Below are 72089 nucleotides of genomic sequence, written 5' to 3'. Positions count from 1 at the left end.
GGTACATAGCAGTAACTGACCTATCCAAGGGGATTTAGAAACTTGGCTGTGGTGGTGATTTTGAATAGAATGACCCCCAGGGAAAATTAGCAGACCTGATCTATTTATTCCAGGCAATCATTCATGACCTAGTTAAATTAAGGAATATTGAAACTTGGTTGCTTAATGGATGATCCATTGATCTTTCAGTCCTTATGAATCCTTTTCAGTATTCACATTTATAGTTCAGGCAGCATGTCACACATTAGGAAAAATTTGTATTCCAGATGTGGTTTAGTAAAAGAGAACATCAGGGTATGACAGCTATTTTCCCCTCAAATTGGTATTTACGCACTCCCCCCAATTCCCTGGGAAAACTGAGAAGAAAGCAGAAGGGAATACTTGACTGCATATCTCCCGAAAAATTACCTCTCTTTTTGCTAGTTCTTATATTAAAGCAAGGATTGGATAGCTTTGCTAAGTCCCAGTGTGTAGCCCATTAGGTGTCTGAGTCATGTGGGAATGCCTCAATTTGCAAGACTAGATGATTCCAAAAATTCAGTCTGCATTAGGAACTGAATTTAGGTAGCCAGCATAATTCTACTCCTCATATGGAGAAGTAAAGCTGAGTATTATTATCGAAAACATCACTCTGTAGGCCAATTGTCATAAAAATCGAAGAATTGTTTCTCTGGATTTCTTGTAACAAGAAGCAGGGGAGAGAAGGAATTAATGTCTCAAGCTGTGACATGATAAAATATGCCTTAAGATAAAGAAAATCTGAACTGTAGTATAACAAAAGCACCTTGAGTGTCAAGGGGCTGATTCTGAATATTTGTTTTCTTGTCCAAAATATTATTTTCTGCAGGAATGCAGCATAATTGCCAATATGGCTTCATGACTCAGTCTTATGGTAAAGAACATAATCAAGTCAATCAATCAACCAATCAATCAATCAATTCAGGAGGATTAGCAATCTCACCCAGTAGGTTCCCACAATAGGGGAAGTAACACACAATTGTTTATACTCTTCTGAACACTATCCATATCAGTAATTCAATCTACTGCTTCCTTATGCTATGAGTGTGGGTAGGTAAAATGATAATTGCACTATATAGTCAACCATTTCAACTATCATTCAGTGGCATTCAGGCCCACCATATGCACCATGCTCCATATGTGCAGTTGCACCCAGTCAGAAATCCAAGATGGGGAAAATAGATTCAGCAAATCTAGAGATTGGTAGAGATCAAGCAATATTGATAACAAAGTAACTAGCATGTATTCTGCAATTAACCCAGCCACAGAAATTAGGATTTCAAAAGGAGAAAAAAATAAAAATACATACATACATACATGTATATGAACATGTGAGTATGCATGTGTGTGTGTGTGTGTGTTTATTAAAGGACTGACAAAGATAACTCAGTAGTTTAGCACTTGCTGCTCAAGCTGATGACCTCTGTTTGCTTCCACAGGGTAAACAGACTCTCTGAACTCTCTAAAGTTGTCTTCCAACTTCCACAAGTTCACTAAACACACATAGACACACATCATAAACAATCAAACATACACATATGCACACATACAAACAAATGATAAATAACAATTTAAATCAAAACAAAAGAGAAAGAAACATGTTGTTCCCTTGTACACAACAGACAAGTGTCTTTATGACATGGAACTGACAGCTTTCTGGCGGTATATGTTGATTCACATGAAACAGAACGTGAGAATATACCTTTAGATCACCCTGAAAATTTAATACAGTTTCATCCCGCAGATCATAAAATTTTAGATCACAGAAAGCCTTTTTAAGTAATAGAACAAAATGTGGGAAGGTACTTACAGTTTTACAATAGATTACATATTATATACTATATTATAAGTTCTTTAGTTCAAATTAGTCTTCATTATACCAAAAATTGAAGACAATTGAGTTGTTAGCGTCTTAAGATGTTTCCTTAAAATTCTGATAGAGATCTCACAGTATGAGACAGAGATGGGGCATCAGTGTTAAAGAATACTCATTGAATATCACATATCCAAGTATTTGTAAGCATTATGTGGTGGAGGACCTGCTATTATGTTGACATGATGACAGATAAAACAGTATCATATACTGTTTCACTCTATTCTAATCCAGGTCAAACAACCAGCAAACAGAGAAATTCTGAGTACAGTGTATTATAGTATATGATCTAATAAATACAGTAGGTACCTAAGTCGAAAATCGAATAGGGATGGTTAAACAACATATTACAAAGTTAAGGCAATGCTTAGAAAAAATTGACAACTGAAGTGCCACCAGCTTTACACCCAATCACATCCACTGTAGAGTGGAGGCACACACAGCAAGGTTAATTCAGGAGAGTTTAGTATAAGAATTACTTCTATGGGTGTAGCAATATGGGAGCTGCAAAGTTGTGGTTCAAAATCTAGACTCGTGGCAAAGGGATACTAGATCACTTTTCCAGTCCTGAAGGGGCTTACAGAAGATAAGGAGCTATGATTCTTAGTTTGGGTGACAGCTGGCTCAGATTTGCCCCTCCTTTTTCTGTTAGTCTTTTATTTGGTGGTAAGACAACAACCTGGGAAAACCACAGGAACACAGGTGAACTTGTAATTGGACAATGTATTTGGAACATAGGCTGAAGAGCTTGAGTCCCTGTTCTAAAACTGTTTCTAAACATATATTTCTGATGCTGCATCTATGACAGGCTGATATATTTATTCTTGTCATTTACCTTCACATCATCTCCACTTTCACTATTTACAGGAAACTACTCATCTCCTTTCCAAAGTTAGGCAGACATACCCATCTCACAAGAAGTGTGAAAAATATGAGCCACTTTCCTTCCCTTCTAAAGCTAGATTAATTAGTTCATGGTTCATTTGTGTGGCTAAATATTTTCATTATTTAGAAAAAAAATGGGAAAGACATATGGAGTTGTAATATATAATCAGAAAACATAACTTCTATATTAGTTTGTGAAGAATGAATTAATCAGTGCCTCAAAATAAACTACTGGACACAGACTTCAGCACATGATGATGGAATGTGACAGCTGAATTTCCATGGTAGCTGTGTCCTAGATGTACAGAATACTGATATCCTAAACACTAAACTGGAGCATAAATAAGCTCTTGAGGAAGCAACAAACTTCCAAACAATGTTAAGGGAAATTATTTATATTGGAAATTATTTATAGAAGTCTTGGTTATTTGTAAGAGAAAAGGACATTGGGATATGAAGAATCCACAAGGGAGCTAAGAACTTGGCTGTCTATATTCTATTGCCCACTCTTCTCATTTTATATACTGGTCAACTAATGATGAAACTAGGCCTGGCATGTGACATTACAAAATTTTAAATTTGGTATTATCTAGTAAATGAGGACAATAAGAAGAGACTATCCTTGTATATTTTTATATTTTTGGCTAAGATTTTATCCTTTGTTTTTCATCTTACAGTCATTAATGTCATTTAATCTGATAAAATATGTAACAACAAAGACCAAGGATATTTGTATGTTTTATAGGAGACAGGAGCACAGAAAATATTCTTTGACTCAAAATAAATTTAAAAAGAAACTTATAAAAAGGAAGTCATTTCTCTCTGACCAAGGAAAATGGGTTTTTTAATAGTAAACAGCAACACTGAAGTGCATGTACCTTTCCTTGAAATCTTAGTGTCCTGATTCAAATTGCAACTTCTTCGGCTCACACAACTGTGTTTAACTAGGGATAGATATATGAAAAATACCATTTTTCTGCTTTTGTGGGAGTTATGAATAAAGTAATGTATCTCCAGAATTAAAACAAATTTATAGAAAAGAACTTATAGAAAGAAGAGATCTTTCCCAAGAAGTATTCACAGGAGCACTTCTGAGTCCTCTTAATATCATCATAGTACACAAAGCTTAATATTCATCATTAAAAGCTGATTGGGGGCAATAAAAGTTTTATGAAAGAAATATTCAAGAATGATATTTTCATTTCCTAAACTCATAATTCTAAGTGGATTTCTGGTCAGAAATTCATTTTTTCACTCCTACATGAAGGGCATTTCCAAACATTTCTTCTCATACTTTTATATATTATATTACTTTTCTCTGTAAATAGACACCTACATGTATTGCTTAGTTTTGGTTGGTCCCTGAGTACATGAAGATGTTGGTTCACTATTCTTGCCATCACATTGTTCTTACAGAGTTTACATTTCCTATAGATTTGGGAAATGTGTATATATCTTCATTAATTTATTCTTGTCTCCATGAACCTTTTAACAACAAAAAAAACTTTTTATAAACTTCGCTTTAAGGCAGTTGGATTGATTTTGTGGTTTCTATCCTATATATACAAGACTTGACCATTTGGGACAAAGGCAGGGAAAAGCCCTGCTTATCTGTGAATACTCAGACAAATGCATCACATTTGAAGACAAATCATTCTTTATATCATGCCATTTGGGGCATAACCATGTGTGATTTGTGAGTCCTAGCCTTTTTTGATATTAGCAGAACATTCTCAGATATCCAGTTAAACAATCTGGGTTTTAGCCTAGTTTCTAAACCTTATTGTATATTCCTGTGTCCCTTATTGATCCATTACTAAACTTCACTATGCTCCTAGTTAAACAATGTAATTTTGGGGTGGGAGCAGTGCAATAAAGAAGAAAAATGTAATTTTGTCTTATAAAATTATATTCCAGCAGCTCACATTTACCTTTTCCTATCTCCTAAATATTAATATTTATTTTTAATGTAGTGAATTCTATGTACAGGGAAAAGAATGGACTTTGGTATTTAATACCTTGAGGTACAAATATCAGGTTTTTAATCTCATACTTATGTAACTTTGGGCAACCTTTTCAATCCCACTGGAGCATAGTTTTATCATTTCTTAAGTGAGAGAGTTGAGACATTTCATAGCAACAAGTGCCTTTCATGTAATCATCACTGATCTACATTCAGTACATCCTTTCCATTTTCTTCAATTGTATGTGATACAAAGTTGCCTCAGCTCTTTCTAGAGCCTACAGATCAGAAAGTAAAGAGGACACACAAAAATTCACAAAAAGAGATATAAGGAGAGTTAATAGCTTTGAACATCAGATGTGTGAAGGAAGCTTAGAGGAACTTTATCGTTTGTAATGAGCATAAATTTAAAGGAGGAATTGAAGGTGTAATATATGCCTGATACATATTGTTACATAAATGCAAGATATATGCATCATATATTGTAAATATAATGCACACATACATTGTATATGTGTGTGAACAATAAGAAAGAAAAGGAGGCTATACATGTCAGAGTGAGGGTAGCATGGAAGGATGTGGAGGGAGGACACTTTAGTGGAGATGAAGGGAGGAAAAGGAAAGAAAGGAAGTGATATAATTATATTTTACTTAGCATATACAAAAATTAAAAAGTGAAGATAGGAGATGGAATGGTGATCACCAAATTCCATTCATGAGGATGAGAGATGAGTAGTAAGAGATGTCAATTATGTGATGTCCACTGAATAATGCATAAGTAAATATACAAAATAACTTCATATTTCCTATAAAATTCACTGCTAACACTGTGATAACAGAAAAAAAGACCAAATGAATAAGAAAGCAAAAACCATAAAGTCTCTATATATTCTTTTATTTACAAAAGAAATCACATAGAAAGAAAAATGGCAGGGATGGCTCAGTAGTTAAGAGTACATTACATATTTCTGTGCAGCAGATGCAAGTTTGATTCCCAGCACCAACACCATGCAGCTCACAATTGCCTGTAATTCTATCTTGTTCCAGAGGAGCCAGTGCCTTCTTCTGGCCTCTGTTTGTAGAAAGAATAAATAAATATGGGGCCTCTATCCTTGTAGACAACAGATGCAGATGTATTTTAAGGCAGAACATCAAAATTCTGTCCTAAAGTGAGTAGACACAACATATTGAGTGTGAAAATCTGTCAACAGTTTTCTCCTATTGACTCCCAGAAGGAATGAGCACAGATTTTACCACTTGGTAATATTTGAGAATGAAGTGATGTACTATTGCTGATACATAGGTATTTATGAATTGGATGGGAAATATGGTAAGTATGCATTTCAACAACAAAACTAGAGTTTATGGTGTTATTGCCTATTCCTATAATTCTAATATCCAGGTATATACTTTCCAAAGAAAAGATGAGAAGAGCCATCTTTTAAAAGTTCTGGTGTGCTTAAACAGAAATATCAACACAGGCTAACATCCTTAATTCTTCCAAACAACATCATAGCTACCTATCTCAGTGTCAAAGTCCTTATTCTGGATGTTTCACCTATGTAGTATCTAAAAATCAAAATAAGGTAAAGTCCAATGATGATGTTGTTGTCAAAATTAAAATACAATCTAATGGGTTAGATGGAAATGTTCATGGCAATAATGTAATGAGAAAAGGTATAAAAGTAGAATAAACTCCTATCCTTTAAGAAAAAATTCATAAATAGAAATTTTATTTTAAAGATGCAAATCTCAAAATGTAAATGCTTTTGAAATGTGAAAATATATTTTTAAAAATCTAAAATAAAGGCGAAATGGGCTACAATGGCTTTGTAATGATAGTAGTGAATGTATCTAATTTCTGATAACTGATTTGATACTGTCTTTGAGCTGTCAACCAAAGCACAGTATGGCCAATAAGACAAATCTATCGGCTGGACAGCCATCATTTAAAAATAACGTTTACATTGACAGAACCGTGAATATTAATTTAAATATTTCTGTAGTTACATGTTACAACTGAAAACTGAATAGTTGGAGCAGAATTTAAATAATCTACAGTCTATAATATTTTATCTACTATTAAACTAAGGAAAATTTGCTGTCATCTAGATTATGAACATGTCAACAATACAAACATTTAGAGGTGGTTTTATAAAAATAGAATGGTAGTGATGCTAAATTCATTCTAAACATATGCTTCCAAGTGATAAACAGAAGGACTGAAGAATATTGGGTTTTTTTAGTTTTAAAGCCCTAATATTTCACATGCCCCCATCTAATTCATTGCAGGCTATTCTCTTTAAAACTGGAAAGTTGAGCTTGTTAGTGATTCAGGTTAATAAAGGAAGTTCTTACAAAAATAATACTATTTTGTAGTGTAGATACCAAATGTTTGCTCAGTTTTCTATGAGGCTTCAAATACACATACCAGTTTTCTTTGATTATTTGTTAAGTAGTCGTCTGCACACCCACTCATAAGATCAATTAGTGGAAATGAGAAAGGAAAGAGATACAGTCATTCTGGAAATGTGGCTTTCTCTCAAAGGAGCTTCCTGACATACCAACACTTCCTTCCAAGCCTGGGAATTTAAGTGCAGTCCTTGGAGGAAAATATTGCATGGCATTTTATTAGCATGTTTCTTGTTCAATTGCTTTCACATCACATTATCTTAACATATTGCACTGTCTCTTAGTGTCATGTTTCTTAATTGATTCCTAATAAACTGCTTGGTAAAAACAGCAACAACAACAGAAAATATCCCTTAAAAAATTTCAAGTATTTCAGACATTCAAGAGTTCACATATGGAAAAATCATGGATTTTCTTTCCTCACCTCCAGTGATGATGTAAAATTTAGTTGCAAAAGAAATGATATAACAAATTCTTTCAAAGTAAAACCATCTTCTTGGGAGTACACAACCAAACTTATATCAGTTTATTATTGTTGATTTTAATAAATAACTTCAAAATGAATTAATAGCTGCACCTTCATCATCGTAAATCACATTCAGTTGTTTAACAACTGATGAGTAACTTTCATATAAGCCTTCTCAAGCCCTTCCTTGGAGAAATAGATGTGCAACACTCACATCAGTGGAATGAATATTTTTGAACACACTGCATTGGTTGAGCTCTATCAGTTTTGTCTACATGTATAAAATCTTATATATAAATCTGAACAAAGCAAAAAGAGACAAGTGAGTGGAAGTATACAAATACAAAAATTTAGAGTCCAATGATCCTTTTCCTGGGGTCATGATTTATACTAATTCCATAGATTGTGTAAATATCCTTGATAGATGTAGGATAAAGGATCATGTTATGTGTTTTCTAGAGAAAAAAATGTACTCTAGATTTCAGTCCTGTAATTACCTAACTTGGTATAATTAGTCTCTACTAGTTCCTGGAAAGTAATAATGGCAAAAATGTAAGAGCAAAAGACTAGTAAGGGGAATTTAATCTAAGACTGGCACTCAGATAATAGTCAACTCTTGCCAGGGCACATAAAAGTACTTCCTAATTTTGGTCAAGCATATTAGCCAGCATATAGGAGGTATGTATTCTACTTTAATTTTCTATTGCCACGATTAAAAAATAAAGCAACATAGAGAAGGAAAGGGTTTATTTGACTTGCAATTCAGATTATGTTCTATCTTTGTGGGGATACGAAGGCAGAAACTCAAATAGCTGGTCATATTTCATCTGCAGGCAAGAGCCAATAGAAACTAATGGCCTGGGCTTCTCACTAGCTTACTACTCAGTTAGTCTTGTTCATTCTAACACAGTGTTGGACCCAGCCTAGGGAATGGTGTTGCCTATAGTGTGCAAGGTCAATTAACAATTGAGAATCCTGCAGACATGCCCATAGGCCTAACTGATATAAATAATTCATTTGAGATTCTCTTCACAGGTGATTCTAGACCAAGGAAATTTTACATTTATACTTAACCATCCCAGTCGGAAATAAAAAGATATGTAAATGTTCTGAGAAGGCCTGTGATGTCTATGAAACAATAGCCAAATTTGACAGATTACATTGTTTCGAGTAAACAAAGTAAAGAATTAGCAAAGTGATGAATTAGCAAATGGTTGCAAGTCTTTGCCAGCTATAATTCAGACAGGTGAATATCTAGAATCTGTAAAGAGCTCAAAAGTATTAAATACCAGGAAAACAAAACATCTTGTCAAAAAATGGACAAATGAAATCACACAGTTCTCAAAGAAGTAAATATAACTGACTAAAAATATATATTAAAAAATGTTCAACATCCCTAGCCCTCAGGAAAATTTAAGTAATAACTAAGAGAGATTTCATTTCAATACAGTCAGAGTGACTATCACTGAGACAATAAATGAAAGTGGATTCTCGCTTGAAATAGAGCAAGGCTAGATTCTTTCTCCTCTTCTTTCTCTACTTGAAAATCCCACCTATTCCTCCTGCCTAGCTATTGGCAGTTCACCATTTTATTAAACCAATCACAGCACTATATCATCACAGGGTGTATAAATGTCCTACAGCATTACCGCCTTTTGTCTAAATAAAAAAGAAAGGCTTTAACTCTAACATAGTAAAACTATATACAATAAGAACAGGTAAGGATTACATTCACAATATCCAGTACATTTGTATTTGGTATATTTGGAGAAAATACTCTATTATGTATTTTACCTTGATAAATTTAAAATTTTATATCAAAACAATTTTTTATCATAACTTGTATTACCATTCTAAACCTATCTTTTTAGACTTAAAAACATTTTTGTAGATAAACAATTTGAGTTTTTATGTCTCTCAACCTTATATACTTTATACCTCTTTTGTGAGTTTATTTACTGAATGTGGTAACAAGGGAAGTTGTGACTATAACTATCTTATCTTCAACTCCATCAGAGACCCAAGAAGGATATAATATTACCTGAGTAAAACAGAAACTCAGAGTAAGCAATTTCCAAAACTATAGAAATGACAAAAACATTTGGCTGCCTTTACAGTCACCCAAAGTTCCTCTGTAATGTTGGAACATCCATCTTTGGCCTATTGACCTAGAATATCTGACAGTCTTTTCTGTTTAGTAGGAATTTTGAAGGACTGTCATACCTTGCCTTGGCAAAGTTCAGCAGTCACTTCCTTTTGTGTACTGCTTGTCTAATTTGGACAATGTAATGTCAGAAGTTGGGGCAATGGCAGTTTCTTTCCCAGTGACTAACTTTGCCACGATAAAAGAAAATTCATATGGAGGTTCTTTGATGCCCATTATCCTTTTTCTAAGTAGATTTGTGCTGCCAGGAACACATGCATCTCACTGTCATGAAAAGCTTTATGTTACTAAAACATCTCAAATGCCATATTCTATAGGTTTCTGAAGTATTTGAAGATCATGTATCTAAAATATATTTCTATATAACCTTGAAAACATACCTAACATGACTACAAATTTGTTCTTAATCGATAACTTACTACTAACCTCTGTTTTTAATTATCTTAAATGGTTTATAATAATAGCTTTCAAGGACCAGATCCTTACATTACGCTTTCAAATGAGCGGCATAAGTACAGTACCTTAAACAGGAGTAGAAATACATATACAGTATATATGTTATAACAAAAATAACCTTAATTTTGTTTTTTGTTTTTTTCATTTTTTTGTTTGTTTGTTTTGTTTTTTTTTTGAGACAGGGTTTCTCTGTGTAGCTTTGGAGCCTGTCCTGGAACTCGCTTTGTAGACCGTGCTAGCCTCAAACTCACAGAGGTCCACCTACCTCTGCCTCCCAAGTGCTGGGATTAAAGGTGTGTGCCACTGCTGCCCAGCAATAACCTTAATTTTGTATCAATATATAAAAATACCTTTAAAAAGAGGAGAAAGAAATATAGAGAGTATGTTATAGCTAAAATACCCTTAAATTTGTATCAATATAGAAAAATCCATACCAGTGTAAAGTATTTGAGATTAATAGTTGCTTTTTAGTTCTAAAGTAGATTTAATAATCTACCCTTTTATCATATCACTCTTATATCCTCCTCTTTTCTTTTCAGAAAGAGAGCCTTGAATCTAACCTCCCTTTCTTATTTTCCTCCCTTACCTTGACCAGTAACAATTTGCAACCAACCCCTGTAGATGATAACAAATATCCATAACCTACTATACAACCAAAAACTATCCACCCCACCTCTTAGGAATGTGGGTTTGTATTCTCTAAATTACTTCCTGTTGTCTGGTGGTGATGGCATGCATCTTCAGGAGAACCCTGAGAAAATTGGGATAATAGTCAGTTCTTGGGAGAGGTAGCTGTATTATTTTTTGTTTAGTCTCTCTGTGATGGGAAAGTGAAGAAGTCTTGGCTGGATAGTCTGTGAGACTGGACCACCTCAGCTAGCAGCTTTGAAGTTGTTCTGGATGTGGAATTTTGAGGAAACTGCAACAGAGGCATTTTAAGAGGCTGGATCACCTGGACTACTTGTCTTTATTGGTGTCTGGTCTGTTTTTTTCTTAGCAGTTTCCATAATTCAAAGTCTCCCAGCAGCTACTGTTTTTTGGACATTAGCATTTATAAAAATTCACTGTCAACAAAGCACCATACAGGAAAAGACTCCCTGTATATTTCCCATCTTTATGTGGTTTCCTTTGTTTGTGGCTTGCTATACTCTCTCTTTAAAAACATTTTTAAACTACTTATTTTTTATGATTGTCTATACCAATTTTTTAAACTGTATCTTTTTAAAGGTTTTCTATGTCTGGACTGCTTTACTGCACACCTGCAGCATTCTCTGAGCATGACTCAAACCTTAAACAGCCATGCCAGCCATTTTATTCAGACACACACACACACACACACAAAATGAAGTTTTGACATTTGTATGAAAATGAATGGAATCAGTGATTATAATATTAAGTAAAATGAGCCAGATTCAGAAGGACAAGTTTTCTTCATACTCAGCACTTAGATTTAAGTATATACACAATGGAATTTTATGAACATATTATGGCATGAAAACAGTGGGAGCATTTGAGGAGTGCATTAGGGCTAATAGGAGTGAGGGAATGGGTAGTGTAAATATAAATATGATATGATATACATTCATAAAATATAATAGTAAAACTATTTTATATACTAACTAAAATCTTCATACAATGTACATAAAATTAAATATATGAAAAAAACAATATGTCTGTGCATGGATGATGAGAAAGGATAAATCCAACTATTTACACAGTTTATATTCAAGGTCTTTGTGAAGATAGTATCAGGGTGATGATATTAGGTGCAAGAAATCTAAAAAAATCACAGAGTGCATTTTGTGTTAGTGTGTCTGTCTATCACTCAAACCCCACTTAGTACCTTTGTTCTACAAAGAAGTATAGAGTAAAGGTAGCAAATGTTTATGCTTTACATATCAGAGATTTGTTTATATTTCCTTTAAAAAAACATATTTCATACCTAAGAGCCTAATGTGGTGTCACATAGCTCAAATTGTTGATACATGTAAGGAATACATATGACCAGGAATAATGCTCTCAGACAGAATGCAAGTTACATATATACTGCCTCACATTTCCAATCTTAAAATTTTAAATTAAATTCAGTTCTTTCATACAGGTGTCCAATAAACTTAGATCACATCATTTCTTATAACTGCAAGTGAATGAAAACCTTGAGAAAATATAAGCTATCAAGTAAGACGTATTGGCTCTTAAATATTGAGTACAGTTCGGGGTCAGTCTGAAGGTTATGTGTTACACTTAGGCTTCATGTCTGCCCTTAAGGAGCTTATAAGAAAGTAGAAAGAGGAGACAGATGAATTTTGACTACTAGTGATGAATTCACTTGATGGTATACTTCATGGTACCATGTACTAGGCATAAAACTGTAAATGCCAGTTATAAAAACAATAGAGTGATGATAAGTCTTTTGTTTTCTTAGGCGTGGAATGTTTAAGGTCACAGAGTTGTATGTGATAAGGCACCAGCATCCAGGCCTCCTGCATCCCTTCCTGGTCTGCATACATCATCAAGCGAAACAGGAGGTAGACTTTGGGAAGCTAAAGGCTCTACTTTACATTTATAATTTTCCTGCATTTTATACACTGACTGGCATTGCAGAAACTTAAGAAAAGAATAGACAGTATGATTCAAGCTATGACCAATCACTTTAAAAATAACAGAAATTAATACAGCATTATTTAATGAGCGTTGTTTAATAATTTGAACTGTTATCCATTATATAGTCACTGCAATAACACTCTGAATTGAAGAATATTATTATCCTATTTTGCAGACAAGAAACCAAAGTTCAAAAGTGTATCCATGACAGTAAACCACATATACAATATTAAATCCCTATATACCTCAGAACACTGCACAGAGTAAGATGGAGGCCTCTTGGTGGATGAAGAAACAAGTTTAGGGGAGAAGATCAATAACAGGAACTCTAGAACAAGTCAAGGATTTTTCATTTAAAACAGAAGCAAACACATTCCTTGTGGAAATTCACAGACTGGAACATAAAGCCAGAAATAAGAGGAGATATGGAAAGAGAAAAAGGGGGGAAACTCAAACTGCCAGGAGTAGCAGCTTCATGTTTCTCTTATCAGCATAATGAAATCATCCATGGCATTTTACTTTTAAATAAACACTCAATTCTGGACCAAGACTTTCCTGGCTTGCAAAAAAGAGTTCACCTTTTTCTTCAAAGGTCTCCAAAGGTGCTAGTGTCAATTGAGTTCCTGAAAATAAAGTCCCGTATTGTTTTTGAAAGCAGCAAGGTAGCAAGTTCAGGCTTATTCTTAGCTATTTTTAAATTAATTATGTTCCTCAACAGTCATTTGTTTTTCAACATAATTCCTGTGGTGTGGTATATAAGATGCAAGGCCTGTGAAAACACCTAGCAGAATTTTTTTGTCTCTCACATAATGACTGGGGGAAGAGCTAAAGAAAAGGATGATAAATCTTCATCTTCTTGTGCTATCACATGAATAAATAGTACCACAATGCTGAGATGAAAGGCTTTCTGTTTCTCTTTAATCTTCTCCATATTATCATGAATTTACCAACATCAGCAGTGCTGACAAATGAAGTTATCTAGATGAAATATGTAGATATCCTGATATTTATCAAGTGTGTTTAATTAACCAAAAACAGATAGTCTATGGTATAACTTTCAGATGTCTCACAGATTACATTTTTTTAAAGATAAGTATTTTTTGAGATACATAAACAAATTTCATCATTGTCTGCATTTCCTGAATTAAGAATTGGTTTTATCTGACTCCCTTTCAGTTTGATAGCTTTATGACTATAGGTCAACCTAAACCCAGCAAAATTTACAGTTGTGATTCTTCCCTGTGTTTTATTCTCTTAGAGGGAAATGGAATTTATTCAACAAATATGAAGCGCATACTTTTGAACTGCTATTTATTGTATGTATTCAGAAGAATAAACACCAGAGAGCAGTTGAAATGAGAGGAAAACAGACAAAATTAAAATAGCAACGAAATATGATTGGGTGATTTTTTTAAAAATAGTCTTCTGGTTTTCCAGTAATTTATTTCTAAAGGCAGAGATGGATAAGGAAACGGTTTATCCTCATTTTTAAACCATCTTAATGTAATCTGAAGCTCTTAATGTAAGCCCCACACAGCAAAATGCAGATAACTGGCTTCTTCTGGCGCCAGAATCAGGGTTTCCATCAGTGGTTTAAAGGAACAAGGCTCCCTTCTCCTGTTTCTCTGGGCTTAATAATGAATCAATTTAGGCAAGTGCACTACCAAATGAAAAAGGATTGATAGAAAATATGCACATGTTCTTGTGTTGGTTGAAGGGAATTTTACCTCTTGGGAAAGAAAGTGGTTTACCCTCTCTGCTCAGCAGTGTAAATGCTGCACAAAGCAGTATATGAAACAGTCAAGTAAACAATTCATGAAGGCTAATCCACTCAGTACATGCTGGGCTGCATGTAAAGTTCCATTTGCTCTTGGCTTTCAGTCTGCATTGCCTTCAGCACTTAAAATGGTAGCTTTCACTGTTTGCAGACAATACTCTTACACTGAGAAACATGACAAAAACATCCTTGCCCTAAAATGGCCAAATTAATTGGAAGATATCTATATCTTCTTTTGAAAATGATTCATTTATTTTTATTTTCTGTGTGGTTTACCTACACCTATGTGCAATGCCTATGAGAACTCAGAAGCAAGTTAACCACTGAATCATCCCTGCAGACCCTCCATAAGCTTTTTAAATGACCTGTCTGAAATGCATGTGATTCCAGACATGGATTTGCTATGAAAAGTTGCTGTAAGCACACATGTGTAGAGTTTTTTATTTATTCTTCCCTGCCTTGCTACTCATAGGAAGAGCTAGTATTTAAAAGGGTTCACTGGCATAGTGGAAATTATGTAGATTACTTTCAAGTAAGGTAAGCATGACTTATCGATAGAGGACATATACCCTCATAACCCTCATACTGAGCAAATAAAGAGGAATGACATTGATGATGGCATTTGGGGACTGTTGCAAAAGGAATTAGCATACATAAAATGCCTAGCATATTGCCTGCTGATCAACAAATGATTACAACTCTGAATGTTTTTTACAGATAGTAGCTGATGTGGCTATAACACAAAATTCACCCAAAATCTCCCAAAAAGTCTTCCAGATTTTTAAAAATAGTGTCAATTTCTGCCTTTTCTGGAGGAGCTGCATGACATAACTGAAGACATATTTTAAAGAGTTTAGAGTCTTGATGTCCCCTTTCTTATTGTTTGACTTTGGGTATGTTAGCTAACCAGCTAGATATCATTTTCTTTAAAAAGAAAAACAGTACTAATGACTTCTCCATCACTGGGTCTACTAGAAGTTATGAAATAATTAAATGGCTGCAAATAAGATAACTATTCAGAGTTTAAATTACTAGCATTAGTAAGAGAAGTCGTAGTAAAATAAATCATAGATATTGCTTGCCAAAATTTGTGATTTTGTTTGTATGTTTTTGTTCTGTTTTTTGTGTTTGTTTGTTTGTTTGTTTTTAGAGACAGGGTTTCTCTGTGTAGTTGTGGTGCCTATCCTGGATCTCACTCTGTAGACCAGGCTGGCCTCGAACTCACAGAGATCTGCCTGGCTCTACCTTTCGAGTAGAGTGCTGGAATTAAAGGCATGCACCACCACCCCCCAGCCCTGTTCTGGTTTTGTTATTGTTGGTTGTGGCTGTTTGCTTATAGTACTCCAGACAAATCCTAGGTTCCCATATGTGCTAGATGAGTTTCTATCATTGAATAACAGCCATAGTCTTTTTGTTACAATTGTGAGACATGTTCTCAATAAATTAGCCAAACTCATCTTGAACTTGCTTTTTAATTCAGGATAATCTTGTACTTGAGCTCCGCCTGCCTCAGCCTCCAAAACAGCTGCAATTTCAAGCATGTGCGACCACATGTCGGGCAATCTGTGTTCATAGGACACTCCCAGTGCTGCTTGTAGCTGGTACTTCTTGTAAAGAGCTTCAGAGCTTGCACTTTCCATGGGACCGTGCAGATGTGCTTATCTCCATACTCAGCACCATTCCATCAGTCTATGCTTTGTTAAACTGCACTAAATCAAATGCCTTTGGTTTGGGTTTTGATCCCATTCAAAGCAAACTTGAAAGCAAAATATCTTAAAGATCCCCACACTTGCTGGGACCCATTATGCTCTGAAGTCTCACCCTCAATCTTCTTCACAATGTGCCTTTATTTTCTTACTACCCAGAAGTAGCTCATACCCCAGTTAGACCTTAGGTGAGACCCCAGTCCTGAGGGCTTGATTGTGACATTGTGAGAGGCCATGAGTAAGGATTCAGCTCTACCAAGCCTGGATTACTGACCCAAACAAATTGTAAGATCGGGTTCTAAGCCCCTGAACCTGTCATCTGTCTGTCTGTCTATCATCTACCATCTGTCTAGCTATCAATCATTATCAATCATATATATATTAATCATCTATCATCTATTTTTTCTTAAAATATTTCAGATTTGTTGTTTTTTCAATGATGTGTTTTCTATGTTTAATCAAAATATAATTACAAATATTTCCCACTTCCCTTTCCTCCTTTCAACCCTTCTCATATATATACTCTTCCTCCAACATCTTCCATCACCTCTCAAATCCATGGCCCCCTTTTTGGGTCATTATTGTTACATATATGCATAAATTTATAAATACAACCTCCTCAGCCCATCTACTGTTGCTTGTGTGTCAATGATTACTGTTAGGTGGCTCAAAATAGGGAAGACAAATTTCTGCTCTCTGAGATGTCGTCTGTTGCCTATAGTTCTTTTCCTAGGAGTGGGGGCCCATGACATTTCTGCTTGTGTATTAGCATAACTATTGATGTTGTCATTGTTCTGGTATATATAGGCAACCATATTGTTGTGGTATTATGAATATAGCTTCCCTGTTATATCTATCTACTTTAAAATTTTTCACATTACTTTATATAATATTCACTAAATATCAGTACATTCAAAAACTTGGTCTTTGTCTCACATTATATGTTTCCCCTCCTTGTCATTAGCAATAAATAATTTTGGTTTACAAATATTACATCCAATATATGCCAATACACATATCTTACTAATCATACTTAATCCGTAATATGGGTTATGATCAATGAATCATATACAAATGGGTCCTAGAAAGCTCAAATCATTCAGTAACTTGTATCAATAAGAATAACATTCATCTATATTTTATCAAAATAATGTCATGCTATTTTAATGCTTGTCTTGATGTAATTACAGGTATTTATGAAAATCATAGAATAAAGAAGGGAAAATACTCATAGCAGTGGAAGTATACTTAGAGTTTTACATGGCAATTCTTTCTCTTCTCTCTATTTAGTGTGACCTGAATAAAGTTAATCATGGTCAATGTGTAAATCATAAATTTACTTCCTTTTAATCCTAATGAAACATCTTTGGAAGTTAGATTAGTAAGGCAGGCTTCTATGGTAGGGCAACTCATAGAATTCGGACTCTGAGATACCTTGGAGGAAGAAGATTTACCCCTAAGAATTGAATACACTCATTACACAAGGTTCTTTGCCTGTTTCTACCAATTATCTCATCTTTCTTAAAAATAGCCCAGACACACCCATTCTGTGAATTCAAGTCCTGGACACAAGAAGGAGGAGGGGAACGGCAGTGTCTGGGAGTTCAGGAGAAATACACTGAGAGAGAAGGAAGGGTTTATTAAAAGTCGAGGATAGCAAAGTAGCAATCTAATCAGTATTTAATGACTTTGCTCAGGTTTGAATGTCAGCTCTAGACAGCCCAGGAGAAGGCAGTGAGGCTTGAAAGGAGAGAACTGAAAGAAAGAAGATGACATACTCAATTATCAAGTCCTGTCTCTCTTAGGCCCATGCAAGGCGCTCTATGTGAGTGCTAATTCTCCTGAGAAAAAAACAATCGAGAAGGAAGGAAAGCAGTGCTGTTTTCCCCACCACTGTGCCGTCCTGTTGCATGACATTACTGACCTAAGTACTTAGAGGCTGTTGTATCTCTCCAGCATCAGTCTCTGAGACTAGGTATTGGCTTTACAATCCAAACATAAAACATAAGCCCTGTGCCCATCCAAAAGTCTGTGGGCAAATCATTTTGGTAGTTGTGATAACTCCAAGGCAGAAGGAAGGTTTGGTTCAGGCAGAAGTAACTGGATGACTGAAGACGTAAACCTATATTTATATAATATTAAACATTTGGTGAGTGATTGACTGGATCTCTCTGAATCTCCACAGTGTCTTCTTTAAAACAGATTTATTAATATCTATCCTCCAAGAACTGCAAGAATTAAAAGTGAGAGATACAGAGAAGGATCACGTAGGAAGCCATTTACATTAGAAACTCAATACATGTGGGTGTTCTGTCACCACTTGGCAAACGACAAAGGAAAGCAATTGTCCCATCCAAAAACTTCCTTCTTTCCCAATAAGCACAGAACATCACTCTCCACATATTGCATTGTTAATTATTTCTTGTCCGAGGCAATTTTGCAGGTAATAAAAATAATTTGTTATATTAAAGAAGGTGCCCTACTTTAGGATTTTCATAACCATTCCTGCTGGTAATATTATAACGTAAGCAATTATAAGGCAGGATGAGAAATAAATTGATCACAAAAGTGAGAAATATGGCCTTGGTGTATAACCCTTGTTAATGGAGCATAGAGGTAATCATGGGACCACTGAAGGAAGCATTGGTTCTTAGGGCCTGTGCCTCAAGGGTTTTTCCCACCACATAAGACATTTTCAGTTAAACTATGAGAAATCAAAATTCTTGCCAAATAAAAGTGCCTTTCCAGTGTGGCTTAAAGGCAGCCCCGACTTCTGTGCTTCACCCACATCTTCATAGCTGTCAGAGATGCGTTCAGCCTTTCCTTTTAGCATGTTAGTTTCTTGGGACTTCCTATGACAACATTTAAGTAGTTCCAAAATGCCACATCTATATCCTCTCATCACTCTTGGGGTCACAAATATGTCACATCTATATCCTCTCATCATTCTTGGGGTCACAAATATAATGCATTTTCAGGATGTCTCCTTCTGAAGACATGTCTGTGTTCCTCTCTATTAGATTTTGTTTATTTCTAGCAGTTTGGGGTGCCCTTTATTTACAGAATCACCCTCATGACCTCTCTCTGCTCTCTTCTTCTCCTTTCTTTGATTTCTTAGATTTGAGGCCCATCTCAAGACAAGAATGATCTTATTCTGAGATCTCTAAATGAATTCCATGTAAAATATCACATTTCTAAATAATATCATATTCATATATACCCAGAATTAAAATTCAGTCTTCTGAATTCTGGTCCTTCTACATGAATTTTCCTAATTCTACACCTAAACTATTAAGTTAAAGTCACACACAAACACACACACACACACACACACACACACACACACACACACACACACAGAGAGAGAGAGAGAGAGAGAGAGAGAGAGAGAGAGAGAGAGAGAGAGAGAGAGAGAGAGAAAGAGACTGTACTTCATATCACCCTCCTGTTCAAACCACACAAAGAGCTTTCCATTACAGACCATACCAAGCAGAGTTATCTCTATCATAGCTCCAAATCCACACACTCAGTCATCATTTCCCACCCCAACTTCTCTGATCACAATCTTTCCCTCTTCCTGCTTTCTGTTCCACAAAGAGCAAACAGTGAGAGTCCTTTCACTTCTCCAACTACCATCTTCCAAAACTCCCCACAGCTATTTCTTGATTTCATGGACTGGCTCTAACACTTACACCTTTAGTTCAAATGTCCTATACACTATGAAGCTGTCCTTGGTCATACTTCTTAGACTGGTGTCCTCTCCTCAAAATTATTCAGTCTAGATCTGTGCTATATCCATTAAGAGTGTATCATCATCTAAACTTACCTCATTTAACACTTATTTAGAACTTAAGTGCTGTAGAAGCAGGGATTGGGTTCTTTACCATCATTTCTCCTCTACAACACTGTGAATCCTTGATAAAATTTCAATTTGCTAAGTGAAAGAAAAATATCACCTACCATATAGCAGAAAACAGAGAGAAAGACTAATGATAAATGTTAAACTTCCACAGCATGTCCGTTATGCATTGTAACATTTAATGTGTGCTCTAAACCTGATGGACTCTATCTTTTATCTTGTATCTGATACAGACAGTTCAAATGATGTTCTTAGAGTCATACAAAGAGAAATGTGGGGCTTTAACTTAGTCTAGATCTACTTGACTCCAGGGAACAAGTTATTTAACAGAGGAAAAATATAAAGGAAAAAAATGTTAGTGGGCAACATCAAAACTAGCATAGGAAGCCAGCTGGGGATTAAAACTCTCTCTCTCTTTATAAATCCTCTGCGGTGTTTCCAAAAGAAAATTGGTTCTCTTTGCTCCTGTGGTAATTCTGTGAGTTCCTATGGATTTGAGATGGGAAAATACAAGGATACAGAAAGATTCAACCAGTATTTCAACAAGCTAGCTCAAAATAACTAGGGTGGGTGTTCACTTTTCACATGGGTAAATTTAATTAGCATTGTGGGTGGCTAAGAAGTGATGTAGACCTCCTCTGGCTGCTGTGCAAAATCATCCTGGGCTACGTTTAGCATTTTTCTGAGCAAGATTCTGATCTCCTTGAAACTTGCAGTGAAATTTTCAGGTACCTCAAACACAAAAATTTTGAACAAACACAGTGAAGAATAATACATTTGTGAGAAATGGAATGAGGCATTTCATTCGCTGTGTAACCTGTAGTTTGAAAGCTATCATCTCCTAGATCATCGGATCACGATTCACTTGCAAAGCCTTTGTAAAACCTGCCATCTAATCCCTCTCTGTCTCTCTTTCTCTAACACACACAGAGAGACAGAGACAGAGACAAAGAGAAAGGCAGGAACAGAAGAGTGACAGGGACAGAGACACAGAGACACAGAGACACAGAAAGACATATACACATATTGTAGTATGTATAGGAAGGAGTACGTTCAAAGATTAAGTAATATTCTTTAAAAATTAAATGATTCGTTATTTTAAGAAAAATGGATTACTTTCTGAATTCTGATATTTCAAGCAGAAAAAAAAATATCCTCAATTGACTTTTCTGCCATCCCACCTGATTTTTGTACTGTCATAGCACAATTGATAACTTATGGGCTATGTGTTTCCCAAGTCATCATTAAAAAGCCAGAAGTAGAAGCCAAAGTGTTTAGTTCCCAAGTATATCTTCAGTCCACAACAAAGGAAATTAACAATGTACACCTAGCTGCTTCTCATTAAGAGTATGATACTTGGTTCAGGCACAGGCACACACACACACACACACACACACACACACGTACACATACACATATATACAAACACACATGAATATATTCACATGTATACAACACATACACATTCAAAAAATATTCACAAATAACCTTCTATGATTACCTGCTGGTTGAAGTCATATTTCCATGACCTGAGTATATCACACATTTGTAATTATATAGCCTAATTCTGGAGGGTATTAAAAAAGAAGAAAACATAGCAAATGCTGGCACTGGTGTAGAGAAACTGGAACCCTTCTGTACCAGTGGTGGAAAAGATAAAATGGTGCAGCTGTTGTTAGATAAGTATTTCATATATACAAATATATGTTATATACATATATATATATTCAAACATTAAATACATAAATACCATATGATCTAGAAATATCAATTCTGAGTATATAACCCTCAGATGAAATGCCTGGACTTCTATGCTCACTAAAGCACTACCCATAGTAGTCAAGACATAGCAAAAAATCCATATGTCTGTGGATACATGAATAATAAAAGCAAATGCAGCCGGGCATTGGTGGTGCATGCCTTTAATCCCAGCACTCGGGAGGCAGAGCCAGGCGGATCTCTGTGAGTTCGAGGCCAGCCTAGGCTACTGAGTGAGTTCTAGGAAAAGGCGCAAAGCTACACAGAGAAACCCTGTCTCGAAAAACCAAAAAAAAAAAAAAAAAAAAAAAAAAAAAAAAAAAAAAGCAAATGCATTATTTCCATTAAATGTGGTATTTTCTGTTGTAGAATATTACCTTAACTGTAATGATGTGCAACATTTATTTATGTTGCAGAATATTATTTTAACTATGTAAAGGTGTGTTTCATGCTGCATTTGTTTAATAATGAAAAGATGTATTGCTTTGTCTGCCTAAGGCACCTGATTGATCTAATAAGCTGAAAGGCCAATAGCTAGGCAGGAGAGGGATAGGCAAGGCTGGCAGGCAGAGAGAATATGTAGGAAGAGGAATCTAGGCTTGAGAGAAGAGAAGGAGAGAACAAGAGAGAAAGCAAGGGAGATGTCCCAGGGCCAGTCAGCCAAGCAGCTTCCAGATAGACAGACATGGAGTAAGCAGGGAGGTAGGATACACAGAATGAAAGAAAGGTAAAAAAGCACTGAGGCAAAACATAGATGAAGAAAATCGGGCTAAAATAAGTTATAAGAGCTAGTGGGACAAGCATAAGATGAGGCCGAGCATTCATAACTAATATTAAGTCTGTGTCTTTATTTGGGAGCTGGTGGGTGGCCCAAAAGAAAGTCCGCTATAGTTTTCCAGACTCAAAGAAAAGAAGGACATAAAAATGAGTGACAATACTTATGACTCTGGAAAGAATTGTGCTGATGAAATATACCACTGATGAAGGACCAATAATGCATGGTTCCAGTTATATATATCTTTTGACATGGTGATGTGCTCGACATGCAGGAAAACAGCAAGGAGAGGAGTGAGTGGAGAGAGCAGAGCAGGGAGACTGTAGCAGTAGCCAAGCTTAGAGTATGATCTATATAGGAAGTCTTTATATTCTGAAGCCCAAGGGGAGGTTTTCAATTATGGAGGGTCATGATATAGCTGTTATTTCAAATGCTCATATGAAACTTCTGTGTTTCAAAGAACTAAACAGGATCAAGGGCCACATATAAAGGCAAGCAAGACCATCTCTATGGTCCAGTGATGAAGACCTGTACAATGGGAGCATCATTATGGCAGAGGGGATGGGCAGTCAGATTGGGAAGATTTGATGAAAGACTGGATGCAAAGTATGAGAAAGAAAGATCGTCTAAATTTGTAGTTTCAATGATCGAGCAACAGGAAGTACCAATAACCTAAATGGAGGTATTTTCTACTCTTCAAAAATCAACAAGTAGAAATCTCCAAATTATAGTCTGTGAAAAATTGCTAGCTGTCCAACATCACTGAGCTTTGGCAAACAGGTGGTAAAAGACAGGGACAATTTTAATGCATTGTTTTTACATTAATTACGCTGCTTTCTCAGAAACTTCTTTTATATGACGACCTTATAAATTAAAATGACATTTGACCCTAGAGTTCCACCATTAGAAATTTATCCCAAAGTGAAACATAATGGGTTGTGTAAGGAGCCCAATGATGCTGAGGCCGTACTCTTCGTTCCAGTAAAAGATGGAAATTATACTGTCAGGTCTGTCGTTGCACCTGATAAAATCACTGCTGTAAAATCAGAAGTAATAATATTGCAAGCAATTGCTTCACGAAGATTTTCACCATACAGTGTGACAACAAACCATTATAAAATATTAGCAAAAAACCATGTGCAGCACCATTTTCTCTATAAATACATATATTGTTAGGGAAAAATCTGTATATCTTCACACTAAGTTATTAAAGGTAATTGTCCTTTATTGGGAAGTGACAGAATAAGTTTTATGAAAACTTATGTGTGGAATTACAAGCAAAGGATATTGCAACATAGAATAAAATACTATTTTCAAAGTGAGTAGTTGAAAGAATAGAAAAACATGAATGGTGCAAAGGCAGCCTTGATATCTAAATAGATGAAGAAACACAATAACCTTTGGACAATACAGATAGTGCAGAAATTTAACTCTAACCGAGTTTACAGTGAAGACTAAGACAGACTTTATTAATTACAAAATTCACCATGGTTCCAAAAACAAATTAGCATGATTAGCATGAAGAGTGTGAGTCTTCCCATGCCTACGCCCTTCCACTTATACAGATGGGCAGGAAGGTGACCCAGCACCTCAGGATCTTCAGATATTCCCCAGAGATCTTGCTCTCCTACTAACATCCATTCAGGATTGCCTTCTAAGTGTCAGGCCAAGTGCGTGTAATCGTGTTTCCTCCACAAGCTGCTGGCATGCTTCCTTGTTTCAAATGCATTTTTTATGTCATTCAATTCAAAATCTTTTGCTTTCCTTCATGTCACTTTGAATGTTGCTTAATCTCAAAATGGTTGCTTAATTCCCAAATAAATGATTGATCCATACTTGCTGGCTGTCAGATATCTAAATCTGTAATTGCAGAGTTACATTCATGGATGTTCCTAAAGGCACGCATATCTCCATTAAACAATAGGGTAGGCAGACATAATACTCCTATTCACAAACTATATCCAAATCTAAATACCTACAGCTTGTGAATAAGTATACTAGACGCTGGCAAAAAAAATAAATATTGTACAGATAATATTAAATTAAGAACTTTGAGGGCCAGGAAAATGGCTTAGTTGATGAGTACTGAATGACCAAGCATGAGTGGGAGTTGCATCCCATGTACCCATATGAGGGTACCTACAACTTTAAGCTAGTACTGGCAGAAAAGACAATGAGGTCCAAGGGCTCAAAATTATAGCTAAATTAAAATCCAACTTCAGTTAGAGAGCCTTCCTCAAAAAGAATGTGAGGAAGACACTTGACATCAACTCCTGATCTCCTTACTCATATGCATGTGAACATACATGCATGATACATTTGCACATATAAATGAATGTGTAGACACAATAAATAATAAATATCTTAAGGTGAAAGATTACTTGGATAATACACATCCAATGCAACAAATTGAAGAGGATAGCAAGAAAGAAGGCATAAATATTTCAGTAGCAAGCATCAGAGGGATGTGATGCCACAAGCCATGAAATGCAGACAGGTTTTGGAGCTAGAAAAAGAAAGGGAAATAATTTCCTAGATGCTTCCATGAGGGTCTAATACCAGTGATCTCTACTATCAGTTTGACTTATATACAATGCCAGCTGATCAACAGTATATTAATTTATAACAGACCTAAGGGAAAGGCCAAAAGCTGATTCCTGAACATGATTCAGGGTAAAGTTAAATACCCACAGAGATAAAAACCAATGATAGACAGTTCCAAGAACTGATATACAATGTTTCCTCTACCATCTGCAATTCTGGGAATTGTCATCAGAGAACTAGAAATTTGACTACTAGTGTCTCCTATAGTTGATCTTTTCCAGGTTAATATGAACTTTCAAGTAATTCCCTTAAATGCTTCCTGTGATGTGACAGATCCTGGAGGAGAAAACTCTAGTTTTCTTCAGTTGATGTGGCAAAACACTCTGAGCAAACACAGCTTAGAGGAAGAAAGGGTTTATTCATCTTCTACTTCCAGATCCATCAAGAAGATAATTCAGGACTGGAACTCAAGGCAGAAACATAGACCAAGAACCACAGAGGAATGCTGCTTACAAAATCCCCTCTAGCTGGCTTTCAGGCTCATGATTAGCTGGCTTTCTTTAACTGCCCACGACCACTGGGTTAGGGCAGGGCCATGACCACTGGTACAGGGCAGGGCAATGCCCACAATAGGCTGGACTTTCCTATATTAAATTCCAATGAAGACAATCCCTCACAGACGTGCCCACAGACCAACCTGGTAGACAATTATTCAATTACTCTCTTTTCAGGTGATTATAAGCTAGGTCATGTTGACAATTCATGCTCACTCAGACAAAATATTCATAAAGAAAGATTTCATGCATCTAGGATCTGGTGAGATATACACTTCGTGGTTCTCTCTAGATGCCATGCAAGGCTCCTATGAGACAATAGAAATTATTTTTGGAGTGGAGACTGTTGCTCTTCTACTCAGGCTCTCCACACACAAGCTATGGTGAGTGAAAAATAACAGAGATTCATTGCAACTCTGTTCTTTTCTATTATTACTGCTTATTTGGTTTTGAAATGGAATTTTTCAAAAAGGCAATAGGTACAGGAAATGCAAACAGACACTGAAAATCTGGACAGGTGAGAGAGTAACTGTTGCGCATCTAATACTGTGGTGAACTTGAAGTCCTGGGACATCCAATGGGTAAGCCTAAAGCTAGACACTGGCTGAGCCCACTCTTTTGCATAGTTCCTTTTTCCCTGCTACATTTGCCGACCTCAGTCCCCTTCCCCCAAGACTATGTCCTTAACACATTCCTTGAACCATAATTTTAACGTTAGCTTCTGCTTGCACAGAACTGGACCTGTGTCACTTTCCCTCCAGCCACAGGGCAACTTGGCTCAGTGCATTACTGACCAGATGGCTGTTTGGATAGCAAAACCGGAATAAATATATTTAATTACTAACATAAAATGAGTGCACTGTCCCTGTAGGAACCGAGTTCTTTGATGTGCAAAATATCATTGTCCAAAATAATGTCATTTCCCATCCCTTCTTCCACTCTGACCCAAACAGCCTTGCATTTTTCTAAATTGAACTTGAACACACTGGCCTTACAGAATTAATACATTTGCCCTGAACTTTAGGGTTCAGGCTCATTTCTGTGTTTCTTTCTGTGATAATTTCTGACACATAAGTAGCATAGCACTCATCAAAGCTTTCAGGGACTATTTTACACTGTTTCTATTTCATTTATTACTAAGTAGACAATAAGCTTCAAAAAACCAAGTGGTAACTTAACTCAATGCCTTTTGTAGAGTTCATGTGGAGTATGAACACACTATTTAATTCCTGAATGAATACATGCTAAGTAGAATAATAATTATTGAAGAAATGGAGAGGTTCAAAATTCGCATTATGGAAGTCTAATTGTATATCATATGTGAGGCAAAGCTGTATGATACAGGCAGGTATCAGGTGAGCCCTCAGCCATTAGACTATGAAGGTAACATATTGATAGACCTGGTCAAACAAATAACAATCATGAAGAAAACATAGATTTTTCTACCATTACTGTGCAAAAAATAATGTACTCACCCATGAGTCTAATTTGTGACTCTATGTTTATCTTCGGTGTTTGTATGTCTAAGCAAAACTCCTAAAATAATAATATCTTCTGTGATTTTCTATCACAGATCATGCTAACCTCTTTGTACATTTTGGCTTCACCATTGTGTTTCTGATAAAGGCATTGAAAAACATTTTGGGAATGTTTTTACTTTTACTGTACTATATTATGCAGATTTTAAATTGTTCCACATTTGCCAGATAATCAAAGACTAAGATTAAATTATGCATAGTATTGTCCTCACCATGCCCTTGCAGTACAGGGGTGTCAAGCTATAATATCACAACAATAGATCTTGACACTTGTCTCCTATAAAAATCTATTTTGATCTTGAACATAGGAAAGATGGAAAAGCAGGGATATCTAATGCATAATTGTTAGAAAGCTAACTAAGTGGAGAAAATGCAAACTGAAGACATTAAAAATCAATTTAGAAATAAATAGCATTTTTGTCAGACTTAAGAATTATTCATTAGAGGTCGTAGGTACATCCCTATCACCAAGACAACACAAAAAATGAGACTTGCAGAAAATAATGAACAATTAGCCTAGTAAATTTATTTCTTTCCATTTTATTCCAAAATAAGCTCACTTAAATACATATTTTCTCATACACATTTACATACAGAGAGACATATATGCAGAAAAATATCCATCCTGAGAATAAATCAAGTCACCCCCAGTAGTGCTAAAATCCAAAATGCCATGCTGGAAAGCATTAAGGGATTTACTGAAATGGATGTGGACTGCCTCCTTCTCTGAGTCATCAGGTTTTAAATAGAAATGAGATAGTAAATTTCAGCCCGCATCACACTGTGTGTCTTCTCTGATTCACTACTCTCATTCATCTTACTGCTCTCTAATTTGTAAAGATGCAGGCAACGTATAAATATTCATGGCAGCTCTGGAAATAGACTTCACGGTGCTCAGTCTTCCGTTAGAAATGGGCAGAACGTCAAATAGCGCTGGAGATGAGTTTCAAAACGATACACTTGGCTTGCTACTTAATGAAAAAAAAAAAAAAGAATGGTATGATTATGTCAGGGAACAGTTTTCCAGCAGAATCTGTGAGCAGGTTTCCTGACTCTTTCTTAAGCCAGTGGACCTCAAGTCCTTGCACAGCAGAGTCTGCCCAGAAGACAAACTGTTACCAATGTGCATGTCTAGTGTTTCCGAGTTAATCTACTCTAAATACAACATAGATAATGCTTTTTATAGACCCACATGCTTCAACACTTGATGCCCAGCTGGTTGTACTGTTCAGGGAAGCTACAGGGCCTTCAGGAAGTCAAGACTCTTTGGAGGATGTGGGTCACAGAGATCATTCCTTGAGGCATCACAGTACTACCTAACTTCTTGTTCACTCTCTGCTTCTAAAATGTGGATACAATGTGGACTGCCTGCCTCCTGCTCTAGCCACCGTGACTTTTCTGAGTGCTGCCATGGCTTCTTCAGCTCCACAGATTCTATGCCTCTGGACTGTAAACCAAATAATGCTCTTTCCTTAAGCTGATTCTCCTAGAGTATTTTATCACAGCCAAAGGAAAAGCAACTGAAACTGTGAAGAGCTGTATTCAATTACTGGAAAGTCACATTAAGTCAATCCGATGAACTTTAGGTTGTTGCCGCCATACTCAGAGCTGAACATACAAGGAGAATATTCAATCAATGGAGTTCAAATATTAAAATGGAAATATCCTCAGTATACATTACAAGACAAAGAAGGGATTCATGAGCTAATTTATTCCATCTCACCAAGAAAACTTGGGTGCTGTCTCTTCAGAAGCCTGGTGGGTCTGTAGGTAGAAAGATAGTGGAATTCACAGGAAGATGTACTGGCTTCACAATATGAATGGACCTAAGAGAAGGAAGCATGTTTGGAAAAGTCATGGTCGACAAGGACACAGGACAAGAGTGCAGCCTCTTGGTATTTTTTTTTTTAATTGTGTAAACTCGGTAGTTTACCCACTGGAATGAGATTTTAAATGTGGTTTGAAACATGGAAAATATGTTTTTTTGAGATTCAACTGAAATGAGTTCTCATCTGGAAAACTACAGTTATATAAAGAAAGCAATCCATCCAGTGACTTTAACTCACTAATTTATTGCTGAGAAATCAGAAGCGTTAGGAGAAAAATACCTTCTGTGTTAAAATACTTCTTTAAGTAAGTTTTGATTGAAATTTTCCTGTTTCATTGTTATTGTTTCTGCAGAAGCAGATTTGAAGGGGAAGAACCAGACTCTGCATCAACCCAGTCAGTAATTCCTATTACTTAGCAACCTCAGTGGCGGCAAAGACAATATTTGTTAAGGCATTGTGTATCTTTCAGAGTGCTATTACCTAGTTTGCATGGGTCACTTGGCCTTAACATCTCTTTACAATTAGTAGCTGTATCAAGGAGACTAAGATAAATCATTTAGGGCAAAATGTTGAGCACATATATATTTGGAATTTCAAAAAGAATTGTGCTGCAGATTTCAAACTCTGAACCTCAGACTCCAGAGGAGCCAAACAAGCAAACAGCTTAGCCTACTAGTGTCCAAGTGAGAGACGATCAAGTCTGTCTTCATTTTGCCTAGGTTTCAAGAGACATCCAGGGCTAGAAAGATGATGGCTGAGGTTCAGGCCCTACCACCAACACCAAGTGACTCACAAAAGCCTCTAACTGTAAAGCCAGGGGATCTGGAACTTTCTGGCCTCCTACCTAACACTTTGGCACATACCACTCACATATGTATACATAATTAAAAATAAAAGAATTCTTTAACAACACTAAGACCCAAGGAAGCAAATATCTACTCACAAAACCAGCTTCTTTAATATCTCTACCAGAACTAAAATGAGGAAAACATTTGACACCACCCAAATCTGAAAATATGAAATTAACTGTAATTGTTTCATTCTTCATTGTTTTCATCATTTTTGGACATAAGCAGACAAGGCATTCTGAGGAGACAAGTAGATATTTTAGAAAACTTCGTAAGTAAATTTTTTAAACATTATAAAGCAAAAGAAAAAAACAGACTGGACAAATTTGCTTAGCTCAACCTAAATATGAGCCTCTTATATTTTAAAGGATTTCCATTATTTTGTTTCCCATTATTTCACATATATTAATTTGGCTATATGATCAATAGAAACTGGAAAATATTTGATACATTTTTAATATATAGTTGTTTTCTAGTAAAATTTAAGGATTAGATAGTTATGCATTCCCTCTGGTTAGGTCAAACTTGTGAATATACCAAGAATTATTTTAAATAATAGAAATTCAGTTTACAAAATTCAAATCCTAGCATAATTTATCTTGGTGTACTTGCAGTGGTAATAAGTCACTGGGAAGTTCTCTGGTTTGTGAGTAATTCATTCATGAGTCTAATAATGGGACTCCATAGTTTAGTTCATCCTATTTGAGTCATGATGTCTTTTTCATTTCTAAATAGTTTAGATAGCATTAAAGAATACTGTTTTGCTTGTCTCTGTAGCTTTCCCCATCATGATCTTGATGCCCCTTGCTCATAGAATCCCTCTTCCTTCCCTTCAACTTGACTCCTGGAGCTCAGCCTGGTGCTTTGCTGTGGATCTCTGCATCTGCTTCTATCAGTTACTGGATGAAGGCTCTATGATGACAATTAGGGTATTCACTGATCTCATTACTGGGGAAAGCCAGTTCAGGCACCCTCTCTACTATTGCTAGTAGTCTAAGGTGGAGTAATCCTTGTAGATTCCTGGGAACCTCCTAGCACCAGGTTTCTCCCTACCCTCATGATGTCTCCCTCTATCAAGATATCTCTTTCATTGCTCTCCTACTCTGTTCCCGTTCCAGCTCCACTGTACTGTTCCCTTATGTTCTCATTCCCTACTCCTGACCTCTTATTGCCCCCCCACTCCCAGTTTACTCAGGAGATTTCTTCTATTTCCCCAAGCTAGTGGGAAGTCATGAACTTTAGATCAATAGCTGTGGTGCCTGCATGGGACTAGACTAGGCCCTCTGCATAAGCAAGACAGTTATATACTTTGGTCTGTTTAAGGGCCCTGGTAGTGGGATCAGGCTTTTTGGAGCCCATTACCTGTGTTGGAACACCTTGCACAGATTTGATGCAGGGTGAAGGGGCTTGGACCTGCCTCAACTGAATGTACCAGGGATTGCTGTCTCCCCACGGAAGGCCTTACATTTTCCAAGGAGAGGATGGAGGATGGGTTGAGGGACAAAGGCTGGGGTGGGGAGAGGGAGTAGGGATGAGAGGGGCATCTGTGGTTGGTAAAATGAATAAATAATTTCTTAATAAAGAAAAAAAGAAATTTGCTTTATGTGATATAAGAATAATTTAAAAAGAATACTGTTTTGGGACATATAAAATGCATACTGAATACAAATTTTAATTTCCAGAAATAAAGTTTGATTGAAACATAAATACCCACTCACAGACTTACTTCATTCACATAAAATTAACATTAACCAATGAGCTAATATGAAGAATTGGAATACAGATAATGAAGCCCATAAGAGACACACACCCTCAGATATTTAAAAACAAGTCCTTTATGGAAAATATTTGACGACTTTAGTCTCACATCAAGGGGAGCAAGCACACATTCCAGAAATAGGTGGGTTTTAAGTGGTGTGTCAGCATTCACTGCCATGTAGCGACATGGAAAGTTTTTGTCATCACATTTTAATTTTCTCATTTGTAAAATAAAATTAGATATATCATCCTCCCTTCAGGTTGCTCAACTCTTGTGCCATCATTAATAATGAGCTCAGGACATTACATGGAGTAGAGTAACCACCAAGAAAGTTAGCTGTAATTATTGCAGTTGTACTAACACAAACATTGCTCAAATGTAGGTGAGAACTCTGATAAAATTATATGTATTGGATGATTACAACTGTTAATAATAAAAGCACACATTGAAAGCTGGCAGAAAATTTGCCAAAACATTAACAATGACTGTCTTTAATGAGAAGTATTTTTCTTCTCTGTTTTTTCCCTTGTTTACTGCATATGTACAAATTATCTGTGTAATGGTAAAAAAAAAAACTTCATAAATATTAAAAGAAAGTACTTTATAGATGCTTTATAGGGAATGAAGATATCAAAGCCATGGGCATTCTGGGTTCCAAAGGCTTCCCTCTTGCTGTGCTCAGGACAATATTGTAATAATTATGTATTTCCTACCAAAATGTGTGACTGACACATGTGCTCTTCACTTTTCCTCTATGCTGTTGGTCACAGGGACGTGTGAGAAGACAAGTTCATTAAAGGTCATCTTGTTACACACACTGCTAATTATCACCAACTTTTCTGACAACATACTTCATTAACCACTTCGAAAGATTCGTTCCTCAGCCTCTGCTTTGGGACAGCCTCTGCTGTCTTCTTCAGCCCTTTACACACACAGCAACATTTTCTGAATTAAGACTTTACTCATCATTACAATCATTGACTCAACAAAACAGGGAACTTTCAATTCAGTCCTTGATGTGCACCTACATTCCCTAGGAAAGGAATTTGAAGATGTGTAAGTTGAAAATCAGTTCTTAATCATAATTTTTTACAAACCTCAATGTCTTCAGCATTATTTTTTAATAGGAGCTCACACATTACATCCTGTATATTCTAATTTACTTGAAAATAGCACAGAAAGGTGAAGTGATCAATAGTTGGACAAGCAAAATCTGTTACAGTGAGTCCGAAAGCAGGTTATTTGGATTCTGACCACTCCAATAAAACATGAGGCTTCATATATTTGGTAAAGGGATATTCTTTAACACAAATGACAGATTGTCCTAATAAAGCTTACACTGAATAAATGCAAGGGAAATCTAGGAAAATAATGAGATTGTTTAGTGAAATATAAGTATCCAATCTAATGCTTAGCAGGTAGGCCCAATGCAACGGTCCTGTAACTTATTTTTTATCCTATCCTATCATCCCATATCTATTCATTTTCTTAGTGATTACATATGTTTGCCTTTATACATGAATCAGAATTGAATGAAGATGTGAATTTATAGCCTCTAGGGAGGATACCACTAGGGGCTTATTTCTAAATGTCTGTCGTTGAGGAAGATACTAGGTAACAACCAGAGCAGAAGTATGAAGACTCCATCTCACGTCACTATAACAGTGCAGTGAGGACGATAATTAAGAGATTCCTATTTGGAACACACTTCTGGTGACATCAAGAATGGTGTACTCCAGATCCACAGAATGACATGTTCTGGTTTAAGAAGCCAGAGAGGTGTGTTTACTATACAAAAAAGTGATTTTTATCTAGCAAACCTAGATGATGGAGTGTTACACAGATTTTTATACAATGTTTGCCCAATGTTGCTGGAACTTTCTTGTGCCTATTTATAAGTTGTTACAACAAAATGAATCAGCCATGCAAAGATCCTCTGTTGCATTGTAATTTCATGGTCAACCTCATTTTAAGAGCAAAAGGTACAACCCCAAGACCAAAGGAATTGTCCAAATGTGACTACAGGCATACATTGCTTCTCTTACCTGATTTTTTCTCTTCTTAAAATGAGTTTCCTATTTTTAAAATAATTATGTTCTTAATAAAGAATGATCAACTGCCCATTTTGTAGTGGAGTGTAACCACCATTTTGTTCTTGTTTTGTGTTGCTTTTGATTTGAGACACCAGGGAGCCCAGGATGGCCTCAAGCTTATTATACAGCGAAGAATAACTTTGAACTTCTGGTCCACTTCCCTCTATTTCTCAAATACTGAAACTTGAGAGCTTCATCTCCATCCCCAGCCCAATCATAACTGGTAAAAAACTCAAAATGTTGCATTTTTATACTTAAAGATATGTGAGAACTATAAAATGACCTCATGCCAAAACACTCACAGAATATCTGCAAGAACCAGACAGGAGGCTTCCACAGCATCACTGGGTGATATTCTGTATCTTCCAGTGTGAGCCCAAAGAAAGTTCATATAATTAAAGATATCCAAAATTATCATTTGAAGTTCAAGTGACTGTCATCTCAGCAATCTTGGGTTAATTTCCTTCTGCTTTGTTAATTTTCATTTACTCTTCTCTCATTGGCTATTAGGAAGCAGATAACTATTCAAAATAAGGAGGGAAATGGGCTGAGAGACCTATGATAATGCATGTTATAGATTTAGGAACTGGTCCAGACTGAGAACACTGAAAAATGAGAAATAAATACATTGGCTGCTGACCCTATGTCATCTCTAGAAGTGAACAAGAAATGAGCACCAGGATAAATGAAGGCTTGGCAGTGAATTTCTCAACTACAGAGACAATTACCAGAAGAGCCTAGGGCTATCTTTAATTGATATTGTGAGGAATTTTCTTTGGTTCCATAAACAAGAGCAACAAAGAAATAAGAATTAAACTCGTATCAGAGAATAAATCCTTCTAAGAACTGTTATTAATACATGAATCATCAGCTTTGGTAAGAAGAGTAGAAAAGCCTATGGATCTCATCATGTAAGTTGATCATTGTCTTCTCATCATGTAGAGAGAACAGGGAGGAAAATCACACTGTCGTTCAGTGTGTTATGTTGTATTTTCTAGAAAGGATATAATCCTTAAGTCCAACCAGAACCCAGAACAGGAGAAAAGCATGAGTGTAAAAGCAGCAGTCTGCAACATAGGGGCTATAAAAATAGTCAGATGTCTCCTGGGAGTTTTCTTTTCACAACCCAATGTCATCTAGCTTCATGAATATCTAATTAGAATTTCAGATTTCAACAAATATCTGGAAATTCTTTTCCACAAGAAGTACCGATAATAGATAAAATATGCAATATGGTGCCAGGAATCAACCTCAGCAGTTTCGGGGGTCTGAAGGACGGGATACTTGGAAGTCATAGTAAGATCTCAGAGAGAGTGCTCATGCAAGCTGACGGGTCACTTCGGGCTTCTGCAGTTGCTAAGTAGCTTTTGCTACAGCTTCTGCTTTTGCCTTGGTAACCTCAGTCTTATTTTATTTTCATGAGCAAGAGGAAACAGAAAGAAAAGGGGGGAGTCACCTAATACAGAGTGTTCTCATGATTCCAAAGGTTTTTCTTAGAAAATCACCATTATATTCTTCATCATCTTTGATTAAACACAAAAACTATCCCAGGCTTAACACCAAAGCAAAAAATAATCTATTTTTATTATTAATGATTATACAATCTTCTGAGCACTTGACCCAGAGGCTAGCAACATGCAATTTCACAGAAAAGGTAAAAATGAAATCAGTGGTTAATGTACCAGACAGTCATTTCCTTCTCACACAGCCTGCTCTGACCTCAAGACCCCTGCAGCTGCCTAAGTTCCTCCTGAGCCCTCTGCAAACACCAAGACCCCCATGACTGTGGACCACAATGACCTCAGACAAGAAATCTGCCCCTGTAAGTCAGCAGCTTTTGTCCTTCTTATCCCAACAATTCCAAGGAAGACCTGATCCAATTTTCACAGCTTTCATGAAAGGAAGCTCACCTTTCCTGGCAGCTCTTTTCAGTCTAGGAACCCAATAAATCTTACAGCAATCCCTCCAACCATTGCCACATTGTCTCCACACTCCTTCAGGAGGAATCAAAATATCTGGATTAAAGTTGTTATCTCCCTTTCTTGGTGGAGGCCACTATTTTCTTCCTATTCTAGGTTCTCACACTTCCTCTTTGTCATCCCATCTATATGTTACACCATCCACGGTCTTCAGCCAATACTCCTTAGGGTCTCAAGTTTTACACAATGCCCTTGTATCCTCAGAAACTGAATTATTCATCATGGCCAATTTGAGTCCAGTGTGCTGATACACATCATACCATGTGCCATAGTTTTCCACACATTCGGTACAGTTTATCCAAGCCTAAAAAGCTTCTCCAAGCTGCAGGTTCTTTCCCATGACCTGCATAACTGCCTTAACCCCAGCCTGTGTGATCATCTCTGTATAATTTCCCATGAAATTTGCTTCACTCCTTTCCTGTATCACAGAAATTACCATTGATCTAGGAACACGGAACATGAAGATCAGATAGAAGAAAAAGACTAGCATTACAAGAAATAATTGTATGGAGGAGAACATGACATGTGCATGCCGTGAAGCATGACCTCGGGACACATAGGCATTTCCACCATGGCCCTCTAGAGGCGTGCTAAGCAGAAGATCCAGAGTGGAATACATGGAGGGTTGATGGTCCAGAATCTCGGGTCCCCTCATCTCCAATCTTTGCTGGCAGCATGTCAGCCATCTTCCAGCAATATGGATTTTTGGATCTGCTATAACAAAGCTATTTTGAGTATTTCATCAGGTTCCGTGAGGATGAGTTTAAAAAATGTGCCAGTATATATTCTTCCACCATACAGACTAATTCATAGTAGTGTAGACATAGTGTACGCACTTCCCAAACACGCTCTATAAATTGGTTCAGAAAGAATTTCGTAACTAGACAAGGGGACAATAGAGCATAGTCCAGAAACTTCAAAGAAAAGTGAGGAAATTCTTCTTCTAAATGATAAAATGATGGGGAGGGCTCTGCTAAGGAAGGTGTTTGTGACACAATCATGAGGACTAGAGATGCATTCCTAGATCCCACACAAAAAGATTGTGTGCTGTGCCATGCTCATGTGACCCCAGTGCTATGAAGGAAGAGGTGAGTGAATCCTTAGGGCAAGACAGATTACTGGGTGAGCTACAGACCACTGAGACATACTGTCTCTAAAGACAAGGTTGACATCACTTGAGGAAACACATCCAAGGTGGACACCACACACACTTGCACGAATATGCACACCCACGTGCACACAGACATGCACCCACATAAACAACAAGGCATTGTAGGATTAAATTAAATTTAAAAAGATGAAAAAAATTGACAATGAAATATGAGCTTCATAGCTCTTAGTAATTATGTAATCCGTTATTAAATGGGAGGGGCATGTACATGGAAGTCAGAGGACAGCTTTGCAGAGTTGGTTCTGATCTACATTTATTTCTTTTTTTGTGGTCTGTGGATTGAATTCACATTTCCTGGTTTACACAGCTGGCACCTTCACTTACTGAACCATCTGACTGCCCTGAAATTTTACTATTAGTATAACAAATAGGAAATTATGTAGTAAAAAATTGTGGCCACAATTTCATTTTGTATTGTCAGGATGAAATATTAAGAAGTTTGAAAAGATGCAGAGGGATATAAAATAGATTAAGAAATATTCAGAAATACATCAGTAAATAGATTAAATACAAAAATTGTTTTCTACTAATATATTAACCATGGATATATAAAATGTTCACCTGTTCCTACTGTAGAACACTAAAGATCATTGCACTTATTTTTTACATGTAGACAATCTCATGAATGTCCCAACCACACTGATATTTCAAGGGGGAGATCTTTAAAACATTTGAAACATTTTCCGTAAACTCTAACACCAGAAATTTGGTGGAGTCGGATTATCTGTAGTGGTCTGCACCAAGGGACAAATGAGACATGTAAGAAATGTCTACCTTCATTCTGCCCAATTATTTTTAGACTCTGAACAAATCTACTTTACTGTAGATATGCCTATCCTTCAGTGTTCCTACTCCTAGTTTACAGATGGCTTATCATGTACAAAGTCCCACACATAACACATTTAAAGGAAGAATCTTTGACCTATGACTTAATGCTTGGAGATTCTAGACTTAAATGAACTCAGTATTCATATCCAGGCAGAATTTAGGCCATGTTTATTCAGTAATAAATTATCCTGTGATTTTAAATAACAAGCAATGTAGACATTTCTAGAAAACTAGTATTTTAATGCTTTAAAACAGCAAAGACACTAAATTTTCACACCAACCACCTTTTATAGAATTAGAAATAAATTTCAAATAAATATATTTTTTTCAAGGCAGGTCCATGTGTAAGAGAAAAGAAAGCATAGGAGAAGTTTGAGAATGGAATTTAAACTCTAGCATTTTCTAGTATTCAAGATATGTATGAGAGTCAAGAGATTTTATTCAAAACCTAAAAAAAGGAAATGAAATATGAAATATGACTGACTTCAGAGACTGGAATTGGAAAGATATATATTTTTGTGAAGCACAAGGATAATAAATCAAACTGTAACTTAGCAATCACACACAGGGACATATGACCTCAGATGTCTATTTCATGCCACTTGCTGGTTTCCCTCTTGTGTTATAGCAAACCTCCATATGTTTCTGTCTTTTGGGAGTTATATGACGTCTGTACATTACAAGAGACATCTAAAATACCACATCTATCATTCTCACATTCTCACTAGGAGGCAAGTTTTAGTAGTTTATTGTTGTTTGTTTTGTTTTATTTGTTTTTGAAGTGTTAGACATCCAACTCAGTTTGGATGCTAATCTGATGCTCTGTCAATTAAATGTACTATCAGAGTAACATTTTGTGTTGAGTGGCTAATGATAACAAGAAAGGGAATGATAAGCTGGCAAGATGGACAAAAGAATTTAAGGTCAAGAATCACAGCCTGAGTTCAATCCCTGGAATGCACATGAGGAAAGGAGAGAACTGGGTCCTACATGGTGTCCTCTGACCTCTACATGGGCACTATAGCACCTTCATACTCTCCCCATATACACACACATGTATACAGACAAAACATAGCTGTTTGGCCTAAAATCCTTGTTGCTGCTCCTGAGGAAAGAGGAATTTTTCTGCTTTCTTGCAAACAGGTTGACCACATAGCTTGGTGGGAGAGAAATCACTGTCTGATTTACAATGACTAATGGGCTTGGAGGACAAACTGTGTGTTGAGTCAAAGTGGAAGGTCAGACATAATCATGCCCCACTGGGCCTTCTTTCTCCTTGGCACCAAAACATATTTAAAATGTGAAGGCTGCTTCTGTGATCAGATCCAAGAGTCAATGAGTATAGTGCAGAGCAGAGCTACAGGCAGCCCATGACAACAGCAGCATAAACACAAGCAGAAAATTTTGTGTTTCAAGAGCTTGAGATTTGTAGATTGTTCCTAAATGATACGTCGGTCTATCTTGAGGTTACATAAACTAATAACAAAAGAAGATGCAAGAAAGGCACAATAATCCTATCCTATACACCTTAATTAAATGCATGTTATAGCAGATTACATGCTTATATGAAACAGAGCAAGAGGTTTTCACAAATAAGTTAATTAAAATGATGACAGTGGATCATTTGTAACCATATAACTTAAAGATAGTATAGGGACAAGTGGCTATCCATGGTTAACAACTCAACTGTAGTTTCAGGTTTCAACAAAGTTAAAAAGCCACCTCTTCATAAACAGGCATTTTTCTTTGTGAAATATTTACTAGTAGATTCATTGTAAAACATTCTTATGAGTAAAATTTAGTCATATGCTTACAAATTTCATGTTTTAAATCAGCAAGCACACAGAGTTTTCAGAGAACATTATAATCAGTAAACTAAGAATGAAACTTTATGTGTAATCATTATTGAAATGAGAAAAGCAACATAAATATTCAACAACAGAAGATGTGAGAAATAAACTCTGGCATATATTTAAAACAAGTAGACAACATATACAAAGTCATAAAGAAATATTTAACCATTGAGAAATTTTAAATATATTTCAAAGAAAAATAATATATAACAAGATTTAATTATTATCCAAATATACACATAATTAAAAGTACAGCCAATTAATAGTATTCTTTGCCTTACAGAAACTTCTCAGTTTCATGAGGTTTCATTTATTAAGTGTTGATCTTTTTGTCTGCACTATTAGTGTCCAAATCAGGAAGTTGTCTCTGTGCCAGTGCATTTAAGGCTATGCACAACGAAGTATTACTCAGATTTTAAAAACAATAACATCATGAAATCTGAAGGCAAATGAATGAAACTAGAAAAAAAAAATCTCATTCTGAGTGAGAGAATACAGATGCAGAAAGACGAACATGGTTTGTCCTCACTCATAGGTTAGCTTTAAAATAAAAGATAACTATGCTGTAATCCACAGACCCTGGGAGACTAGGTAACAAGGAGGATACAAGGGGGACAACCACAACCTCCCTAGGAAGGGAAACAGAAGATATTTTGTGAGTGAGCTTTAAGAGGGTGGAGATGGGAACATGAGAGAAGGAGAATACTGAGACTACTGGAAAGGGGGGGGGGCATATGTGGGATCAGGTAAAAACCTTAAACAAGGTAATCTTCTAGGAATCTATGAGGATGATCCAGCTAAGACTCCTAGCAATAATGGATACATAGCCTGAAGTGGCCATCTCCTGTGACCAGGCAAGACTTCAAGTGGAGGGAGTGAAACACCAACTCAGCCTCATGACCTTCGCCCTACACTCTGTCGTCCATTTGGGATGTGCTTGGGTGGGTGTTTAGCCCAATTGTCATCAGAGAGGCTTCATCCAACAACTGATAGAATCAAATGTGCACCTACAGCCAAACATTAGGCTGAGTTCAGGGAATCATGCAGAAAAGGCTGAGAAAGGATTGTAAGAGCCAGAGGGGTCAAGGACAGCACACGAAAATCCCAGAGACTCAACTAATGTGGGCTCATAGGGGCTCACACAGACTGAACCTACAACCAGGGAGTTTGCATGGATCTGATCTAGGCCTTCTACATACATGTTAAAGTTGTGTAGTTTGGTCCTCTTGTAAGACTCCTAACAGTGGGGGGAGGAGCTGTCTCTGACCCTTTGACTAGTTTTTGGGACCCCACTCCCTCATACTGGGTCACCTTGTCCAGCGTTAATACACAGGGAGGTGCTCAGTCTTACTGCGATTTGATATGCCATGTTTTATTGATATCCATGGGAGAATTGCCCTTTTCTGACCAGAAACAGAGGAGTAGATAGGGGAGTGGGAATATAGGGGGGAGGGATGGGGGAGGGATAGGGAGGAGAGGAAGGAGGGGAAACTGATGTGAGGATGTAAAATAAATAAATGAACAAACAAAAAATATAGACCCCCTAAAGAAAATATGAAAAAAAAATATTACAACCACAGCATATGTTTCTATTATTCTCATCTATATTTTGTTTGTTTCATAATTTTGTTTTGTGTTTGTGGGGCTGGAGATCAAACACGTGGCCTTGGACACAGTAGGCAAGTACTCTAACACTTCTGTTTATAGCAGCAATTTAAATTGCTGTAAGTTTGTTATTTTAGTAGAAAAAATAATCTTCCATGGTATGTTACTAAATGAAAATCATGTTAGTGGTATACTATGACTCTTATAAAATTATTTAGATGAAGTTTTAGAAAGAAGAAAACAGGAAAGTTAGTGTTAACTTTTAGAATTCTGATAGGGCAAAGTGAGGAGAGACTTACACATTTAGCCATCTCAAACTTAAAATCAAGGATGTTTTACAGTGAGCATTAATTAATTTTCATCTTTTAAACTTCACTGGTACTATTTTAAATAGAAATCATGAATATATGCAAAGATGTACAGATTTATAAATGCTCTTTTTAGCCTCATGAAAGAAACAATGGATGTTAGTGTCCTCACTGTTGTTTCCTGATGCCTTCAACAAACAGAAAGGAAACACAATTACTCCAGTATTAGAAATTGTCAAAGCTGATTTAAAGTTGAAAATCCAGGCCATGCAATATAAACAGAATAGTGTTTCTGTTTCTTATAAACAGAATAGTTTCTTATCTCCAGAAATGTACTCAACTATAAACCCATTTATTTCTAAAAAGAGAATGCACCACCCACACCAATATTTATCAGGGTTTTCCCAGCATATAAGCTCCAAAGAGAAAGAAAAAAAGGAAGAAAAAAAAGAAAATCACTTTAAGAAATAGACCAGGGACTCTATTTCAAGGAACCAGGTAACAAAATGTGAGAATGTGAGAGCAAAGGCCTTCACACACAGAATAACTTAAGAATTGGGTTTCTGGCTTGCTCACTCTGGTGTGGTTTGGGATGAGACAGTTTTGACACCCACTTCACCATCCTCTCTCCAGTTACATACATCTCTTTACAAAATAAACTTACCTTAGAAAAGCAAAGGTTGTTTGGGAATATAAGTGAATGTAAAGAAAAATATTAACCCTAAAACTGTAACTCTATATTAGACTGTAACACATTTTCTTTGAAAGAAGGTACATTGTACATAAATTATCAGGGGATAAAATGACTGTATCACATGACACTTTTTCTTATGGCTAGAGTGTGTGCAAAGCTGTACTTTTCAATCAGATTTACATTCCAATAAAACTGTTCTTGGAATGCAGCAGGATCCATGGCTATTTATGATTCTGTAAGTTTTGTAATGTATCCCAATAAAATGATTATGACAAGAAAATGGGATTAACAAGGATAAGGGTAATTGAATCATAACCCACAGTCCATGAAGTTAAAAATGTGATTAATTATAAATGTAGCGAGGACTTAAAGAAATATATTTCTTAGAAATTCCAAGCAAGCTAAGACCTGAGTGTAAAAAAATTTCATGTATAAAACTGAATTTTCTCCATAATATTGGTGATTATAAAAACAAACACATTAAATATTACACTTAATTGCTGATGATGCACACATGGCTGTAAGCATGAGTCATAAGTGTTTAGTTGTAAGCTGCTTGTAATATGTCCCTCTCTCACTCATCACAAAAACTACATAAAAGGCAAGAAATGTTTTTGCCTTCTTTTATTTTATCTTTTTTTGTCCTATTTGTCTGTCTTCTCTTGGGAGGCCTGCTCTTTTCTAAAGAGGAAACAGAGGGGGAGTGTGTCTTGTGGAGAGGGCAGGAGCTCTGGGGAGTGGAGAGGGAAACTGTGGTCAGGATATATTGTATGAGATAAGAAATTATTTTTATACAGGTATGGTACAGCTACATAAAATAATGAAAAATTTAGCCAAATATTTGAATATTGAATTTTATATATTTTAAATATTTTGTATAGTTTGTTACTATTAGAAATATAGTTTTAATCAATGACAGTGAAGAACGTATAGTTAACCCCAGCACTTTAGTGCCTAAGACAATTTACCAACCAACCCAATGGATTAATGTCAGAAGAAAAGCAACCTACAAATGTTTCTCTTTATTAAGTGATGTAGAATACCTACTCAAGTGAGTGAAAATAAGGGACTTAACTGAAATTATAGCTGAGTTAGTTGGGGGGAGTTTCACTTTGTGCATTTTGTGCAATTTTTAATGTCTACCTTTGTAATGTTTCTACTATCAAAAGAATAGACAGAAAGGAATTTGCAGAGCAGTTTTCCAGTTTATCTTTCCAGGGCAACAAACAATAACACAAATACTGATGGAGCCTGAGAGTGCATCCTTCTCTCTGGGGTACCCTTCACCATGACTGGTCTGTGTTTTCTGTACAGTGATGTGCTACCTAGAGTGCATCATATCACATCCTGTTTTACCATTTCCAAACTGCCCTTTTCTTACACCTACTTACATAATGTTTTACCTATTTTCTCTACTAAAGTCAAATGATTCTGGCAGAAAGAGATTATGATTGACTGGGTTGAGTCATTTCACTTAGACATCGCTTGACAGTTCTGAGTGGTATTTCTCTAAGCTCTGCTAAAAGGAGCTGCAAGAGAGGTGACATCTGTTCCAAAGTACGTGATCTAGGGATAGTTATATCTCAAAATACTTTATCTGAGATTTTGCTAGGTGTTTCCCAAAGAAAAATAAACTATTAATTCAGAAATCCCAAGTGACTAAGGGATTCTGGAATAATGTGTTTTAGAACTTGGTATGGGTGACAGTTGTGTAGCTTGGTCTATTTGTGGCCCTGAGCAGTGGGACCAAGATCTGTCCCTGGCACATGAGCTAGCTTTTTGGAATGTATTCCCTATGATAGGATGACTTGCTCAGCCTTGATGTGGGGGATGAGCAGAGCTTGGTCCTGCCTCAAGTTGACATGCCATGCTTTGTTGTATCCCATGGGATGCCTTAACATTTATGGGGAGTGGATGGGGGCTGTAGAAAGGAGATGGGGGTAGGAAAAAGGAGGAGAGAAGGGAGGAGACTTTGGTTGGTATGTAAAATAAGTTTTAAAAAGTTATTTTAAAAAAAAGAAAAAAAAACTTGGATGGAAACCAAGCCAAGAGAGCTTGAAAATGAATAGCTGAACTAAGTTACATATATTTTATAGGGGTAATAGGAATTGAAATCTGATTCCATGTGACTACCTGGCATCCAGCAACCTGAGATAAAGTTGGATTTCTTCCTGGTTTCATATCAGTCCTGGGAATTGTTCTGTGATCTAACTTGTCATACACACATGTGTTAATTTTTGTGCCAAATTATACTATTTATTTGTCTATTTATTTATTCATTTTTTGAGATTTTCCAAAGAAAAGTAGGATCAAAACAAAAGGAGCTTTTCCTTGGGGGAACTCAGCCAAAGAAAATAAGAAAATAAAACTCTTAAAATTTTCTTCATTGTTCTTATTTCTTAAAGTCTTCCTCAAATTGTGTACACATTCTAAATATAAAATCCCACATCCAAAAAAATTTACTTAGTATATTAAGACAGCAAGTCTGTGTAGATTTATTTTCCTGCTTGTCATTTTAGTGAAATAGATAAAAGATATATGTGTTCACTGGGTCAATGACCTTTTAATAAAGTTGCACATCCTCAAGAGAAGGGGCGAGGATGGCCAACCTTTCCCTTTACTCCATCTTAGAGGAAGCATTTCCAGTTTCCCTTGGTGATCATGATATGACATCTCAGTTTTTCATAAACAGATTTTACGGTATTGAGGGACTTTTTCCTATTGCTAAAAATCTTAAAGTTTTCTTTTTTTCTTTCTTTTTTCAGATAGTCAGTCCAAAATACATATACATATGAATTACATTAAGTGGACTCAGCCAACTGTGTGTGTGTGTGTGTGTGTGTGTGTGTGTGTGTGTGTGTGTGTGTGTGTAAAACAGTAACTATAGAAGTCAATAATTTGAGAGACTGTGAGGATGTGGTAGGAAATGGTAGAGAGAGAACAGTGGAACGATGTAAATAGAGTACTCATCAAGATAGGGTAGTGTCTTTATATATTGCTTTTCCCACATCAGCTGAAAGGACTGTTGACTCTTTCTTTCTTTCTTTCTTTCTTTCTTTCTTTCTTTCTTTCTTTCTTTCTTTCTTTCTTTCTTTCTCTCTTTCTTTCTCTCTCTCTCTCTCTCTCTCTCTCTCTCTTTCTTTCTCTCTTTTTTTAATGTTCTATATCACATTCATTGGCTCATGGAAAACTGAATTCAGCATTTAGGGAGATATCCCACTTTGTCAGAATAAATATTCCTTTTGATGTATGGTTGAAATCAGTTTGGTTACATTTTATTTATGATTTTTCTGTCAATACCCATCACATATTCAGTTTTCATTTCCTTTGATGTCTTTTTTCTGGCTTAGCTACCAAGGTGATGCTGTCTTCACAAAATGTTTTGGATCTATTCCTTCTAACTCTGTTTTCTGGAAGACATTAGGAGTATTGGTGTTTTCCAGGCATGAAAAAAAAATATTAAGTAGGAATGATCGGGGGACTGGATCTAAAGGCCCGAGATCAGGTGTACTGACTGGTCTACTTGTAGTAGTCCGCGTGAGTGAGCTAGCCCATGCAGTGCTGTAGAGCTCATAGGGTAGTGAGGATGAGGGAAAGCTATCATCCAATCCACAACCAGGGCTGTGAGCTGGCCCACCCCAACATTCACCGAATCTATGAACTATTGGAGCATGTGAAGGGGATGAACATACAGATTGAAACAGCAGGATCTCTATGACACAGGACAACAGATATCCAAATGAGTCCTGTTGAGAGCCCGTTATCAGTGGTGTAGCCAAAACCAGAGGCCTCAAGCCCAACCAGTGACTCATGGCAATGAACACTTACAAATAAAGATGTATGGACTAATGGGTGCACTGTGTGTCTCAACAGGCCACAATAAAGCTTCTATGATAAGATTCCTCCTTTTCATTGTTTGTTTGTTTTTGTTTCTTTTTTTGTTTGTTTGATTTTTGGGTTTTCTTTTAAATTTGGTTTTGTTTAGAAAGGGAGGTTGCAAGGGCAGAGGGCAGATATGAGAGGACAGGGAGATAATTGGGATCACAATGCATCATGTAAAACTCACAAACAATCAATAAAAGTAAAATAAAAAACTATTTAAAAATGGAATGATTAGAACAAAGAAGACTCAGATTGTTATTGAATAGAATCACTATAGAATAAGAGATGAAATAAGAACAAAAAATTTTGATAAAATGTCCTTACTCTTGTTGAAATATTTGTATAGTAATATATTAACTAAATATATTGTGAAAGGTAAAGTTACAACTCAAGAGAAGATGGAAAATATTCTCTTTGTCTATAGTATATATTTCTTGATAGTAATTTTGAAGCCATCAATGCAATGAAATTTACAAGTGAATCAATTAAAGGCCAATTAGAAGTAGAAGTTTTTAAAATACGGTGGTTGGTATGCAGATTGTTAAGTATATTTATTGTGAGATATTCTGAGATTCAAAGATATATGGCAAATTAATAGAATCTCAAGGATTACATAACTTGCTTATCATTATGTTTTTATTGGAATGTATTCAGTTTACCAAAATGAATGTTTTCATTATGACATTTTTAAAAATACCTTTTTCATTGAAATAAAACTATGTAAATTTACCCTTCTTTTCCTCTTCTAGCCCCTCCTAGCTACCTTCATTAAACCTAGCCCACTGCTCCTACCTCAATTCGTGATTATCATTTACTTTACTCATACTCTTGACCCCATATTCTCTCTTGTTATCTTTACACCCTCTCAACTAAACTAACCCAAATTTTTCCAAAGAGAGCTCACTTCCTACTTTCTTTGGGTATATATTTCTAAAATTACACACACACACACACACACACACACACACACACACACACACACATCCAAAAGAGGAAAGAAAATATGTGATTTTGCCATTTTTCATTTCTGGTTTAACATGATGCTCTCAAGTTCCATCTATTTTCTCTGAAATGACATTTCATGATTTTTAACATGTGGATAAATTGCACTATGTATTTAAGTCACCTTTTCTTTATCCATTTATTTGTTGATTGGTATGTAGGATTCTCTCATGCAATGCCAATTGTAAAATGTGCAAGAGTAAACATGGATCTGCAAGTATCTCTGTGAAATGCTAACAGTCTCCTTCATTTCTGTGGCTCTGAATAGAATAATTGTGTCACGAAATAGTATAGTTTTCAGTTTTTGAGGAAGCTCCATGTAGATCACCATAGTAGTTGAACCAATTTACATTCCCAACAACAACGTGTGAGGGTATGTTTTTTGTTGTTGTTGTTGTTGTTTGTTTGTTGTTTTGCGCCTTTCCTTGAACTCACTCTGTAGCCCAGGCTGGCCTCGAACTCACAGAGATCCATCTTGTTCTGCCTCCCAAGTGCTGCAATTAAAGGTGTGTGTCACCACCCCCTGGTGGGGGTATGTTTCTTCCTTTGGAATCTTAATCAGTATTTGCTATTTGCTTTCTTGATGAGTTATTTTTGTTTTATGTTTTAATTATTTAGGTCTGGAATAAACCAGAACAACTGTTCTTTGAGAAACACATGCCTCTGCTTAAGTTGCAAATGCATAAAGCTGCAACTAATAGAAATTGTCCAGCAGGACTATGTTCATTTTGTTCTATGGGACAGGTCTGACAATAGGGGTATCTCAGCACAAGGTTCAGTATTGTTGTCAGGGTCATGGGGACCTTCTGCTCTTCTGCCTAGTCATTTTACTCTGTACTATTATCTTTATCCTCCTCATTGCCTCCAATTTTGAATGGCATGGTACTAGAGCTTCACCCACCTCCTAATTCCAAGTAAGGAAGAAGTGAAGAGCAGAAGAGCGTGTCTCCACACAGGGCTTTTGTTACTATTCCAGTGCTCGTGCTCTCAAAAGATTTGTTTAGTTATCACAATGATCAGAAACGTATCACATTACCATGGTAGACAGTTGCAACTGGGAATACCTTTACGAAAAGAGAAAAAAAACTGTGACTAACTAAAATTGTTATAATGATAAGAAATGAACAGGAATGGATATTACACAGCAATATCAATGTTGACCACATTGCAAACAAATTCAAATATTTCTTTTCCCTGTTTGAATATACAACCTGAATAATAAGACTCAGATTAAGCAGAATAACACCAATAGTCTCTTTTTCACATGAGTTATCATTCTTATTCTCTCAGAACCTCTATACAGTAGTTAAATTAGTTAATGACAGCACTAGAATTAAGTAGGGGTATAAAAGATAGCAAACATCTTATAGTGTCAATGAAGTTCTGAATTCTGTTTTATCAACTTTAGTTACATTTTGTGTAATTTTGTCTAAACTTTGTTCATGAACTTTGCAACAATAACTCTTGAAAGACCATTGATTATTCTTAATTTCTTCAACTCTTTAATTGCCTCCAATGTCAGGGCCTCTTAAAGGTTTTCTATGATGTTGTATGTCTAGTTATCACTGTGTGTCTTTCAGTAAAAAGACACACACATAGTAAACACCTCCTTTGACTGTTTACTATGTATGTGTACATGCATACATACGACATATACACAAAAAATATAATACAGAAACACAAAATCTGCATATACTTTTATATAAATATATGTAAAAATGGAATCATCAAGATAAGGAGGGAGAACATTTTGAAAAACACAAAAAAATTTAGCCTGTTGAGACCTTAATATAAAAACATTGAAAAGATTGCACAGACTAAATAAAAATTAAAAAAATGAAATTTTCAAATCATAAATACTACATTTTCCAAATAAATTAATGCTATTTGTAAAGGGATTCACATTTCCCAGAAAGAATGAATTCCTATTTTTTGTTCATAAGGGACAACAAGAAATTGTTCGTGTGGACATGGTAACTGTTTACGTTAGACTACCATCTACAGATGAAATGATCAAGTTGTCTAGGCTCAAGAAAAACAGTCTAATGATGGTTAAATATAGCAAGCACATTCTGGTTCAGTGGGTAAAAACAGTGCATGGACTGGACTTCTCTGGAAATGGAATGTTTTGCAAGGACACAATGAGCAGGATAAGGTCATTGAAATAGTCTGATTCAAAAGGTGGCTCAAAGAAATGTTGATGAAATAATGGGACCCTGAGAAAAACTGGTTGGCCTGGGTAAAAGAAACGACAGTGGGAGTAGTAACATGATGAATTTGAATTCACCGTTAGAACTTGAACAGTCATTAGCAAAACCATTTTCTAACACTGCCATTTTAATTGTATAATTGCAGGTTAGCATTTGCGAGGTACTATTTTTGCTGGAGTAACTAATCAGAAACATGCAACATGAAACTTAATGATTCAACTTGCCCAAGGTATAACACTGGAATCTTCCCTAAAACACTGACTCATTTTATTTAATGCTCATATTCATTTTTACTTTCTTTTATGGGATAGTGTTGATTTCTCTCAATATCTGCTTGGAAAATTGGAACCCATTTTTTTTTCTCTATAAAACTTAGGTCCCTCTTACAGGGTAATATCAAAACCTTTCTTTTAGTTCTAAGATGTCTCTGGTCACTGGTTACTGGTCATGAAAATCTCCTGCTTAATACATTCAAATGTAATCAGGTTTTAGTGAACTTCTTTTGGGTTCATCCGATTTCAATTCTCTTCCTTTCTTAGTCCAAATTTTTCAGTGGCAGGTGGAGAAGAGAGTTCCTCATCCTTCTTGATCTTTCTAATCCTTTCCCCAAACCACCTTCCTCCCAAAAAGCACCACTAGTGACTGTAAGCTTCTAGAACCTCTTAAAAGCCATTAACCCACAGGCTACCTGTCATTCTGTATCTTAGAAATGTTTGTCAATTTATGGCAACCTACCAATGGATTTTTCCTTTTTAACATTCATATAAATGATACAACATGTACATATCCAGCATAATTTAATTTCTGAATCAGAAATTAATTAGAGGAGAAAGATATTTTGTGTTTTTTATGGATCAACATAGAAGATCTAAAAAGTAAATGTAAACAATTTTAGTTAAAAATCTTGTTTGGATATTCAAAGAAAACCAGATCACACTAGAAAATTTTTTTCAATGACCTCTTTTTTACTGGGGCCATTGGTTTTAATGGGGGAACTAAACATCCTGAAAACATGTTGTTACTTCTGGATTCCACCCATGCTTCTGCTCCACATTGAAATGGGTGCATGCCATCTCCTTGCTGGCTGGTTATATGTTTCTCAAACCTATTAACCTTTAATTATCCATTATATAAACTAATGTAACAAGTATAAAAGCAAAACAAAAAATTCCCATTTTTATGAAAACTAAGTAAAATGCTTTAAGTCTTGATATCAGTGAGTCATTAAATCTTTTGTTGTCAATTTGATGTGAGTTGGAAACCTTTTAAAAAAAGCATAGAGAAAAATCATGGAGGGTGGGAAGCAAATGACTTGTGCACTTCAATTGCTTTGCAAGTCTCTGTAAAACAAAAATTCTACCTGAAAAGAGAATTCATTATTTTGAAACAATGCTTTGTGCAATAATCTGGCTGGGAATAACTATGTGTCCTAACAGAATTCTGAGACAGAACACAGCCTGTCACTTTTGAAAGATAAAGTAGGGTTGTTTCTTTACCATGTGGGGCTATTTTCTTATAATTCTGTTACACTAGTTTTGTGGCTCAGTAGACCAAAAACTACACTAAAGCTTACCAAGTTCGAGTTCCTAATGTAGAAACGAATTCTTTTGGGTAGCTCATTGTCCCCTGAAATAAATGTGCTGGTAGTTTTTAAACTTAGAGGAAATTTGCAAGACAAGAACAATAAACAATGCTCAACCAGTCAACCAAGACATTTTTGATATCTTGACAGTGTGCTTACTTTAATTTTTTTTATTCATATTATTCACCTTTATACAGTTTTCACATGATTGTTTCATTATTAGCATTTTTAAATGTGTGTGTGTGTGTGTGTGTGTGTGTGTGTTTGTGTATGTAAGTGTGTACCTGTGAATGTGAGTGTGTGAATGTGAGGCATTAAAAGGACAGAGATAGTGGTATGTCTTCCTCTTATCCCTCTGCCCTGTTATTGTGAGACAGGGTTTCTCCCTATACCAGAAGCAGATCATTTCAGATTGATTGGCTGGACAGAGAGTTATCCAGACCTTCTTGTGTCAGCTCCCCTCGAATGATAGGTTTACAGAAAGACAGAGTCAGACTTGGCATTTTTATATGGGCACTGGTTACTAAAATCCCTCTCCTAATCCTTGTATAGGAAGTGCTCTTACCCTCTGAGCCATCTCTCTAGCCTGACATTTGGTTTTGTTTAACTATCTGTGACTAGATTAGGACATACTGGATTGTTACTGTAACAGCATAGAAAAAGTTAGCCTTGATCACATACTGTAATACAAAATACAGATCACAACTATGTTTAGAAAAACACAGTCAAATTCAAACATAACTGAAGTAAGCAGTATCAGTTGTGAAGGTTTAATTCAGAGTGTGGAAAGTAGGTAAAATGCCTGACTTCTCAAATTTAAATATTGAAATAAACACACACACACTGTATATATATATATATATATATATATATATTCCCAATATTGACACCTAATAGTGACAATCCAGTTTCCCAGCACCATTTTGTACAGTCTATGTTTTTGACATCTTTCTCAAATACTAGATGACTGTAATCAGATATGCTCATTCATTCTTATACTTAGATTTGTTGTTTTCATGATTTCCCACATATCTTGCATATTCTCTTTCTGTTTCTTTCTTTCTTTTTACAGGTTTATGTTCTTTGGTTGTTTTTGCCTAGTTCTTTATTTTTGAGTCCTGAAACTTTATCTATGGCATGAGTAATTCTACTTCTGATACTTTCTCTAGAGTTTACTAGTTGTATTAGTGGCTTTTCAATTCCATCTTCATTCAAGTTTGAGTTATCTTCAGTGTTTTTGTTTATTTGAATTTGCTTTTCAAATCTTGGTTTGTCTTTGTCATTCCCACCTTATGTTTGAATTTTCTGGAGTATCACTCAGGTATTTCTTCTCTTTGTGTTCATTGAGCTGTTTCTTTGTGTCTTCTTTAGACTCCTTGAATTCTTAGACCAAGTTTATGCTTGGTTTTGTTTGTTTGTTTTTTTTGTTGTTGTTTTTTTGTATCCTATTTGTGTTCAGAGGTTCATTTAGGTAATTCTATTGGTGAACCTTTCTATAGTACTTGAGGATTTTGTGGTGATGAAATACTGCCTTGATCTTTCATATTGTATTTTTGCAGTGAGATTTGTGTCTGTGGACTTCTACTTTCTGTTCTGTGTCTGATATGGATACAGCAGACAGGGATAGAGGACAGCATGTTCAGGCCAGATTGGACCTGAATATTGGATATGACTTAGATAGAAGATAGTCAGGTGAACTCATGGGGCCAGGCTGGTGGCATGAATGTGCATCCTGATCCAAGCTTGTACTACGTGGATATATCTGGGTTTTGAAGGGTATATGGAGGAGAAAATCAGGCAGACTCACCTAGCTAGGCCTGGCAAAATATGTGGATAGTCTGGCTGAGCAGAGTCAATGGATATGGTAAGAGAGGGGCCTACAGGTTGTGGGTAGGCAGCAGGGTCCTGGATGGAGCCTGGATGTTGTGTGTGGACAGCACAAACAAGGGCTGCTACACTAGGTCAGGCACTGGATGTGGGGCCTTGGCCAGAACTCAGGACTTGGGGGCATGCGGAAGGGAGGCTCAGAAAGGCTCACTTTGCTAAACCCTTGCAGAATATATAATAATATATTTTATAATATATGATATAAAATAATATTTTATTTTAATTTAAAATAGAAGCACACAATAAATTATAATAGAAATGACTGTTGCCTGAAACAAGAAAATATGTAAGAAGAAAAGTAAGATGGAACACAAACACATGGAAATTATTAATATATCCTGAAGAATAAATGCATCCCTCAGCAATGAGAGTGATGATGTCACCAGTCACAACAAGAGGACACTGAGACTGACAGGAAGATCTTGGAGCAGCACAGCATGGATATTGTTTAATAAGACCATGCCTTCTCAGTGAGGACATGCTTCCCTGATGTTCTAATTCGTATTTCATAAAAGGAACGATTACACAGATCAATATTTGGATCAATTGACAAACCCTGCATTATAATTTGATTAACATGAAATGGGACAAATTTATGCAATCTTCTGGTAAATTGCCAACTACAAGAAATAGTTGAAAACAACGGAAGTATCCATTTGGTTTTCAGATCAAACAACCTACTAGGTTTTGAAAATTAAACTTATTTTCATATTATCCTTAAAATTTTGCTCCATTATTTAATTCTGATTTCTAAACCCAAGTGTCTAGGTTTTTTATCCATTATTCTCATTCTGTATTTGGAACCTAAGTTTTCAACTCATGATGTCCACTACATGTCCCTTTGGTTGGTCCAATCTGGACATTCCTGGTTGCTCCAAATCCTCATTCACCTCCCTAGACAATGCTTAAAACCAACTTTCTTACATCTTTGCTTAAAGAACTTGCTTCTTAATATTATTACCAAGGTCACACAAAGGCATAATAGTGCCCTGGGCAAAGTCAAACAAAAGGAACAGTCATCTTGTTAGGTATGAAAATTCTGGTATTAATGTGGAGTTTCTAAAATGTTGCATTAAACTAGTACTTATCTTAAGGCCTAAAATTATTTGGCACTTCTTTAAATTTTGTGCCTCGGGCAAGAAATTCACATGATTTTCCCTCAAAGCTATTTTATTAGGATGGAAATACTTGATTCCATAGATAAAAGTAAATTTTCTTTTATCTAGATTTTCAGAGTCCTTTGTTATTTTGCCTTTAATGAACGGGAACATTTCTACTTTTTCTATAGTTATTGCTAGTTTCAAGGAAGGAGAAAGCTGATATAATGTTGTCTCATTGTATTATGTAGCACTGTCTAAAGCAGATGTATTATTAGAAGCAAGCAGGATGCAGTAGTATAGGAAACTTTACCAAGTTTCAATCTGTTTTCTACTTACTTCTCTTAGGAAAATTCTTGTGTGAGGACTTGCTCTAAATAACTATTATGAGAGTTAAACTGTGAGTTAAAACATTCAAGGAGCATCACTGCATGGTGTTCAAGGAAACACTGACAGGGTATACACTACATAGTATATGAAAATCTGACTGGAGAGAATTCATAAATAAGTTGGTCAGACAAAGCCTATGAACTTGAAATTTAACAATTAACCTTAATTAAAATGATAGGAAGGGATATTTCTTGTTTGAAGGTACTCCCACTCTCAGGGGTTCTTTTTCACTTTCCTTGTTAAATCTAGAGTACCCCTACTTTAAAAGGGGGATAGTGGGGTAAGATGGTGCTACAAGCAAAAATGTTTGCCTTCTGAACTTAGTGATCTGAGAGTTCAATGCCTGGCATCCACAGGAAAGCAGAAGGAGAGCACAAGCTGTACAACATTGTCCTCTGATAGTAGTCATATGTGCACCGTGGGACACCCCCCAACACACACAAATAATAAATTATAAAACAAAAAAATGTTGCAAGATAATAGTGTATACAACGCAAGAGAATTTCAGGAGTTAAAGGTGTCTACTGGGAAATCCTGTAACCCTGGGTAGGTAGACAGATCTTTAGGAAGGGAGGAAGTTTTTCTTGTTGTTGTTGTTGAAGGAGACTCAGCAACGTGAAGATCAGGAGAGAAAGTGTTTCAAAGAGAAATACAGTGGTGTGTTACACAGTCTGGTAAATGGAAAAATGTTTTATAACTAAATATTTCTCCTATTTTTTTTTTGCTATAACTTGTTGTTTAATAACCATGGCACGTCAGAGGCTTTATAGAAATGCTGTCTTTTTTTGTTCCATGGTGGAAGAAGTCAAACCCAAGGACCCTCCCCCTGCCTACCATCTATACTGAATGGAGCAAGTCATTAAAGATAAATTTGAATGGAGGAGCTTTTCATGGGGTTCTCTGTCAAGGCTTCTAAATAGACAGCCAGTGAATGGCCCCTTACTTACAAACACAGCCTTGTTGCATGTGGGCTGAGCAAACAGTCACCATTGTGGGGGCAGGTGGAAGAGAAATATGAATGGACAGTGCAGTTCGCTGCTGGGGAGAATCTCATTACGAACTGACTTTGTGCGGGGCTTCAGTGTCTGGGAGAGAGGCCACACTTGCACAAATCCTGATCTTTTCCCATGTGCATCTTAAACAGTAACAACAACAGCAGACATGATCTGAAATCCTTCTGGGTAAAAATGTCTAATTTTCTTCTACTCCAGGCATTTAAAAATTGTACTTTAGGACCTCAGCTAACATAACATTCTCAAAGGGATCAGAAACTGAAATTGAAGTACACAAGAAGGTTTTCTAATGAGGAGTAAGTTAGAGAAGATTTAAGTAACTTCCAGGAGTCTCAGGGATACTGGTGACAAACATCCCTGTGTCTCCACTGACTTCATGCTGACTGAAGTTTCTCTAAGAATGTGTGACCCTTAGGACCTACAGGTGAGTGACAGGAATGTTCAGCATTCAATCTTATTAGATATGCAAATATGCAATAACCTAGTAGATATGTAAGTATGCATTGACCTGGAATAAATAGTACTGCTGTTACAGGCTCAAGAACAAGACAGAAAGTTGTGCTCAGACTGCTTTTCTACCTACAGCATCTTGCAGACTTACAGCACATGTTTTTTCAAAATGTCACAATTTGCTTTTGAGTACCCAAACTCTGAGGGAGTGCGTATTTTTTGTCTATGGAGAAAATTACATACATTCACAAGGCTTATGGATACCTGCTGATATTTTTTTTTTTTTGTTTTGATATCTGTCTGGTGTTTTTGCAACACTATGAGAATTGACAGGAAAAAAAATGAGGTAATAGTCAAATAGTTCATGTGTATTTACTCTTAAGTTGCACAGAGTCAATAGCATATTACATCTTTGTGAGGCCAAAGTTCCAGGCTCAGCTTATGCTGACGTGTATGTTGTAAGAGTACCCATCAGAAGCCAGTTCACATGCAATATGAAAACATGTCTCAAAGGAAGAGGAAGCATACATAACCAGCTTAGGCCAAGACTAAAATCACTGGTGTCCAAACAAGATACATTCTGAACTTTCTCGGGTGTATTTTATAGACCAGCCACAGAAGACATTCTAGAAAGCAAAGAGAAAAATCTAGCGGAATTTTATAGGTGGGTTCTGGGGACTCAAGTAGAATAGAATTTGCCTGGGTACAGGTAACAGCAAGTCCTGGTAGATATGGTGACCTCACAAAAGTGGATGTGGCCCAAGTGCAGTACAAGACTAAGATAGCCTACCACGACAGTAACACCAGTGTGTGCATCCTGGTGAACTGTAAGAGGGATTGTTGCCAATTGCAGAGCAGCACCCATTCACCACAGGAAGTTTCAGGACCACCCAAAAAGGCTGGAAAGAGAGATGAACAGATGCTATGTGTCTCTAGTCCTTTTCCTTGATAAGCATGCGGGTGGCAGTCCCTGGATACTTCAAGAAAGACATAGGTTGGTCTTTGGAGGATGAGAATCAGAGAAACAGGGGTTACACATAGAATATTTCCATTTTACATCTGTCAACCGTGAGATTAATTAAGACTCATGTGCACATTGCACTCTCTCTCCCACACTGCTACTGTCAAATTTGAATTGAAGTGTGATACAAGATGACAGGGTTTCTGTGGCAACTTCATGGAATATACAGAAATTATAAATAAAGACCGGTTAACTCCTTATTAGAATTTTTTACATGATTTCTTGCTCATTTCAAAGTCACAATTCTACTCTGAGCTCCCTTGCACTTGTCCCATGAGTGCATCTTAGGAAAATATGACCTGGCAAACTCTGCTGTGATTTGTTTTTGACCATTGCTTCATATCTTATTGCAACCTTGGTTTCTCCTTCTCTGTTCAACCATGCTTGGATATATTGATTTCCTACCTATCCTTAAGACATACTGTTTATTACCTCATTTGCTTTTCCAGGTTTTACAACTGGGGAGACTGTAGGATTTCAGGTGACCACAGTCTTAATCTGAGATGCTAGTATTGGTAAGGCATCAGAGTTAAGTCAAAGTCATAAATGAATGTCTTAGTTGGAGTTCTGTTGCTGTGAAGAGACATCATAACCACAACAACTTTTATAAAGGAAAACATTTAATTAGGGCTGGCTTACAGTTCAGAGGTTATGTCCATTATCATCATGACTGGAAGCATGGCTGCATGCAGGCAGACATGATACTGCAGAGGTAGCTCAGAGTTCTACATCTGGATCTGCAGGACTCACTTGTCAGAACTGAGTTTCTGAGACCTCAAAGCCCATCCCCTAGTGGTACACCTTCTCCAGCAAAGCCACACCTACTCCAACAAGGCCGCACTTTCCAATAGTGCCACTCCCTATGGGCCTACAGAGGCCATTTTTACTCTAACCCCTTTCAGCTTTGTTGGCTACAATACACTTCTTCCTCTTGGGATGTTTCCACTCCCAGCTTTCAGCAGGCATCCCATGTATCAGGCATCCCATGGATCTGGCATCTTCAAAATTATGGAGTCTCTAAGGCAAACCAAGCATTAAAAATTCACACAAAATCCTCTCTAGGCCTCCATGCAGGGATACTCCTGACACTTATCTGATCTTAACAGATTTCCTTATTTGTGGAGTCAGATTCCATAACCTCTTTCTCTGTCCTTGACTCTAAATCTAGAACTATGTGGTGTAGCTTGAGTTTTCCTGCCTGGCCCACAGTCAGGGCAAATCTCTCTCACCCACCAGTCCCACAGCTGCTCAGACCTGACCAAGTAAACACAGAGACTTATATTGCTTACAAACTGTATGGCCATGGCAGGCTTCTTGCTAACTGTTCTTACAGTTTAAATTAATCCATTTCTATAAATCTATACCTTGCCACGTGGCTCATGGCTTAATGGCATCTTCACAGGCTGTTTGTCATCATGGCGGCTGGCAGTGTCTCTCTGACTCAGCCTTCCACTTCCCAGCTTTATTCTCCTCCTTGTCCCGCCTATACTTCCTGCCTAGCCAATGGCCAATCAGTGTTTTATTTATTGACAAATCAGCAACACACTTGACATACAGACCATCCCACAGCAATGTGGCTTAAGCTGATAAATTTTGCTGCTTGCTAGGGTGGAACATGGACCACTCTTTCAATTTCATCTTTACCAGCTTTCTGTTTTAACTGGTTTCTTTCACTGCAGAAGCTGGCTGTACTGAAACTCAATCTGTAGACCAGGCTGGGCTCCGACTCTGGAGTACTGGGATTAAAGACATACACCTCCACGCCTGGCCCCAACCTTTTCTTTATTTCCTTTTCACAAGTTGGAAGCTTAGCTGGATGGGATCTTGCCCTGTGATCACCACTCACTTTATTCCATTTAATATCAGGCTTTTATTGAGTCTGTTTATCTCCTTGAACACAGGATTTAGCTGTTTTCCAATCCCTGGTGCCCTCTTACTCCTCAAATTGTACATTTTTTTTTTTATTTTTACCTTCCCAGTTTGCTCCTTTTCATTATAGATCTGCATAAGAGTGAATACTAATAACCACACAACCAAGTCAATATTGGGCTGTTTTAATATTTCCTGTGTTAACTAATTCATCCAAAACTCTTCAATTTAGCCTCAGGCAGATTTTTTAACATGAGCACAAAGTAGCCACATTCTCCACCAAAATATCACAAAAATAGTATCTAGCCCACATACTGAAACTCTTCTCCTCTAAAACCTCTTGAGCTAGGCCCCCACAGTTCAAATCACTCTCAGCACTACTGTCATCTATGTTTCTACTAGGATGACCCTTTAAGTCACAATTTAAGTGTTCAACTGTTTTTCGAATCCAAGTCCACATTCCTGCAAACAAAAGCATGGTCAAGGCTATCATATCAATACCCCAGTTACTGGTACCACCTTCTATCTTAGGGTTCTATTGCTATGAAGAGACACCATGGCCACAGCAAATTTTAAAAGGAAAACATTGAATTGGGGCTAGCTTACTGTTCTGAGGTTTTGTCCATTATAGTCATGATGGGAAGCATGGACACATGCACGCCGATATGATACTGGAGACACAATTCTGTATCTGTATCTGCAGGCAGCAGGAAGTGACTGTGACATGCTTTCCAGGCTTGAGCCTTGAGACCTCAAAGCCCACCCCTCGTGACATACCATCTCTTACTAAGCCACACCTACTCTAACAAGGTCAGACCTTCTAATAGTGCCACACTCTATATGCCTATAGGGACCATTTTTTATTCAAATAATCATAATGTATAAGAAAAAAGATGGTATGACTTTCCTGGACACTGGCCAGGCTTTGTTTATTGCCTGAGATATTGTTTTTGGTTCTTACCATATGTTAATATCCAGTAGTGGATATTTTGACAAAAATTGTCACTATCAGGTTCCTCATGTGTCTCACTAGACACATAAAAGAATCAGTGTATTAGACCCTTAGTTATTATTTTTCTGGAGAGAAGTTATATAAGGCTAGAGGCTAGAACTATGGAGAGAAATTTCCTGGGTTCAAATTTTGACTCCTCAATGTGTCTCTTGTAAAATCTGAAGACTCTCAAGTTGTGAACAAGTTCTGTGGCTCAGTTTCCTCAACTGTCCAGCAAAGAAATTATAGCACACACTTTCTAAAGTTAATTTTAAGATCAAATAAGTTAATCCCCTAAGTGTTAGAAAAACAGCTGATTTTCAAGTAATCAAATACTGATAGTTGTTATTATTAAATATTTTGTTTTTCTAGCTTAGGTTTAAAATGGGAATCTCCTACTAAAATACCCATAGAAATCAGTCAGCTCAAAGAGGCAGGAAGAGTAGAGTAGGAGGTAGAAAAAAGCCACAACCAGAAAAGCAAACTAGATTGTGTTTGTGCCTTTATGTATTGACACGGATAGAAAATATATTCTGCTCTAAGATGCAACTAAAATTTGAAATATACCTCGTATACTTTTGAAGCAATTTTGTACCTGCCTTGTAAAACCTCCAGTCCATTGCTTTTAATGTGTTTGGCTCTGTAGGTAGGCAGTATATAAATTTAAAATGACAATGTAAAATGTAAACAGCAAAGTATCAAGACAATATTTTCACCACAGTTCCATGACTGGGCACTCCATTCACATCCACCCTCGTCCAGTGAGCAAGCAAAGGAACACACTACTGCAGATCCTGGAAATCAACAACTTAGGACCACTCTGAACCTTACATCTTTATCCAGTTCAACCTGTCAAATTTCTTATAACAGCCAGAGAAAAACTATGCTATGATTCAGGAATGATTTTGCCTGTTTCCTTGTTCATATCAGATACAGTTTTTCATTATGTGGCCTGAAAGCCACACTTCCTGCCTCAGCTCCAAAAAGCTGTTATTACACCACTACCACATTTGATTATATTCTTTCTGGATGAAGATTCTTGAATTTAATAAAAATATGATCCACATGATCAATTAGGACTACTGAAAAAGATAAGGCCACCTGCTTTTTCTGTGATTTGTGTTTTTTGTTTGTTTGTTTGTTTTGTTTTTCTGACCCGTATTTCTTGTCAAACCTCAAAGAAGTGATTCCCCATCAGGCTTCTTTCTCACTTTTTTAAGAGTGAATGAGTGTAGATTAAAGAAATGGGAGAGAGGCTTAATACTGTCTTACAATATTCTGTAAGTTAAAATAAGTGTTATAGTTATATTGCAATGGCTTTATAAAGATAAATTTACCTTTCTTTACTGCATTTTTAAATTAGGGTGCAAAATTTATATCACATGTTCTTTTTAAGTATTATTAATAACTCAGGCATAAACTTAGCCATTTGTAGTGACTTCACTAGGGAATATATTTTGGCATATAAGAGTTAAATGACCTGTCTAAACTCAGGAAAATTCTTTGTAGAAGCAGCGAAATAATTCCTTCCCATTATTTTACCAACTGGAATAAATAATTTATTAAATGATGTTGAACTAAATGAGCAAATGTGGATCATGTAAGATAAGAATGGTTTTAAGAAACTGTATCAACTTTCTAGTTCTTTATAAAAAGTCATAGAAATATGTAACTCATCTCTTACATTTCCCAGTTTGGAGATCGTTAACAAAGGAGTTCATTCAGGCTTGTTAATATTATTCCATATCATCAGGATTGCCTGAGAAGGTACACGAACTAGGAGGCAAGTATCTAGTGCAGTAAGAAGGCTTTATAAATAACCTGTAAATTTAACACTAGGTAAAAATGACTCTCCCTCATTGTACTGACACAGAGAATTTGTACTGCTTAATTTGTTGTTTGTTTATTAGTATAAACATAGCATAATAGCAAGTCCTAGAAAATACTATAATTTTTTCTGCCTTTCACGGAGTCTTACCTTCCCCATCCCTTTGCCTTCCTACCTTTTCGCATTACATTCTTTTAGCATAATAGCAAGTCCTAGAAAATACTATAATTTTTTCTGCCTTTCACGGAGTCTTACCTTCCCCATCCCTTTGCCTTCCTACCTTTTCGCATTACATTCTTTTATCTTGGTGCATATTCTCCTCATCTTTTCAAAATCCTATTATTCATTCACCCTTTTTAGAGCCAGGTTCCATATATTCTGATACTTTTAAAAATATATTCCTATGAAACAATATAAGGATAAAAGGTATTAAAAAGATCTATATGATCTAGGCTGACACAGCAATGTTATAACTGTTATTGCTATATAACAGGCCAGCACACAGTAATACCTGTAAATTCAGGATCTAGAGTAACCTGCTTCTAGTCACAGAGGGGCTGTTTGGATGCTCCATGATCTTGCAAAGTATGTGGAGCACCTCTGTGTCCCTGTCCCGGTGAGATTTCCTGAGCTGCTTACTGGTCAGATCAATTTCTACTGCCATGCAGTTATTTATACTCAATAAATATCAGCTATGTCTTTTATAACCAGTCAGGTTTTCTGTCATGTCCTATGGTGACGTCCTACAGTGACAAGGAAACTTTTTAGCTGGTGCTTATGTGAGGTTTTTCGATGACAAGAGACACTTCCTCAAAGGGAAATAGAGGATCCTAGAACCTGTTTCTTCTCCTTTGTTTCCTGTCCACAAGCTGAGCAGTTTCCTTGCTATTGCTATCTAAAACAACCAGTAGAATCCCAAAGCAGTTGGTTCATCTGACCTTGTACTAGAACCTCCAAAGATGTAAGCCAGAATAAGTCTTCTCTTTCTAATTTATTTCATTTTTTTCATTACAGCAATCTAAAGTGACTAATATACCAGCCATCCAAACTGCTCATAATTGTAACCAACAAAAACAGAGAAAATGAATACTTACTATCTTAAATCACTAAGTTCTAAGTTATTCATTGAACAGAGATAATCAAGTATTTTACTTGTCAATTGTTCATATACTTACACAATGTTTCTGTATATAAAATAAAAGTGCAATAAATGAGAATACTATGGTGTAGCTGGAAGTTTTCCTGTGTCCCGTCCAGCCCTGAGGTCCCACAGGCACTTATACAATAATCCCTCAGAGGTTTATATTAATTACCAACTGTATGGCCTATTTCAAGCTTCTTGATCGCTAGTTCCTTCATCTTAAATTAACCCATTTCTATTAATCTATGTATTGCCACATGTTCCGTGGCTTTATCTGCATCCCATCACATGTTCCTTGGACAGCAGTTTGGCATCTTCTCTTTCTCTTCTTTCTTTTCTCCCTATCTCTCTAGGATTTTCTAGCCTGATTCCATCTGGCCCTGCCATAGGCCAATGCAGCTTTATTTGTTAACCAATTAGAGCAACACATATTCACAGTGTATACAAAGACATCCCATAGCACTAGGAGTTTGACTTTCTTTGTAAACTAGATCACTAGAACATACTATCCAAATATTATACTTAACATAAACTATAATTTGTTTAATACTGTGTCTTTCTTGTACCTTAATGATATCCAGGTATTGGATTATAGAGTCTTTGGCACTTAAAGCCCAACATCTTCAGGTGAAAGAGACTTCATGACCAATCCCAGGGAAAAGGTTTAGAAAGAGCAGGTATCTCCAGATTTTATATGTGATTAAAAACATCCCAGTCTCTCTCAAAACATTGGAATGACACACTGTCTTTCATTAACTGGGCATGACTGAGGTTAATAGTAGTTTTTATCCAATGAAGGAAAGCAGATAAACATCTAGATGGGGAAAAGCATGAGTAAAGAAACTCTGGCAATAACTTACTGCATTCATTATCATGAAGCCATCCTATCTTTTCAGTTTTCAGTTGTGTGAGCCACAACATTCCACTGTTGTCCAATGTCATCCTGACTGATTGAAATGTTACATTAAAAAGCCACATATTCAGATAACTCATGCAGTTTTTATATTCCATTACCTATATTTTGATATATCATCAATAAAGTTAAAAATAGTTTCTTTTAAACATTGTGGTTCTCACTTCTTAGAACTGCAATTCCATTGGACTGTGAATTATGGATGTTACATACTTATTCATTTTCTCAATGCAGAACTGCTTATATTAAGCACTACTGTTTCCTCCTTCTTTGCCTTCTTATCATAATTACACTTTGCTGGATCTTCACTGTTGTATCTCTCCATTTTTTATAGCAACAAAAAAAGCTATTTCTATTCAGAAAAGAGAGCAGAAAGTTACTTTAAATGCTTGAAAGGTAGCAGCCACTATCTATCAGAATTCACCACCAACCATTTCCCCCCCTCCATTCATTCACTTGAAATCAGATTCTAGAATCTGTCCTTGTCAGTATGAAATGAGACTATAAGGCTGGCTCCAAGAGCTCTACACTAGCTGTGCAGAGTCAGAAGTCACTGACTTATCTTGTGTAACCTTGCGGGAAGTGTTTTCTCTCAGACACTGGAACTCATTAACATTAGAACCAGGATCCTTAAAGGAGCCAACAGTTCTTTTTTTCTCTGCACAGGTATTTTGCTCTTAGACATCAGCTGCTTGCCCTCTGGATAGAATGCTTGGCACATAGGAAAGAAAATATTTTTATATCAATGCCCTGTTCTACCAAAAATTAGTCCAGATCAAGTTAATCTGTATTCAATTCTAGTTTCCTGGCTTCAAAAATATTGGACTCACAAGTTATTTGACTGTGCTGCATACTTCTCTCTAATCTTCAAACAGAGGAAGGTTAATACCTATTCTAAATGGTTAATGGATGCAGAGTTGTGGAGCCCAGGCCAACTGACAAATCTACAGCACAACTCCTATACCTGATGCTCAGAAATCATTGCAGAAGTGGGGACCGAAAGATTGTAGGAACCAGAGGAACAGGAAATTTGCTGTAAGATTGTCTCCTAGAAATGTCAGAAGCTACAGCCATGGAGTCTCACTAACATGGCTGCCTAAACGACACCTGAACAAAGATGACAGTAATTGTCATATGAATTTGGACTTGGGAGGAAAGCTTAGGAGGTTTTAACCCTAGCCAAATAACTGCAAGCAAATGAAAAACAGTGAGAGCAAAAGAAATAGTCTTCCAGGGAAGAACACACCAGTTAGTCATCGAGTAGTAAATGATCAGCTCTGAAAACATATACATAAAAATAACATAAAACACATAAAGAAGGTTGTATTTACATATTTAGGAATTTGTGTGTGTGTGTGTGTGTGTGTGTGTGTGTGTGTGTGTGTGTGTAAAATAATTAAAGAAGAAGAGACCATGAATTTGAAAGAAAACAGGGGGTTGGTGTCCATGGGCAGGATTAGAAAAGAAAAGGGAAAATGAAGTAATTATATAATTTCAAAATTTACCAAAAAAATTAAAAAATGAGATTATGTGTGATAATGTTTAATGTCATTCTTGAGTATGATAAAGAGCTTGTTTCACTATCTTTTCTATTCCCACAACATTTTCTCGAAGAAAACTGCTTAATGAACTTACTGGTCAAATACAACTGACATAGGAATCATTTGATAACAAACTTAAAATATCATAGTATGTTTATTGTCTTAGAATAATCTCATTTCAGCTATGTTTCACATCAGGAGTTATGTGTACATCTGTGTAGATGTTATTCCTTTAGTCAAATAAGATTCTTATTTTATTTTCACTTGTACCCATTCAGTCATAAGATTAAGGATCTATTGATTGTCAGATGCAGGCACCTGGGAGAAGAATTAAAAATGAAAGACTGACATTAAAAACACCAAGAAAATCAAGTTACTTTAACAGTTTTAAGGTGTCTAGTGTGGTAGTAAGTTGTAAGTTGTAATTATGGAAGCAATTAAGGTATTTGTTTATTGAGATCATAGTGGTGATAGAGAATTTTGTAAAACTAACAGAATCTCAGTTCACCTGGAGAAAGAGTTTCAATAAGGTATTGTCTGTGTCAGGTTGGCTTCAGGCATGCCTGGAAGGAGATTTCTTAATTGGTTAACTGAGGTGGGATAGCCCTCCCTAAATTTGGGAAGTACAAATTTCATTGGTTAGATTATCTCTTGATGATCAGCTGCTGCAAATTCTTGACACCTTTACTTCCCACAGTGATGGACTGTTACCTGGAATAGTCAGCCAAATAAAATGTTTTTTTATCTGTGGTTGCTTTGGTGTTTGATAATGTTTAATGTCATTCTTGAATATGATAAGGAGTTTTTTCACTATTTTTTCTATTCTCATGGCATTTTCCTGAAGAAAGCTGCTTAATGAACTTACTGGTAAAATGCAACCTATATAGGAACCATTCAATAACAAACTCAAGATATCATAGTACATTCATTCAGCAACAGGAAACAAAATTAAAACAACAGTTAAATGCATTTTCAATTTTCAAGTTCAATGGACAAAATAACAAAATGTTCTCTAAGTTCTTTTCTTTGTATTGATAACCAGTGCAGCTCTCAGTTCTCATCAGCAAACTTTCTTTTACTAGGAGAGGGCACTTAATGCAAAGACCAACAGCTAGCTAAAGCAGAGAAAATAAGAACCTGGAGTGCTCAAATCTAAATTGGACATCAAATCCACACTTACTCTTCCAAAGTCTCAGGGATTATCATGGAAGAGGTTGAAGAAAGTGAGGAAGAGCCCAGGGATTGCAAAGGGCTTCTTGGAAACAGTATTTCCCAGACATTATAATATCAGTGTGTACATGAATATACAGCAGCTATGACTCCATACACAAGACATGCATAAGATCAAGCCAGTCACAATTCCAACAAGGACTGCAGAAAGCTTCCAGAAGCCTCACACAAGCTGAGGAACTATTGGCAGTTAATGGCTACAGAAGGAAGAAATGTCAATTTTCTCCAGGGATATGGCCCAAGATAGGTTGTCCATGCTTCAGTGAGAGGTCCTAAACTCATGCACATGGCAGAAACAACAACTCAATACAGTTGTTAAAGGGGTCAGGGCACAGATATGAACTTGGAAGGGAAATGTGTTGTGGGAGTTTCTGGAAGGAGTTGGAGAAAAGACACCAGGGGAAAGATTTGACCAGAACACCTTATAGGCATGTATGAAATTCTCAAAGAATGAAGAAAAGATATATGTAAAAATTAGATTTCAAGTTTGTTTCTAGAAATTTCTTCCAAAATAATTAAATACATGAAAATATCTAGATAAAAAGATATTTTGAAATAGAATTATGTATAGAATCAGAAAAAATACATTTATATTTTCTTTATCTATGTATGTTGTTTCTTGTTCTATAAAGAAACAGTATGGTTCTGTGTCATCCTGTATAGCTCATGGGCCTCAGCTGCTATTACAAACTGTCTATTGACAGAAATACAACATGCACAAGTGTTTATGAATAACTAACAATGGTTTCAGTGTTTTTTCCAAAATATATCTCTTTCTAACTATTCCTTTTCTCATAAAAGATTGAAAGTGAGGATTTTCAATCATATTTGTGACTTCTACTCCTCCCTCCCTTCTGATCTGTTATTTACTTTTTTTTTTAAATCAGGTTTCTACTATTTAATCTACTTTTGTTCTGTCTTGTTTCTACTATTAAATTTCTGGGACTTCTTGAAAAACAAATGTCTAATAACTTTCACCTTTTAACTCTTACATATTCATGTCATTCCCCCCAGCTTTGCAGTTTGAACATAACAAAATACCAGTTTTAGGGCAAATGGGTATGCTATTCTTGTACACAGTTTTACATCCAGAGTAAATCAGAAGGCATGATTGGCACCTGCTTTTCATCTCCTGAGATCTGTGATGGCCATAAAGCTGATTGAATATCAACATGACCAGAACTTCTGTGATAGGCCACTTAATGCCTCATGCCTTTGCTTAAGAACAAAGAAAGTTACCACTGCATGAGAAGAACAAAATGACTAGTAAATATTATCACAAAGCTTGCTACATGAGCTGTAAAATGGCCTGAGAGAAATAAGGTTAAGTTGATACACTGAAATTCTACATTTAAAACTTACAACAGATAATTTTACGCAAATAACCTCATACTTTTGATTTCCATATGATAAATTAGTTATATAACTGGACTTTGCAATCTTTTGAATAGAAAAAAATGGTTTTCCAGAGTAAGACACCAAGTTTTGTTTGGATAACTCATTTTAATATAAGTTAAATAAAATTTGGCTCAGCTGTGCTATAATTTAGATCTTTGACCTTGAAAGACATGTAGTTCAAATGTCTGAAATTTTTACTATAATGCTTCATCTTCTTTTCATTTTTAGTCCTTTTACTACAAGGGTCAATTAAGAAAAGAAATGAAATATTATTTATATAACTATTTTTGTCTAGAATTCCAAATAAAATTATTTCTTCATCTATAAAACTGTAACTAGCAGCATTATATACAATAGGGGATATTGCATAAGAAAACTACCTCAAATTTAAGACTCACAAGTAACTATAATTAAGGTTTTAAGAATAGCACTCTACATTTGAAAGACTTGGATTTTGTTTCCACAAGGAAAGAAATCTTGTGACAAGTAGTTCAGCATCCTTCAGACAGAAGGTCAATGTCTTTTCAGTTGGTGAATTACTCTTGATTCAGGAAAAAGTGTTTCAATAGAATGGTGATTTCCACTTCTGTATAATTAGATGTCTTCAGTGCATTACATGGCCCTTTCCATCAGCTCTTCACACACATTTGGCAAAATAAGTGGTCCAGTTAACATTTGTAGTACAGAAAATGACTCTTTCCAAATCAGCTCAACCTTTACATCTCCTTTTAGTAACTGCACCAGTTGTTTTCTTTTCTTTTCTTTTTTTCTTTTTCATAACAAGTCAAGAAATGGCTTGAAACAATATTCACTTATCACTCTGCTTTTATGATGGTTTCTCATGAGACATTTGCATATGAGTAACAGGAGCAGGCTGGCTAAACTCGGTTCTCTGTTCAGGGTCTCAGTCTCCAGGTGTCAGCTGTCTGTGATTACAGTGAGGTCCTGGGAGCCGGCCCACTTGAAATATCCAGGTTGTTAATAAATTTCAGTTCTCTGTGGCTGTAAGAGTGACATCTTCTGTCCCTGGCCATTATCAGCTCTCATCTGTGACAGTGATTCTAAATCATTTTCCACTCCTGATCCCTATCACCCAAAACTTTTTTTTGTACAGCCACTTTCAAAGTGTTGTACAAGTTTACACACCCACCAACAATGATGGAGTGTTCCCCTTGCTCCTCATCCTCTCCAGCACGAGCTATTGCTTGTGCCTTTGATCTTAGCCATCCTGACAGGTGTAAGATGGAATCTCAGTGTTGTTTTGATTTTCATTTCCATGATGGCTAAGGATGGTGAACATCTCCTTAAGTGTTTCTCAGCCATTTGAGATTCTTCTGTTGAGAATTCTCTGCATAGTTCTGTACCTCGTTTTTAATTGGATTATTTTTTAAATCAAATATCCCAGTACAGTGAACTCCAAAAACATATTAGTTTGATACTTAAAAACTGAAGAAGAGTATGAAAATATTAAAACTCATCACTTTCTATAATTAAACTAAAGGAGATCAAGGGATTACAAATACGAAAGTAAGAAGTTAAAGTAGCATTATTCACAGATTATATGATAGTGTACACAAGGAATCCCCAATATTCTACCAGGAAACTCATAGCTAATAAACAACTTTAGTCAAGTGGTTGGATACAATATTAACTTAAAAAAATGGTAGCCATCCTATACACAAATAATAAGTGGGCTGAGAAAGAAATCAGGGAAACAACACCCTTCACAATAACCACAAATATTACAAAATAGCTTGGTATAGCGCTAACCAAGCAAGTGAAAGACCTGTATGATAAGAACTTCAAGTCTTTGAAAAGAGAAATTGGAGAAGATATCAGAAGATGGAATGATCTCCCATGCTCATGGCTTGTTAGGATTAACATAGTAAAAATGGCCATGTTACGAAAAACAATCTACAGATTAGACACAATCCCCATTAAAATTCCAACACTATTATAGACCTTGAAAGAACACTACCCAAATTCAAAGGGTAAAATGAAAAACTTGAGATAGCTAAAACAATCCTGTATAATAAAAGAACCTCCAGAGGTATCACCATCCCTGATTTCAAGCTCTGCTGTAGAGCTATAGTAATAACAACTGCATGGTATTGGCATAAAAGAAGACAGATGGATCAATAGAATCTAATGGAAGACCCAGATGTAAATCCACACACCTATCAAAACATGGTTTTCAACAAAGAGGCCAAAATTATACAATGGAAAAAAGAAAGCATCTTCAACAAATGGTGCTGGACCAACTGGATCTTGGCATGTAGAAGAATGCAAATAGATCCATATCTATTACCCTGCACAAAACTCAAGTCCAAGTGGATCAAAGACCTCAACATAAATCCAGTTACAGTAAACCTGTAAAGGGAAAGTGGGAAGTAATATTGAATGCATTGTCACAGGAGACAATTTCCTGAACAGAATACCAATAGCAGAGTCACTAAGATCCACAATTAATAAATGAGATCTCATGGAATTGAAAAGTTTCAGTAAGGCAAAGGACACCATCAATAGGACAAAATGGCAGCCTATGGAATGGGAAAAGATCTTCACAAACACCCAATACATTTTTACATGATTGAAAAAATGTAAGTATTAAAAATATATACATTGAGTCTAGAGAGATGGATCTGTAGTGAACACCACTTATGGCTCTTCCAGAGCATGCAGATCTGTTTCCCAGCATCCACATGGCAGTTCAGAACAATCTTCACACTATTTCTAGGGGATCTGGTGTTCTTTCCAGGCTTCCGTAAGCACCAGGTACACACATGTGATGTACAGACATACATGCAAGTAAAACATCCATGCACATAAAATAAGTAAATAAAAATTTTAATGTACACAGGTCAAAATTTTCTGATAATATAACCAAGAAATCGACTTTAAAACAATTTCTTTACAATACCTGTAACTTTACCATTTAATAAAGATGATAACAAATTTGCATACAAATTAGATGCTCATTTATTTTCACATAAAGAATTAAATCTTGGCTGAATGCACCACATTGCAGGCCATAGAACCCCTTCAGTGTTTCTCAGAATTAGCTGTTATTTTGATTTTATAATCATCAATGCTGAGAATGCTTCTTCACATAAATACATAACACAAGATTGTGGAAGTATATTTAAGTATTTAAGACCATTCAGAAATTACTAAAAGTTTTATTTTAGTCTCAAGCCAAAATTCTTCCATTTTTCATTAAATTAAAGTCATCAACTAAAACAGCAATTTTTAAAATCAAGTATTCTAGTATAGAGCACTCCAAAGACACATTAATTTGATACTTTAAGACTGAAGAAGAAAAGAATGAAAATATTAAAACACATCACTTTCCATAATTAAACCATCAGTTTCTATTCAGCAAAAAGTTTGTATGTACAGTAAAACACTGAGGTCCATCACATGAGATAAACTTGAAATCTGATTCACAATCATCCAAGCAGTATTTATCAGCATTACAAGGTATGATGCATGCCCAAGACATAATGTTCACATTGACTGTTCACAGCCAAAGCTCCAGTAAAGTCTTGTAACTCCACACAGGCACGCACTGTGCAAACCACACAAATTCATTATATAAATATGCTTTTGATTTGTTTGGGGAGGGTTGTTTCACTTTTTGAAGCAGGGTCTCATTTTGTAGCCTTGCTAACCTGAAACTTGCTATACAGACCAAAGTGTTCTTGACCAAACATGAATCTGCTGCCAGATGACTGTGTTTTAGGTGACTGTCACCAACCTGGCTGTGCATTTTGTTTTGAATTAATGTTGGTTGTCTGGTGTTCAGAAGCCTGTTTCTATTGCCAACTTCCTTGCAAACTCTTCATGTTCAGCTATGTGATCTTACCTTGAGTTGTGATATTCTGTCTAAGAAGCTGCATTCTAAAGCCTGCTCACTCACAGTTCCTGGGCACAGATTTCTCATGGATCCTTTTGTAGTACACAATCAAGGACAAGAACTCTTTGTATCACTGTCCTTGCTCTTTACCTCTCCCTTCAGTAGTAACATTAGATTCACTGTTTTTAACATTCCTGGCCCCCTCTCAGACTTTAGCTTAAGGTCCACTGATTAAGAACTTTAATCACATCTGCAGAATCTTTTCAGTCATGTAATGGATGTTGTCATCCCATAGTAACAATAGGGAGCTGAAGTCCAGCTAAACTGCAAGGTTTAGGTTTAGAGTGGGATGTCTCAGTAGGTTATCTAAAAATATAACAGTATTTAAAAGTCAGGTGAATGTTATTTGAATAAAAACAAAGCACAAGGGGTTGGACTTAAGTTTGGACTTTTAGTTGGACAAAGAGTG

Source organism: Peromyscus eremicus, chromosome 4, assembly GCF_949786415.1.
Source record: "Peromyscus eremicus chromosome 4, PerEre_H2_v1, whole genome shotgun sequence".
Taxonomy (NCBI): Eukaryota; Metazoa; Chordata; class Mammalia; order Rodentia; family Cricetidae; genus Peromyscus; species Peromyscus eremicus.
The sequence above is the reverse complement of the archived record's forward strand: the minus strand, read 5'-3'. Positions refer to the sequence as shown.